Source organism: Trachemys scripta, chromosome 1 (genome assembly GCF_013100865.1).
Source record: "Trachemys scripta elegans isolate TJP31775 chromosome 1, CAS_Tse_1.0, whole genome shotgun sequence".
Classification (NCBI taxonomy): domain Eukaryota; kingdom Metazoa; phylum Chordata; order Testudines; family Emydidae; genus Trachemys; species Trachemys scripta.
Window position 1 is genome coordinate 260,463,792 of NC_048298.1, and position 72,089 is coordinate 260,535,880.

Genomic DNA, 72,089 nt, shown 5'->3' on the forward strand with positions numbered 1-72,089 from the left:
CTCTGGCATAATAAAAACATTTTATGTAAACATAAAATGGCCCAGTGTCATAAATGCCTCAAGGTTGGATACTTAGCCAGGAAATGCATAAGGAACTATCAACCAGCATATTAAAGCCAAGCACTTAAACCCCATAATTACAGAGAAAGAGGAAGGAAGCAGAGTGCCTTTTTTCTTGAAGTGGGGAAGGAAGAGACAGAGAAGGACATACACATTGGTAAATCTACATTGCAATTAGATATCCACAGCTGGCCCATACCAGATGACTCAGGATTGTGGGGCCCGGGCTAAAGGGCTGTTTAATTGTGGTGTATACTTTCAGGCTTTGTCTGGGGCCCAGGCTCTAGGATCCTGGGGATAGGAGGATCCCAGAGTTCAGTCTACAGCCTGCGACTGAACAGCTACACTGCTGTTAAACAGCCTTGTAGCCCAAACTCCACAAGCCCAAGTCAGCTTGCATGGGCAAACTGGGTTTTTACTTGCAGTGTAAACATTGACACTATGTGCTGCATAACAGGGAAGAAATTGGGATCTTACGAAGTAACAGTAGAGTTAAACAATCAGTAAGTACACATGGAAATAGATACAGGGGCTTCAGCTATAGTGATTAATGAATATGCTATGCCAAATGGGTCTGAGGCCACGAGTGAAGGCAGGAGTGACCTTGCATACCTACACTGGAGAACCTATCCAGGTGATAAGTTCAGTGCTAGTCCCTGTAGAATATAAAAGCAAAAGCAAAACAATTTACCAGTCTTAGTTATCTGAGGAAAAAGGTAAAATTTGTTAGGCAGAGATTGGTTGAAAGAAATAAAACTGAATTGTGAAGAAATATTTACATTAGACCCAGGTAATAACATCCACAACTCCAGGAAGTTCTATATGCTCATCTCATTTTTTTTTTTTTTAAAGAAGGGTTAAGGACATGGAAGAGGTGTGTGTATGGGGGGGTAATGGACGGGTTTATATTCAGGATTGGGGACAATCTATATATTTTATGCTGTCAGAGGGAAAAAAAAAAAAGACTGAATTGGACAGGTTAGAAAAGGAGGGCATCATTTCACCTGTGCAATTTTCAGAATAGGCTACCCCCTGTAGTGCCAGTGGTAAAACCCAACAAGACCATCCATATCTTCGGGGATTATAAAGTAACAAGTCACTAAACTAGGCAATTATCCCATTTGGTGAATAAAAACATTTGCTTGAGGTGCTAAGTGGAGGTCAAAAATTCAGTAAACTGAACATGTCAGAGGCATACCGGCAGATAAGACTGGAGAAAGACTGTAATAAATTCACCACTGTAAAAACTCACAAGGCTTACAGAAATACAATAGATCACCATATGGAATATCAGTAGCACTGGGAAATGTTCAAAGCCATGGAAATTTTATTGCAAGGTATTCTGGGAGCTATAGTGATGATTGACTATATCCTCATTACTGGCAGAATAAGCCTGAAGAGGGGGTAGAGATAGCTCAATGGTTTGAGCATTGGCCTGCTAAATCCAGGGTTGTGTGTTTGATCCTCAAGGGGGCCATTTAGGGATCTGGGGCAAAAATCTGTCTGGGAATTAGTTCCCCCTTTGAGCAGGGGGTTGGACTAGATGATCTCCTGAGGTCCCTTCTAAACCTGATATTCTATGAAGAATGTGATTAAAGGTGGCAGGATGTTGCTTGAAACATGGACTACAGTATAAACAAGGAGTAAGTTCACCCTGTGGCAGCCAAGGTCATGGCTATTGGACCAGCACCCCAGAATACCCCTGAGCTCAGAGCCTACTTAGGTATGTTAAATTACTATCATAGGTTTCTTCCAAATGTTTCAGCCCTTTACATGACTTTTGATGATGAAGACCCCTTGTCATCAGGGAAAGAAACAAGAATGTTTAAAATGCTACTAAAATCCTCAGAGCTCCTTGTTCATTTTGACCCAGGCAAAGAATTAATCCCGTCCTCCAATGCTTCATCATATGGGATGGGGGAAATATTGTCCCATACAATGAGAGATGTTAGAGAAAGACCAACTGGATACATTTCCAGGACCCTGCATAAAACTGAATGGGATTACTCCCAGTCAGAAAAAGCCTCACTATTGTTTTTGGCATGAAAATATTCCAGTATTTATATGGGAAACCTTTTACCCTTTTGACAGATCAAAAACTACTGTTGGGACTCTTCAGTGAAAATAAGGGGGTGCTAACAATGACAGAGGCTCTGTAACAGCATTGGGTTTGCACATTAGTTGCTTATAAGTATAAAATAGTTGATAAGGCTGTACATCAGCATCCCAATACCAATGCTCTCAATTTAGAAATGGGGCTACTAATGGAACACCTATACCAGATCCCAGTAAAAACTTCCCAGATAAGAAAATGCACAAGACAGGATCCAGTCCTGTCCTGGGTCATGCAGCACATATTACATGGTTGGCAATATCAGAGTAAAGGGAAAGAACTTTGCCCATTTAGGAGCACGAGTACAGAGCTAAGTATAGAGAATGGATGTAAACTGTGGGGCACAAGCATCATTATTACCTCACAAGGATGAGATTAAGTCCTGACTGAATTGCCTAAAGCACACCCTGACATTTTATGCGTGAAACCTTTGACTCAGAGCTATGTATGATGGTCAATCATGGATGAGAACCTAGAAAAAGTAGTAAAGGGATGTCAACAACGTTAGGTATATCAGCAGACTCTGGCATTGGCACCCCTTCATCACTAGAAATGGCCAAGACAGATTTTGCAGGCCCATACATGGGGAAGGATGTCCATTCAGAATGTTTGGAGGTGCATATGATGACCTCAACAACATCCACGGCTATCTGGAAGAAGCTCCGAAAGGCCTTTGCCACATGCGGGTTACCAGCACTACTAGTCACTGGCAATGGAGCAAATTTTACCAGTCTGAAGTGTAAAGATTTCCTGAGCAGAAATGGGATTAAACATACTCAAACTTCTCCATACCATCCAGCTTCAAAATGGGCTATCAGAAAGAGCTGTGAACTTTCAATGAGGGAATGAAGATGATGATGATGAATGGGAGCTTGGAAACAAAGGTGGCTCGATTTCTTTGACATACCAAACCATTTCTCAAATTACAATGGAGTAAATCCAGCCCAGCTGTTAATGTGTTTGAAGAACTGCGTATATCCCAAACGTTTTAATACACGCCAGCCAACCTGGATTCCAGGTACTGTTCTAGAACAAATTTGACCTTTGTCTTTTAAAATCACTTCACATGATTGGTCGAGTGGTAAGAGGATATCAGGATCAAGTCCACTTACCAAATGACACACAAGTGCCTGAGCTTTTCAGTGAGAACTACTGTGAGATGCAAAGGTCTAGAGAGGATGAAAGCTAGAAGAGATGCTGCCCAGAATGTCTCAGTTGGCGATATCTACTGAATCACTGAACCAGGAGACTGGGAGAAGAGAGTTTCTCCAACACCCAAGGTTTCATGAGAAGCTGAGTGCTGCTCTCCAGCAAGACAAAGAAGAGCCTGATGTTATTTAAAAGACTACATCTAGGCTGTAAATTAAGAGGGGTGGGATGTAATAAAGTGACTATCAAGGGGTAAATTAAGAGGGGAGTGACTTAGAACATTATGGTCTGGAGCCATGCTTCACGCTTTGACTTTACTTCCTATTTTTTTGGTGGGGATTGTACCACCATTTTGAGTATGTAATTCCAACAATAAACCAGGATGCTACTTAACCTGCAGTAATTGTAAGTAGACAGTGTGGAATTGTAGCCCATGGGAGTGCCTATATAAAAGTTTATCTTCAGAGTGATTAATTTTTAAATCTTAACATTGTATTAACTTTAGCTTTTTATTCTTTTAAACTTTGAATATATCTATGAACAGGCCAGTAGTCAATCTAGTTTAGAATCCTTGGAGGCTAGTACCAGACAATTCAAAGGAAGGTGCCAGAATTAATTTAATGGAAAATTATGGTATAACAATCATATTAGGGTATGTCTCTGTATGTTTACTACTTTCTGTTGTGTTCTAAAAAATAATTCTCCACAGTGTTGAATTCTAAGAGCACTAGATTTTCCTATTAGTCTCCATTTTCAAACGCCTCCTCCCTATTGTTAGGTCTAGGACTACTTACCTGCTGATTTTTGGGTTGTTAAAATCCTCCATGAAATACAGCATCCTTTGTTCTCCAGCTGTCTCCGATATAAACATAATCTAGGAATTTTTCTTCTTGCTGTTCTACAAACTTTGGGTCTATAGCTGATGCGCAATACAATTTCTCCTTTCTTTTTCATTCTTCATAGCCATCTCTCAAGTACTTCTTTTCTATTTTCTATATCATTATAGTGTATCTCAATGTTTTGGTAAATGGGTTGGTTGATAATTAATGCTATTCCTGCAACTTACCTCCTCTATACAAGAAAGTGCATCCATTAGTGGTGACAATCAAGTTAAGAGAATTTTCCAATCTAGTTTCTGTTATGCCCACTTAGTTCATGGCTCACTAAGTCATGTTGTTTGTTTATGAAAAATGAATTTTATTTTCTGAATCTTAAAAGTTAATTTCAAAATTGGCTCAGTTACATGAAACAGCATAGACAGCCAAAATAATCCTAATTACTGCCCTGGTCTTACTATAACCGACACACTGTCTTGGGTTTACACACTGTGAGTAGTCCAATTGCAGTCAGTGCAGGGTCTATGAGAACAAGTGTTTAGTAAAATGTGTTTAACTACTATGGAATGGATGCAGATATTATACCATAGGCATAACCCAAATGCCATGTGTTAAAGTACAGTACTAGAGACTGTTCCAACTGGTGGTTTTAATTTTCTAATGAGACCCTCTTTTAGTTGCCAAATACGTATTCACATCCATGACAACTTTTATTCCTATTAGCTAAGCAACTCTGAAATTACTTCAGGATGTGTATTAAAACCACTTTCTTTCCTTTTCTTTGACAGAAAATGTTTATAAACATGCTGGAATTTTCACACTATATTTAAGATCAGACATAATGGGTTAGAACAAAATTCTTCCATCATTAGCCTAACAAAAGAATATGCTACATATTTCATGGTAGTCTAGCTTTCTTTTTTGTTTGCAAAAGACGATCTGTTTTAGTAGTACACATTTACACAGATGCATTTGGGCAAAATGCCAAAGTTGGATTCAGGCACAAACTCCAGTATAGTACTTTGTAAAACATATCCAATAGTTTTAAACAAGTAATGGGAAAAAATGCTGCACTTACACTTTTATAGCACTAACTTTGTCTATTTTAAGTATGAAATTATATAATCTTTTAGTCTGGCACAGTTCAGCAAGGTGAGCAATTTCTCCTTTGCTGTGGGTAATCCCTAAAAGAAAAGCCCATACTCCCTTTCTGCTTGAATTCCCCTTGCTAGGGGAATTCCATGAGGGACCTTGTTCCAGAGTCCTATCTGGTTTTGGATTTTCCCCCAGAAAGAGATTAGATTTCTCTAGAAAACTCCAATGCCAGATTGTTACAGAAATTTGGAAGTGGCAGTAGGACCTATTAGACCACTGCTGACATTTTGAACTGTTTCACACTCCTAGTGCTGGCATAGTGTCTTAGAAACAGATGCTGCAACTGGATTCACATGGGTTGACTCTTGCACAAAGTCCCCTTGACTTCAGTGAGGCTCCATGTGAGTGCATGTGACTGCCCAACGGAGTCAGTTGTAGGATCAAGGCAGGCTCTGTCTCTTACTATGTGTTTGTACAGTGAATGGCACAACTTGGACCTCAATAAAGACTGGGGTCTGTTGGAGCTACTGTAACAAACAGCTAATATATAATAAAAATATGTACTTTTTTCATAGTGACATAAGAATGAGTGTAATAATAAGATATGCCACCAGCAAGAGAAAACGAAAAAACATCTGAAGTAGTAACATCAGTAGCATCGACCTGAGCAGACCATGATTTGTGCTGAGTATCTGCAACTGCAGCTAAAGTCAATGGGAGTCACAGATGCTCAGACTAGGCCCTAGACATCTCAAGCTGGACACTCAAATTGAAGCATCAACAATTAGACACTACCTTTGAAAATATGACCCAGCATTAATGTCAGCCTGATTAAGATTACAGTACCATCATTTTATTTATTTTGGACTGTAGGTTTTATAGTCAGTTAAGATTGCCAGGTGCATTCCCACCAAAAAAATGTTTAGGGGATCAAGTAAATCCCCAAAGTATGTAGAATGTACCAATGTATTTAATATCCTGTCTCACTTCAAGAAACATAGCCAGTGTATTCAAACACAAAAAAACAATGCCCCAAAAAATAAAATCAAAAGGGGAGCTTAGCTATTGTTTATCAGAAGACTTATAAATAAGGTGAATATCAATATTTACTGACCTGCAAGGTAAATATGGAGATACCTTTCTCCTAGGACTGGAAGGGACCCCAAAGGTCATCAAGTCCACCCCCCTGCCTTCACTAGCAGGACCAAGTACTGATTTTGCCCCAGATCCCTAAATGGTCCCCTAAAGGATTGAACTCATAACCCTGAGTTTAGCAAGCCAATGCTCAAACCACTGAGCTAGTGCTCCTTCAATATTTACCACAATGGATCTTGAGGCTCACTGCAATATGAAGTCAATATTTGGCCTCTTTGAAATATCCAGATCAAACTCAAAGCACAAAACAGTTGAAGCTTGCCTTGTTTTGGTGTCACTGGGCACTCAAAATTCATCCTGGAATTGCAGATAAGATCACAAACCTGATCCATGTATCAGAGATTTCAGTCAGTTTCAAAGGTAACCCCAAATTTTTGTTTCCTAGATAGGATAGGATTGGTAAACAATGGGAGTTGCAGCCCTTTTTCTTAGAGCTCAGTCTTAATCTTTCCCTGTTTCTTTGTTAGGCCTGCCCTGTAGTAGGTGACTTTGGGTACTCTTCTGGCTCTGTCAATCTGTTTTTTCACTTCAGCAAGTGGGTATTGTAGTTTTAAGAATGCTTGATAGAGATCTTGTAGGTGTTTCTCTCTGTCTCAAGGATTGGAACAAATATGGTTGTATCTTAGAGCTTGGCTGTAGACAATGGATCGTGTGGTATATCCTGGATGGAAGCTGGAGGCATGTAGGTAAGTATAGTCGTCAATAGGTTTCCGGTATAGGGTGGTGTTTATGTGACCATCACTTATTAGCACAGTAGTGTCTAGGAAATGTTCTGGCTCAGTTCTTCTTTCTTTGCCACTATAAGGTGTGTTGAAGTGGAGAGCCCTTTGATTCCATGCATCTAGAGTGCAAATTTCTCCATGATCAGAAACTGTCCTTTTTTAGGTGTCTAATATACCTGTAGCAGAAAGTAGCCATATGAAGGACAATTCTTATTGCACCTGTGCATGATATGTCTCATCACACATATAAATAATTAAAGGAAAAACATTGTTCCTTTCCAAATGACAAGAGGAGAATGTGGAATACTGCTACTGGCTAGGGGTGTTGATGGTTGACACAGGGCTGCTTATTGGGCAGTAACAGTGAATAGAATAGTATCAGGGGGTAGCCGTGTTAGTCTGTATCTACAAAAACAACAAGGAGTCTGGTGGCACCTTAAAGACTAACAGATTTATTTGGGCATAAGCTTTCGTGAGTAAAAACCTCACTTCTTCGGATGCATAGAGTGAAAGTTACAGATGCAGGCATTATATACTGACACATGGAGAGCAGGGAGTTACTTCACAAGTGGAGAACCAGTGTTGACAGTGCCAATTCAATCAGGGTGGATGTAGTCCACTCCCAGTAATAGATGAGGAGGTGTCAATTCCAGGAGAGGAAAAGCTGCTTCTGTAGTGAGCCAGCCACTCCCAGTCCCTATTCAAGCCCAGATTAATGGTGTTGAATTTGCAAATGAATTTTAGTTGTGCTGTTTCTCTTTGAAGTCTGTTTCTGAAGTTTTTTTGTTCAATGATAGTGACTTTTAAATCTGTAATAGAATGACCAGGGAGATTGAAGTGTTCACTTACTGCCTTGTGTATGTTACCATTCCTGATATCCGATTTGTGTCCATTTATTCTTTTGCGGAGGGACTGTCCGGTTTGGCCAATGTACATGGCAGAGGGGCATTGCTGGCACATGATGGCATATATGACATTAGTGGATGTGCAGGTGAATGAGCCCCTGATGGTGTGGCTGATGTGGTTGGGTCCTCTGATGCTGTTGCCAGAGTAGATATGGGGACAGAGTAGGCAACGAGTTTTGCTACAGGGATAGGTTCCTGGGTTGGTGTTTCTGTGGTGTGGTGTGTAGTTGAGTATTTGCTTCAGGTTGGGGGGTTGTCTGTAAGCGAGGACTGGCCTGCCTCCCAAGGTCTGTGAGAGTGAGGGATCATTTTCCAGGATAGGTTGTAGATCGTGGATAATGCGCTGGAGAGGTTTTAGCTGGGGGCTGTATGTGATGGCCAGTGGTGTTCTGTTATTGTCCTTGTTGGGCCTGTCCTGTAGTAGGTGATTTCTGGGTACCCGTCTTGCTCTGTCAATCTGTTTCCTTACTTCCCCAGGTGGGTATTGTAGTTTTACGAATGCTTGATAAAGATCTTGTAGGTGTTTGTCTCTGTCTGAGGGGTTGGAGCAAATTCGGTTGTATCTTAGGGCTTGGCTGTAGACAATGGATCGTGTGATGTGTCTTGGATGGAAGCTGGAGGCATGTAGGTATGTATAGCGGTCAGTACGTTTCCGGTATAGGGTGGTGTTTATGTGAGCATCACTTATTTGTACTGTAGCGCAAGTAGAGGAGGGGCACTAGGGGACGAGAGCTGAGGAAGCGTTGTTCTAAGTCAGCCATAAAAATGTTGGCATACTGTGGGGCCATGTGGGTACCCATAGCAGTGCCACTGACTTGAAGGTATAAGTTGTCCCCAAATCTGTAGAAGCACTTTATACCAATATTCCACATGAGGATGGACTACAAGCTGTCAGGAACAGTATCCCTGATGAGGCCACAGCAAGCCTGGTGGCTGAGCTTTGTGACTTTGTCCTCACCCACAACCACTTCAGATTTGGGGACAACTTATACCATCAAGTCAGTGGCACTGCTATGGGTACCCGCATGGCCCCACAGTATGCCAACATTTTTATGGCTGACTTAGAACAACGCTTCCTCAGCTCTCATCCCCTAGTGCCCCTCCTCTACTTGCGCTATATTGATGACATCTTCATCATATGGACCCATGGAAAGGAGGCCCTTGAAGAATTCCACCTGGACTTCAACAATTTCCACCCCACCATCAACCTCAGCCTGGACCAGTCCACACAGGAGATCCACTTCCTGGACACTACAGTACAAATCAGAACTCACTTTGTGCTGGGGTAAGTGACAGTACAAGAAGTAAGGAAGTGGATAATTGGGTCCCATTTTTTTTTTGTTTGGAAAATGCCACTCCACATCCAAAAATTGTAGCAACACCTTGTTTCTGTATTTAATACAGCAGTTCTCAATAAACAGAGATAGCAACTTGAGTGGGAAGAGTCTCTCAAAGATATTGTGCATAACTGGTCCAGACTCCTGTAACTTGCTCTATTAGTTATCATAAAACTACTCTGAATGCATAATTCCAAGTAATGAGAGACTAAAAACAGAGCTGCAGCAAACAGGCTACTAGAGATTTGAATTCCAATGCAGTAGCTAGTAGTTATGATGTTAAGTTTTATTAAAGAATACTCTTCCTAGACTAAGCAAATGTATAATATTAATTTTATTGTAATGAAAACTTGAGGGTACTATTTACAAGGTGATAACCATATCCCTGAGCTAAATCAACTCTGAAACCAAAAAACTCTATTTTTTTTCAGGTGCAAAGTTTATTAACTTGTGATAATGTTATTACCCAGTTAATAGGAATGATCCCAAGGTTATTTTACAATGGCATTTTAAAATGGTAACCTTTAAAAAGAAAGAGAAGAAAAAAGATGACAAACAAAATAGGCTGTCAGACTGTGGAAGATATTTTGTTAAGAAAGTCTAGTATGCTTTTCTACAGTCTTTTGTCAGAACGTCTTTCCTCACTCCATATTTTCCACCTCTCTTCCCGACTTATTATTTTCCTTGTGTCCATCACTTCCCTCCCTAAAGGTCAGTAAGAAAAAGCCTACATGAAGATATGATGGGGCAAAGAACCTTTAAGGGACATTTACGGGCATAAGATTATGGGACAAAATAATCAAAAGGTGTTTTTGTTTATATGCAATTTTTCTTTAATTACTAGGGCAACCACATTTCCTCCCTGGTAATTTGTTCTTTTCTTTCATGCAAATTTTGGGGGTCTTCTGCTGCAGCAGAATGGGGTGACAAACACTGAGGCAGCATCTTTGTTGCTGGCAAACAGCTTGAAAGCAAAGTAAATTAAAGAAGCTACCCAAGATCACATGGTCAATCAGTGACAGTGTTGAGATTAGAAAAAGCCAGGTCTGTGCGCTAGGAGCTCAAACAGAGATTCCTAAAATGATCCACAACATTCATAATTTATATGCACAATTACTGCTCCACAATTATGCATTCCAACTAGGTAGAGTGTGTGTGAAGACAACCAGTTAGATGTCATTAGAAAATAAAGTCCCATTTGTGTAAAGGGAGTAAAATTGGTAAGAAATAAAATACAGTATATGTTATGTGCCCCAGTTATGGTTTGTTAACCTTGGAATACTACTTTAAAAAAAAACCAGTGGTTCATTTTTAATAACCATAAAATATGCAGAAAAAAACAAACATTTTTATTTCAGTGATTTTATCTTTCCTTTGGTGTTCATGCCTGAAGAGGCTTAATGGACACTGAGGAACTTGCTTCCAGTCCCTGTCACATTCTGAACTTACAAAAAAATTAATTGACTCTGATTTCCATAGGAAATAAATGAAACCCTCATCATTGAGCCATAAAAATATACTATTTGGGAAAAATGCGTTTTTGCAAGTACTCTCCAAGGATGCTCTGCAAGCCTCATTCTAATTTAGCTGCATTAAATCTCATGTCACTGGCCCTGCTGTACAGACACTGTAGGCTTGTTCAAAGGACTCCAACTCTAATGAATTTTCCTGCAAATCCTCGGTCTTTGACAAGAGTAGCCCAAACCCTTATGTTTCTATTTATAGAACTCAGTATGCTTAGAAAACAAATATTACTTACGTTAATACAAATATAAGGGTGTCCTCAGAGCCTGTCGACAAACATGTAAGCCTTAGGATGAAATATACTAGCTATACCATATTGTGTTCTGCTAAACAGTAAGTGGGCCAGAAGCATCTATCCTTTATCTTTATGTCAGGGGAAACAACATAAAAAACCTGTTCCTACAGTGCCTTATAATTACACTGTTTCAACAATGTTTCTGTCCAATACCCAACTTCTCTCCAGAAGTAGGCTACATGTAATAATTCTTTGCTTTAATACACCCCATGGGCATCCCTCTTTGGCATGATTTGTCCAGTGAATAGAATTCTTAAGTAATGAACATCAGTTTTTAAATTAACATAGGTAAAATATATGTTCATGAAAGTTGCACCAGTGGTAATGTATCAGGTTTAGAAAATCCCATGGTGCAATACAAACACTATCCTGGTGAAATGACAAATCAAGATTAACTTGTATTTCTTTTGCTTTCTGTTTGGAAAAAGGAAATGAAAAGGCCTACAGCAGTTTCAGAATCCTGACCTGCTGTATAAATGAACACATAATTCATCTCAGGATAACTCCACTGAAATTTGTGGTATTATATCAGTTTGGTCCATACTTTACATCAAGATTACAGAGATGTTTAATAGAAATGTGGTACAGGGTAAGAGCACCACTAAAGTCTGCTGCATGTCACAGAACTGATGCATATACTCCTATAATCGTTCTCTCTGGTTCACAAAATGATGGAACCTTCTGCATCAGTCAGTTTCACAACTAGATAACACCTACAGGCTGTAAGGCTGTCCAGATCCTTACATAAATGTTGGTGAAATCTCAAAATGGACTCTGCATATTTACACTCTTGGGTTGTGCTGATTGGTTGCAAGCAGGATAGCGGAACCTTCTAGTAGCAGTGTTAGCAGCAGCTTTCCCCTCCCCTTCCCCACACAGACCTCAAGTATGTCCAGAGGGTGTGGCCATAGAGGGTGTTGCCATCACAGACCCTCAGTTACTTTTAACCACTAAAGTGGAATACCAAGTAATCACAGAATTAGGACTTCACAAAAGTGTAGAAGGTGGGTGGGAGTGTGAATATGCAGTGTCCATCTCAAAGAACTCCAGTTACAAATAAGTAACCTTCATTACTTATTCAAGTATTCCCTGCATATTCCCAATCTTGGAATAGTTTGACAAGCAGTACCACAGATGAAAGAGAGAGCAGAGTCTTCATTGAATAATGACTGAAGAATCATTCTGCCAAACCTAGTATTAGAGCTGGATGTAAATCCAAAACATAATGTTTTTTAAAGTGTGAATTGTACTCCATGTGGCAAGCCTGCATATTTCAATAAGGCCGATATGTTTCTAGAATGCAACAGATGTAGTCACTCCTCTGGCAGAATGGGCTCTAAGAAGACCCAGAGCGGAAAGCAAAACTTCTCTATAACATATTTCTAAGCCTGACCCATCTGATTAGGGACTGAACAGAAATGGCTTGACCTTTTGAAGTACCAGTATATGAAATAAATAACTTAGAAGACCTATAGATCTTAATCGTGTCTCTAGGTGATATGAGAGCACCTTCTTTGCATCTAAGACATGCAATCTAGTTTATCACTTATCTGTATGGAGGCTTGGGGGGAAAAAACAAGTAAATTGATACTTTGATTAACATGGAAATCTAAGACTATCTTTGGAAGGAATTTAGGATGTGATCTAAGAAACATTCTATCTCTATGAAAAATGCTGTAGGAAGGTCTGCCACTAGCGTATGCAGCTCACTAAAACTTCTAGCTGAAGTGATTGCTATTCTAAAAGCCATTTTTATAGAAGGTGAAACAGAGAACAATCCAGTAAAGGTTTAAATGGGGAAGACAAGAGATGTTAAAATCAAAATTCCATAGAATATCAGGGTTGGAAGGGACCTCAGGAGGGCATCTAATCCAACCCCCTGCTCAAAGCAGGACCAATCCCCAGACAGATTTTTGCCCCATATCTGTAAACGGGCCCCTCAAGGATTGAATTCACAACCCTGGGTTTAGCAGGCCAATGCTCAAACACTGAACTATCTCTTCCTCTCCCACACCCTGAGCCCCTCATTCGTGGCCCCATCCTGCAGCCCTCACCCCAGCCCTCTGACCCAGCACCGAGTTCCTACCACACCCCAAACCCCTCATCCCCAGCTCCATTGGGTTGCGGACATCAACAATTTTTTTCAACTGGGTTCCTAGGAAAAAAGTTTGAAAATCACTGCTGTAAATACATGTTTGGCTGTGTTGTGGTCGTCTTTAATAAAGTCTCATATTAACTTTTTCTGTTCTTCTTGTATATTTTTAGTGAAGACAGACATCTTCTCCCACAGTTGGAACTCATACCTAGCTATAACTATTTGGAAGCTACCTATGAACATGTTCAAGGATGTTAAAGAAAATTTTCTACACAAAGAATTCAATTTCTTGCCCTCTTTCTGTATGAGGGTAGACAAGCTGATCTAGACTTTTGGAGAGTTGCTGCTATTAACAGAAAGTTTGGTTGGAGGTGTACATGAAAACAAGAAAATCCCTCAAGTGGTATTTGATATAATGTATTGGCCTTTTTGGAAATTGGTTGACATAAAGATGGCTTTGAGCAAAGAGATTTGCCAGTTGACACAGCCCTATTAATATAGGCAAGGAGACCTTAGCCTTAGCAGTAGATCCCAAAATATCAATGACTGGAACTGAGGTCTTTGCCAAAGCAACTGATGGCATTTTTAAAATTGATGTCATCCTATCAACCAATTCATGAAACAGAATTGCATCCTCTGAAGGAGACAAATTTGTCACTATGCCCATGCTATCACCAGGAGATGAGCCACTCTGTGTCTCCATGACGTCATATTGAAAATCATCCCTTAAAGACCTCTCCTGGTATTCTTCTTCCAACAATATCTCCTTTTCCAAGTGAGGAACATTGTGTAATTCTCAGATCCAGATACCATGGGTACAGATGTCTCAGATCTGCAATTTGCATTGGAAGATGTTATGGATCTGGAAACCCTGATCTTCTTGTATGGTAAAGGTAAGGAGGAGGAATTGACCAGGACATTTAAGGAGTTCATAGGCAAGTCCTGCCAATTTCCCCAATGTAGTGCCATATTCCTGGAGGATTCACTGGATGGAATACTCTGCCTGGGAAATGATAGTCTCTTCATCATAAATGTAGCATCCATCTCAACATCCAGTTGTTGAGCCTGATCCAGTATCAAATCCACCAGTGAAACTGCTGATATAAGGATCCTAAAAACAGAAGGTGGAGAAAAGGTCTTTCTTGGTGATCCAGGAGCGGTTTTAGGCAGAGGAGGTAATGACCCTAGATCTCAGTCTCTCAACTTCTCACCTTAGTCTTTTGTCCAGTGGGAAATGTGAGCTGATTAGAAGAGGAGTGTGGAGCTCAATGAATTTGAGCCATAACCGCTTCTATATGTTGCTGACTTACCCCAAATGGGTTCAAAGGTGTTAACTTCAGATCCGTACTCCTGGATATGACTTGAGATCTTAAATCCTAGACTTCAGTTATGACAATTGTGAGTGATATGAGGAGCTTCTGGAAATATGCTTTAATTTAGCTTCTCTCTTCCTTGGAACCAAGGAAGATATTCTTGACCCATCCTGCAGATCCTTAGAAAGGTTGTCTGCTACCAGAACTGTTGTAGAATGCCTCAAAGTTAAAATTGGATATCAAAACCTGGCTATCAGCACTTCAGCTGATTAGGAACTAGACTAGAGCCTGGCAGCAAAGATTTTACCTCAGATCCAGATGTTTTTTTGGATCCGGAGATAGTCAGAGCCTACTCCAGTCTGCTACTCTTATTATTATTATGGAATCCCTTAGGGTTTTCAGATCCCAAAGGCTGATAAGGCCTCTGGTCGTAGAAAAGCCTGCAGCCTATTTTGTCTCTTCTTCCTGGCTTGAGGAGTAATTTGTGCTGAATATCTCACTGCATGTTGGTGAATGATTTTTGCCCATATGTTTTAGGCACCAAACATGCACATCCAAAGATGGGAAGACCACTGGTCACAACACTTATTTCTTAAATCCATGGTTCTTTTTAATGGCCTTCACCACAATGGGTAAAAAATCTTATTTCTTATACTTACATAAACTAATTTATCCTAACTTCTATAAACTTATTTTAATATGTATATATATTATAACCACAAGTAATCTAAGACACTTAACAACTATAGTTCTAATGGATCTGTAGAGGTTCACATCTTAATGCAGTGGTGGTTGGAAAGAACAGAGATGATAATGGTGCCAATGCCCTCCTATGCCATGCCCCCGGGATGTGCTCAAGTGTTATTATGTGTAGGAGAGGGGCAAGGTGCTCCTTAAAAGCAGTGCTACTAGAAGGTTCCACCATCCTGGCTGCATCTGGTTGATGTTTTCCAAGAGTAGGAATATTCAGAGGAAAACCGAAAAAAAGAACAAGACTACACCTGGGTAGTTGCTGCATCTGGCAGCATATAAAAATGAATTCCTCTAATATGGCAGGGGGAGGAATGATATAAATGCATACCACACTGATGAGTATAGTGTAAATACCTAAATGTAATTGTGTCCTCTCTTGTAACTACAGTCTTGATCTGGTGAGGTATGTAAACAATGAGACTTCTCACACTCTTAAAGTTAGGCACACACAAAGTTAGAACCTTCCTGAATTGGGGTCTAAACGTGGAAAACAAAACAAAACACTGTAGGTGTGTGTGGCAGGGTAGGGTGGGTGAATCATTATCACCACCCTTGGCAGACAGAAACCAAAAAAACATGTCAGTTTCCTCACTTATATTGCCCATAAAATCACATATTGCAAGCATTGATTATACATCAATCATGTTAATTACTTTATATTTACCTGCAGCCTGATTTTTATATATATATATATATATATAAAAATAAATAAAAGTCATTAACTTTAGGAGACAAATCTGTGTCATCTTCTCTCACTATAGACAACAGGGCAATAGCAGCAGACAACATTACAAGGCCCAAGCAAACTCAGGCTTTGGGGCTTATTGTAGAGTTATCTCCCAGCCTGAAGCCACTTTGGCTTGGATTTACAAAGGTACCTACAAAAATAATGAGGAGTCTGGTGACACCTTAAAGACTAACAGATTTATTTGGGCAAAATCTGTTAATCTTTAAGGTGCCACTAGACTCCTCGTTGTTTTTGTGGATACAGACCAACACAGCTACCTCTCTGATAAAGGTACCTAGGCATCTAAGTCTGGGGTTTAGGTTCCATTGTGATTCACAAAACTCCAGCCTAACCCTGTAAGTGCCTAAGTTTCTGACTCTGGGCACATGCAGTGGTGCCTCATCTAAGCATCTGGATACCTATATTCCACCTAAGCCCCCAAATGATTCACAAACTTGAGGAAGATATGTGGATGAATGCCTGGCTTGTCTGTGTGGCCCAATCCAATAGAAATCCTCAGAACCTGCCTACTGGAGTAGATCCCATTCAAAACCTTGCTGTCCAATGGTTAGCACACTCACTTGAGAGGTAGGAGATCCAGTTTCACATCCCTCCCTCTGCCTGAGGTTGAGAAAGGATTTGAACAGGACTATCCTATATCTCTCAGGGCAACGCTCCAAATATGAGATATTCTGATGAGGGGTTCCTTGCAGGTCATCAAGTCCAGCCCCCTGCCTTCACTAGCAGGACCAAGTACTGATTTTGTCCCAGATTCCTAAGTGGTCCCCTCAGAGATTGAACTCACAACCCTGCGTTTAGCAGGCTAATGCTCAAACCAGTGAGCTATCCCTCCCACCAGGTGGTAGCTCTTTGTTCAAATCTTGCCGCTGCCTCCTCAGAGAATTGAACCTGGTGTTACAAGTTATAAGGTGGGTGCTGCTGCCGCCACCACCATCTTCTCCATTTGTGTGTGGTGTTAGGCTAACTCATTCTCACAAGGAACAAAATAGGGTGCCTAAGCCACCTGACTCTGGTAGAGGGGTTCTATTTGTGGATTGCAAGCTGTCTTCCCTGCAGCCTGGACTTAGGTGTTTCTCTCCTAGAATGGGGCAGGACTTAACCCACATCCCTCTCGTCAGCATCTGCCACTCTTAAGTAGCTTTTCCTGGCCTACAAAATGGATTTTATGGACTATAAGATTCCTATCATTCCACATTAATTTTATAGCCATCTTGGTGTGTGATTCAGGCTTTGCTGATCACAGGGTGTTCCTGGGATTTTCTAGGGGCCTAAAAAGTTAAGTATTTCAATGATTAGTGTCATAACACCTATGTTCCTTTGTGGATCCAAGCCTTCATGTCCATAATAAATAGTTTCTCTCTCTCAACAGTGAGTCTATGAAGATCTTGAATAATATTTTTATTTCACAATTACAAGTTTTCCTATTTTTTTTCTTAAGTCTAACATTGCCCTTCCTACCCCTGAACCTCACAGATTAGCAGATCCCAGAGATAGTTGGGGGTCTGTTTGTCTAATATGTATCAGTAGCTCCCTGATCTGTTTTTTATTTTGAAGGACTCAAGAAATGTGGCTATACTTTAGCACCATGCAACTCTTTGCCATGAATCTCCATATGATTTAGGGACTTTGTTACTCTAGCAAAGCTCTTTCAGGCTGACACAAATTTCTACTCATAAATTACCAGAAACATAGATGAACATGATATTCTTGAGAAGAGTCAGCACAGCTTTTGTAAAGGAAAATCATGCCTCACCAATCTATTAAAATTGTTTGAGTAGGTCAACAAACATGTGGCTAAGGGTCATCTAATGGATATAGTGTACTTGGACTTTCAAATAGCCTTTGACAAAGTTCCCCACCAAAGGCTCTTAAGCAAAGTAAGCAGTCATGGGAGAAAAAGGGAAAATCCTCTCTCATGGATCAGTCATTGGTTAAAAGATAGGAAGGAAAGGGTAGGACTAAATGGTCTGTTTTCATAGTGAAGAGAGGTAAATATCAGGGTCCCCCAATGATCTGAACTGGGACCAGTGCCATTCAACATATTCATAAATGATCTGGAAAAAAGGGGTAAACAGTGAGGTGGCAATGATTGCAGACAATATAGAATTACTCAAGGTAGTTAACTCCAAGGCTGACTATAAAGAGTCAGAAATGGATACCACAAAACTGGGTGTGTGGGCAACAAAATGGCAGATGAAATTCAGTGTTGATGAATGTAAAGTAATGCACGTTAGAAAACATAATCTCAACTATACATACAAAATTATGGGGTTTAAATTATCTGTTACCACTCAAGAGAAAGATCTTAGAATCCGTGTGGATAGTTCTCTGAAAACTTCTGCTCAATGTGCTGTGCCAGTAAAAAAAAAACCAAAAAAACCAAAAAAAAACAAAGCTAATAATGTTAGGAACTATTAGGAAAGGTGGTAAACAATAAGGCAGAAAATATCATAATGCTACTATACAAATCCATCTTGAATACTGTGTGCAGTTCTGGTCGCCCCATCAGAGAAGGGTAACAAAAGTTATTAGGCATATGGAACAGCTTCCATTTTCAGAGAGTTTAAAAAGACTGGGACTGTTCATTTTAGAAAATAGACACCAAGCAGGGATGGTATCATTAATTTTATGAAGAAAATGAATAAGGAACTGCAAATTATGCCTTCACATAATACAAGAACCAGAGATCAATGAAATTAATAGGTAGGTTTAAAACAAACAAAAGGTAATATTTCTTTACATAGTCAACCAGTGGAACTAGTTGGCAGGTGATGTTGTAAAGGCCAAAACTGTAACTGGACTCAAAAAAGAAGTACATCTTATCCAAGATCGTCAGGGACACATCTTCATGCTCTGAGTGTCCCAAAATCTCTGACTGCCAGAAGCTGGGACTGGATGAACAGATGGATCACTTACTAATTGTCCCATTCTGTTACTTCCCTTTGAAGCAACTGGCGTTGGCCATTGTTGGAAGAAAAGTTACAGGGATAGCAGGTACATTAGTCTCACCCTGTGTAGCCATTCTTATGTACTCCATCTTCATGCTGAGGATAGATCCCATGAAGTTTTGTTTCTACTGATTTTCAAGGGGTTAAATTTATAATGGTAATGTCATACTAAGATGCTTTGCATAAAGTATATATAATTGGGATCGGCAACCTTTGGCATGCAGCCCATCAGGGAAATCTGCTGGTCGGCCGGGACGGTTTGTTTACCTGAAGCGTCCGCAAATTTGACTGATCGCAACTTCCACTGGCCACAGTTCGCCGTTCCAGGCCAATGGGGAGTGCGGGAAGCGGCGTGGGCCAAGGGATGTGCTGGCCGCCGCTTCCCGCAGCCCCCATTGGCCTGGAATAGCGAACCACGGCCAGTGGGAGCTGCGATCGGCCGAACCTGTGGACACTGCAGATAAACAATCTGTCCCAGCCAACCATCAGATTTCCCTGATGGGCCGCGTGCCAAAGGTTGCAGATCCCTGATATATAATATCTCTTGCTATTAGCATTGCAAGCTTAATCTAATGCATGACAATTAAGTGCTTTATATGTAGTTTTCATTAGCAGTGAAAATGCAAGGCTGATTATTAATTATTTCTGATGACATATGGAGATTGGTCCTGCATAGCTGAAAATATATGTGTATACTAAGCAAACATAACAGGAGCCTTTTGGGTTTTATGATAAATTAGTATCGTAATAATCAGATTTAAGTAATATTTTATATTAGTATCTTCTTCACTAATGCTAAATTAATAAATCATATAGGTTCTTCTCTATAATGAAACAGAATTAAAGACATTCTAAATTTTAAGTAGCTGCTTCATGGTACAAAAATAAGGTTACACAAAGTAGGCATGGTTAAACTCCTACAGTACAAATTTTTTTTAGCTCCTATATGTTTCAGGGATAGAATGAGGAAACTGTCCTTTTGCTCTGACCTGTGCATGATTATGTTACACAGGATGGGTCACACCAGCAACTATTTAGTTTGCAAATTCATTGTGTGTTGCATCTAGTATCAAAACATTCCTAGCTAGCCAGAGATAGTCTTTTCTATTTATTTAATGCTGCAAATAGGTAACCATAATTTGTTTGTTACAATGACAAATCCGGTCAAGCCTAATGATTTTTTTAAACCCTTATTTTGCACAATAGAAGCAAGACCATTCATTGTGCAGGAAATATTTTCCAGATTGAATTAATTTATTACAAAATGTAGAAAGGGGTCTAAACTCATATTGACTTTAATTCCTGTCCTTCATAACCTCTTAAGAATCAGAAAATAATTTGTTTTCAGATTCATGCTTGGAGTAACTTAATTAAAACCATTCAGGGAGAAATTTTGTCCACTTTGATTAATCTCAACTGGCACTGATAATTACTTATAATTAAGTAATAGCAGAATGATTTAAATAATATATATAAAAAAACTAGCCTGGAACTGTGTATATACCACAGACAAACTGATTAAAAAACCCTCAAACTTTTAAAGTAATTTTCAGTTACCAGGTAGGCAGTTAAACATAGATATTTCAGATTGCAGTATGTGCAATATTTGTGGTTTAACCTTACTGCAAAACCCTTAAACTTTCCACTTTTCACTTTCTGGGATGTAAATGTGTAAACTTAATATCACCCTAATATATAGATTGCATATGATAGAGGCACTAATATCTACTTCAGACATAAAGTTGAGTTTTCAAAGTTAAAGTAATGATGAACCTTCTCTGTTATGTGTGAATAATATAATGTATCCTTCCTAAACTTACAGCATTCTGTGCTTGTCTACACTTAAACAGTGCTGCAGCAGCACTGGTACAACAAGACTACTGTAGCACAAAGTGAAGATGGGAGAGCTTCTTATGCTTGTAGTTTAGACCAGGGCTCAGTCTTTGAGCAAAGATATCTACATTGTAACCTCAGTGCATCTGGATAGACCCAGGTTACTACTAGAAATTAGTGAACAAAATGTGGCCAGTGACAGGACACCAGCTGTGAAATTCCTTGTCAGAAGAAATCAGACTGAGCCCAGACCCTAATGGTGTTCAGACCAAGGTATAACACTAAAACTTCTCAATACATCTTCTTTCAGGAAATAGTGCTCTTAAAGATAACCTGTACCCCAAAAATCTCCTTCCTCTGCCCTGAAGTAATAGCTACACCTGTTTGCTCTGGAGTATTGTGCTCTGTAATTTTGTGCAGAACTTTGGTACATAGTCATCGGGCATGTGAAAGGGAGAAAAAAAAATAAAGGTGTTTTTTCCCCCAACTTTCAAAAGACCTCTTAACTTTGCAGAAAAACATTCCAACAAGGAGGATATTCTAAAATAAAGTGTATTACATCAGTTCTGGAAGATAAATTTTACCATTTTATATATTTGAAGTGGCTGTTAAAACACTTTTCCCTAATTGTCCTCATGGACTGAGAATTGGCCCAAAAGAATTCATTTTCACAACAAGGTCTAGCTAATTCATTCTTGCGTTAAATTATAATTCATTTTTAATCTTTATGTCTCCCCAGAAGGGATGCCATTCTATTGCTATTTATTCTTTTCACATTTCTGCTTTCAACCTACCCTTATTATGGTATCTGATATTGCAATCTTAAAATAGTAACAACTGGAATAAGTTCAATTTGTGCCATTTCCCATTCCTGATACAGTCATCTTGGGAATTAATTCATATAGTGCAATTTCTCTGATCTTAGTGGAGACACTTTTGTCATAAGACACACACACACACACACACACATCAGAATTATTACATCCAAGGTAGTCTGTGAAAGACCATATAGTTTCTACGCTGACGTTTTTTAGGTTCTATATTTTGTTTGTTTAGTTATTATTGTTCTTTGTCCCATTGTTTAAATTATAATGAGCAAGAGAATGAATTACCAACCCACAAACAAACACTGAAAATATTAAGGTAATGGTTAAGGTTTATGTATCATTGTGGGCCAGGGATTATATGTACTCCACAAGGGAAGACTTATCACAGCTCCTCCAGGAAGTCAAAAGAGTAGGACAAGGGTTCTCAAACTGGGGGTCACAAGGTTATTACATGGGGGGGGTTGCAAGCTGTCAGCCTCCACCCCAAACCCCACTTTGCCTCCAGCATTTATAATTGTGTTGAGTATATTAAAAAGCGTTTTTAATTTATAAGGGGCGGTCGCACTCAGAAGCGTGCTATGTGAAAGGGGTCAGGTCACCAATACAAAAGTTTGAGAATCACTGGCGTAGGGGATGATGAAGGTAAATAACTGAGATTCTAACACTTCCAGAGAGTACCACCTCCTGGGAAGCTCACATATTCTGGTTCAAATTGGATTCTCCAGGTACCAAGAAAGAAACGTTTTTTTTGGATAAATACCCCGAGATTAAACTGATTTAGGGCCTCGGTCTTGGCTCCTGATTAAAACATTGATTCATCCATAGATGCCAAGGCCAGAATCATTGTAGTCATCTATTAGCATACTGAGTCAAATGCTAATGAAGAGCTTGAAAAGATTTCAGAAGAAAATTAACAGGAAGAGGTAAACATCATGGAAGAGGGGAAACTATTTTCAAATGTACATCAAAGATCTGATCTGGTACATCAATGGGTATGTCTAAATAGGGATAAAAGACTTGCGACATGGTTGAGGGTGGCCTGGGTCAGCTGACTTGGACTCATGGGACTTAGACTGCGGGGCTAAACAAAAAAAACACATTGCTGTACAGACATTCAGTCTCAGGTTGGAGTCTGAGCTCTGGGACCTTCCATCCTTGCAGGGTCCCAGAGCTGGAGCTCAAGCCTGAACATCTACACAGCAATATTTTCAGCCCTGCAGCCGGAGCCCGAGTCAGCTGACATGGGCCATCTGCAGATTTTTCATCCCTGTGTAGATATACCCTGAGAGTATAGAGACAGCCTGACATCCTTCAATCTGTGAAGACAAGTTGCTTGAAAACTTGATCTTATGAAAGGGGGATCTCAGCCACCCTGGTTGAAAATTCTGGGAAAAGAACTTGGGATAAGCTAACCCTGAAAAAACAGGGAATGTCTGGTGAGTTAAGTTTAGGCTATAAAAAGTGTGTTATGATTTTGTTTTCTATATAACCATTTGTTTCCAATATTCTTACTTATTATGCTTTGAGTCTCTGTTCTTTTGATAATAAGCCTTTTTTTCCCCACTATAAACTTATCTAAGTGTTGTGTGCTAAGCAACTGGTGTGTACTGTTTCCTTTGAAGTAGCAAATCGGAGAGTTCTGTGAGTGTTCAGAGGAACAGGAACTGGGCACCCCAGAGAGATCATCGGAGGACTGAGCGGATGGTGTGTGTGTGTGTGTGTGTGTGTGTGTGTGTGTGTGTGTGTGTATATATATATATATATATATCACTAACCTGTACAGAGAGAGCAAGACCTGCTGAGGGCTGGAAGGCAGGGCTTGTGTTGCCAGAGGTTGGTGGAGTCGGGGAGCTGATCCACAGCAGGCACAGATAAGATTTGGTTCCTCTAAAGGCATGTGGTAGAGAGGTGTCTCCTGACAGTGGGTACCCCTGGAAAGCATCACAATACGGCAATTCCTATGTTTTCATCATCACAGTATCTGAATAACTTTCCAGTGCTAGAGGAGAGCGCACACAGCCTTATTAATTTAAATATTAAGTATTATAAATACTTAATCCTGTAAAGCCAAATCATGCGGTTCTTATCAAGCAACACTCCCATTTACCTTGACTGTTACCTGAGTAAGGATTGCAGATACTGACCTATAAATGGCGTGTAAGTGGTATATAGAATTTTACACAGATCCATTGTACAACCATGAATTTTACATAAATAGCTTTAAAATCTGGGTCCAAAATTAAACAAAACAAAACACTTCCATTTGCTTCAGATAAAGCTGTTTTTTTCCACAGTCTAAAATTCAATTGTGTGTGTATTTGGAACTAAAGGGGGAGATTTTTCAATTATTTGACTCCAGTCAAAAAAACAGTTTATTCAGTTTAATTTATTTCAGCAGTGTTCACATTTCCAACAAAAATCCATCAGCACAAAATTTGTTCAAAACAGAAATAAGAAAACAATACTTTTCCTTCCCCCTCCCTCTATTTGCAATAAAAAATACTTTGGACTTACTCCTTTGGAGAAATCAAAGCAACCTCATTCAGTAATTCCACTCCAGCAGCAATAAAAACAAATCAATCAGACAAACTCTGTTCCACAAAACATGTATAAAATAACTATGCCTTGTTGAAAAATATGTATGTCCATTACACATCTTAGAGGCATAACTCTGTCAAATTTTCCTTTGGTAACATAACCTTTTGAATTATATTTTTTAAACTTTTTAGTACTAAGGATTCTTTGCAGGTCAGCATCAGTAGCTGGTTCAAATGTAAAATCTTCACAGGATTTCAGCAGTTAATGATGGTTGCACCAGTCTCTGACTTCTGGATATTATGAATAAACAACAGAGCTGAAAACAAAATGAGTCTTTGGGCTACCATTATCTCCTATTAATGCAGCAGACCCGCTGTGCTGCGGCCAGTACAAGTTTCATTCATAGATCATCAGTAGACACAAAGGCATTACATTCTCCAAAGCAAGAGCAAAGGTTAGAATCCAATATGATTATTTTAAAATAATCTTCCATGGAATATGAAGGTTAGGAGCCAATGACTGTCCTGTACCCTGAAAACTTATGTTTTGGGGATCTCCATTTACATTCTAGGGCTAGTTGGATGATTTAACATATTTTTTAACAAAAAATTGGAATGCATTTATTTATTATTATACTACATCTACATACTTTCTCAATAGGTACTATTTTAAAAATAAATAAAAATATACCATGTCGCAAAAGAAACTTAACCCAGTATGAGCATGGAGTAGGAGGGAAAGTATTTTCTATTTAAAATCCTGGAAATAGAGATGGGTAAAATATCTGGAACAAAATTTCATATAGTCAATATTTGTGTATTTCCCCATTAAATTCAAAATCAGGCCCTGATTCAGCAGCTGGATCCATATGGGTAAATCTTGCCATTATACAGAGTCACAGTTGGGCACAAGGTTTTGCCCAAGCAGATCCAATTATAGGATCTAGATTTTTGTCCTCCTTTCCTGACATCAGCATGCTAAGAACAGGACATTTTAAATAAAAATCAGACCATTTTAGAGAAAACTGGTTGTCACACTGCACCCCAGATTCTTCATAGTTATATTATTATGATCTGATTATGGCATAATTATGATGCATTTTGCACAATATGGGTCATGTGAGGTGTTTTGGAAAAGTTATGATTTGCTGAATAGGATTCTTACTTGTACGCATGTATCATTTTTGTATCTGAAGTTATGAACATTGACTATGTAGCTGTATTTCAATTGTAGTTACACCTGGGTGACCCCCACCAGTCTAGATAGCAGTCTGGGAAAGGCCTATTCAGGGTAATGAGATAGTAGGAAAAATAATAAGCCTTAGGAGAAGCTTATCTCCAACTTCCTGAGTCTTACTGAGAATGTTCCAGACAGCCTATAAGTAATGGCTACTGTGACTCAGCAAGGTATGCAAGGGCCTGTGACCAGGCCAGATGACTCTGGACTCCATCTTGGATATCAGTGTTTTTCCACAAACTGAAGTTTGGGACAAAGGGTTCTCGCCATATGCTAAAGGCAGAGAGTGGTTCTTCACTCCCCGCACAAGAAAACTCCTGGAAACACCTGAGGAACAAAGACTGAAGTAGGGGAAGTGCTGGACCCAAGCGAAAGGAATTTCTAGCCTGTGTATGAAAGACCTGGGTATTCCAAGCTGTAAGAATCTGCAGCCTGCTTGTATCATCAGCCAGGGTGAGAATTTGCTAATTCATATCCTATCTTTCTAGTATCTTAGACTTAGTTTGTGTTTTTGTTTATTTATGAGGTAATCTGCTTTGATCCATTTCCTATCGTTTAAAATCTATCTTTTGTAGTTAATAAATTTGTTTTTGCTTTATCTAAACCAGTGAGTTGGAGTGAAGTGTGTGGGAAATTGTAGCTCATGGGGCAAAGGCTGTTGCATATTCCTCTCCACGTTGAAGGGAGGATGGGGACTCTGAGATTACACTTTACAGTTCCCCGTGCAGAGCAAGACAGTATAATTTTGGGTTTATGCTGTGGAGGGGGTGCGTGCCTGGGGGGGGGGGGGGGGGGGGGGTGTTATCTTGACTTTAGCCTTTCTACTGCTGGTTCATGCTGTGGTTAGGCAGAGAGCCTGCATGTAACTACAGCTGGGAGTGTTCCTACCTGTGTGAATGCTTGTGGAAGTGTAGGACTGGGAGCAGGGCTGCAGCATGTCACAGAATCACAGTGAGAGCGGGAGCCTAGGCTGGTGGATCAGAGGGCTCAGTGGTACCCCATTTCCAGGCGGTACCCTAGAGGGGGACCTGTCACGCTGGTTATTGCTGAAAATACATGAGTATGATGTCATATTCAACCTTCTTTTGTTTAAAAATTTCAGGATGACAATTTTGACAGGTGAGAAAGCAAGTGGAACAAAGTTGCAAACTAAATTATGAAAAAGTCTTTCCACTTTTTCACAGCTCCAATGAGAAGCACATGCCATGTCCGATACTATCTATATCGGAAGCCATGGCAACATCTGTTTCAGCAACATGAGCATCTTCTACATGAAAAGAGGAGTACTGGAAATCATGCAGGCATAAAGCAGAAGATAGAGCTGGAAAACTCCTTCTGGGTCATTCTAACCCAGTCAGTTGCATAGAGAGAGAGTGTTTCTCTAAATTTCCCAGGTGTTTTATCTAACCTTTTAACCACCTCTAGTGACAGTACCTTAACTATATCCTTAGATAAATTGTTTTGTTGCCTAATCACTCAAGGTTGTTTGCTTTTAAATGTCAAACCTATGTTTTCAGTTAATATGTTCAAGGTGTTAGGCTGACAACAGACACCTTTCTTCACATGATTGTTTCACAGAAGTTTGTAGACACCTATATTCTTGTTTCCTCCTTTTATCACAATCATGTGGCACATGTTAAGTTCCCACTGAGTCAAATGTGAAGAGAAAAATAACAAGTCCCCAAAATATTACAGCAGAGGTCCAAGGTGTGAGAACAGAACATGAGAGCAACTTAACTATTTCACTCCAGGCGGAGTAAGGAATAAATCAATAGGAACACAGCAATTCCATCTGATAAGATTCATGCAAGTAAGTGTGCGCTATATAAAACTGGAGTTTATTAGATTTAAGCACACACAAACATAAGCAATAGGTTTAAAACATCCCAGATATTTACCTAACATCTGGAACGGTATTGAGTAATTAACATCTGGTTTGCAGTTGCCAGTTGCTCACCCACCGGGGAGAAAGGGTGTCCGGACAAACCTCTCTCAGGATGGCTTCAGAGGCCTGCTCCAAAGTACACTCTAGCTAATCTTTTATAACTAATTCAAAAAAGAGCTAATAGAGGAGGTATCTGAGCCTCTAGCTATTATCTTTAGAAAATCATGGGAGAAAGGAGAGATTCCAAAAGACTGGAAAAGGGCTGTCAAGGCTGCTTCCCCACTTTGAACTTTAGGGTACAAATGTGGGGGCCTGCATGAAACTTCTAAGCTTAACTACCAGCTTAGATCTGGTCCGCTGCCACCATTCCCAATGTGCTAATTCCCTTCCCTGGGTAGCTTTGAGAGACTCTTCACCAATTCCCTGGAGAATACAGATCCAAACCCCTTGGATCTTAAAACAAGGAGAAATTAACCATTCCCCCTCCTCCCTTCCACCAACTCCTGGTGGATCCAGATCCAACCCCCTTGGATCTAAAAACAAGGAAAATCAATCAGGTTCTTAAAAAGAAGGCTTTTAATTAAAGAAAAGGTAAAAATCATCTCTGTAAAATCAGGATGGAAAATAATTTTACAGGGTAATCAAACTTAAAGAGCCCAGAGGACCCCCCTCTAGCCTTAGGTTCAAAGTTACAGCAAACAGAGGTAAACACCCTAGTAAAAGGTACATTTACAAGTTGAGAAAACAAAGGTAAACTAACACGCCTTGCCTGGCTGTTTACTTACAAGTCTTAAATATGAGAGACTTGTTCAGAAAGATGTGGAGAGCCTGGATTGATGTCTGGTCCCTCTTAGTCCCAAGAGCGAACAACCCCCAAAACAAAGAGCACAAATAAAAGCCTCCCCCCGCCCAAGATTTTAAAGTATCTTGTCCCCTTATTGGTCCTTTGGGTCAGGTGTCAGCCAGGATACCTGAGCTTCTTAACCCTTTACAGGTAAAAGGATTTTGGAGTCTCTGGCCAGGAGGAATTTTATAGTACTGTACACAGGAGAGCTGTTACCCTTCCCTTTATAGTTATGACAAGGGCAAATATAGTGCCCATCTATAAAAAGGGAAATAAAAGCAACCCAGGAAACTACAGACCAGTTAGTTTAACTTCTGTGCCAGGGAAGATAATGGAGCAAGTAATTAAGGAAGTCATCTGCAAACACTTGGAAGGTGGTAAGATGATAGGGAATAGCCAGCATGGATTTGTAAAGAACAAATCATGTCAAACCAATCTGATAGCTTTCTTTGATAAGATAATGAGTCTTGTGGATAAGGGAGAAGCGGTGGATATAGTATACCTAGACTTTAATAAGGCATTTGATACGGTCTAATATAATATTCTTATCAATAAACTAGGCAAATACAACTTAGATGGGGCTACTGTAAGGTGGGTGCATAACTGGCTGGATAACTGTACTCAGAGAGTAATTATTAATGGTTCCCAATCCTGCTGGAAAGGCGTAACGAGTGGGGTACCGCAGGGGTCTGTTTTGGGACCGGCTCTGTTCAATATCTTCATCAACGACTTAGATATTGGCATAGAAAGTACACTTATTAAGTTTGCGGATGATACCAAACTGGGAGGGATTGCAACTACTTTGGAGGACAGGGTCATAATTCAAAATGATCTGGACAAATTGGAGAAATGGTCTGAGTTAAACAGGATGAAGTTTAACAAAGACAAATGCAAAGTGCTCCACTTAGGAAGGAAAAATCAATTTCACACATACAGAATGGGAAAAGACTGTCTAGGAAGGAGTACGGCAGAAAGGGATCTAGGGGTTATAGTGGACCACAAGCTAAATATGAGTCAACAGTGTGATGCTGTTGCAAAAAAAGCAAACATGATTCTGGGATGCATTAACAGGTGTGTTGTGAGCAAGACACGAGAAGTCATTCTTCCGCTCTACTCTGCTCTGGTTAGGCCTCAGCTGGAGTATTGTGTCCAGTTCTGGGCGCCGCATTTTAAAAAAGATGTGGAGAAATTGGAAAGGGTCCAAAGAAGAGCAACAAGAATGATTAAAGGTCTTGAGAACATGACCTATGAAGGAAGGCTGAAAGAACTGGGTTTGTTTAGTTTGGAAAAGAGAAGACTGAGAGGGGACATGATAGCAGTTTTCAGGTATCTAAAAGGGTGTCATAAGGAGGAGGGAGAGAACTTGTTCACCTTAGCCTCTAAGGATAGAACCAGAAACAATGGGTTTAAACTGCAGCAAGGGAGGTCTAGGTTGGACATTAGGAAAAAGTTCCTAACTGTCAGGGTGGTTAAACACTGGAACAAATTGCCTAGGGAGGTTGTGGAATCTCCGTCTCTGGAGACATTTAAGAGTAGGTTAGATAAATGTCTATTAGGGATGGTCTAGGCAGTATTTGGTCCTGCCATGCGGGCAGGGGACTGGACTCGATGACCTCTCGAGGTCCCTTCCAGTCCTATAATCTATGAATCTATGAATCTATGAAAACAGACACAGCTGAAATAAATTGGTCACCACAGATTCAGGCACTGGCAAAAGTACCTTTAAATGTTCTTTGCCTATTAAGTCAGTCATGAGAGAGAGGAAAAAAATCAAACCACAACTGTTGAACTAGAAGAAAACATCAAACTGATCCAAATTAAGAGAAACCAGTGGGGCTACTGAGATAACAGAGTGATTGAAAACAAGATTGCTGTGTGGTGATCTCACCATGAGGGTGACTTAGGCTTTATCTACATTATTGGGGTAAGTCAACCTAAGTTACACTACTCCAGCTACATGAATAATATAGCTGGACTAGCCATAGCTTTGGTTGACTTCTTGTGGTGTCTACACCATGCTGCATAGATGGGAGATGCTCTCCCGTTGATTTACTTTATTCCTCTCGTTCCAGTGTAGTATTGTAGTCAACCGGAAAGTGCTTTGCAGTCAATTTAGTGGGTCAACCCCCACTGCATCAATAGCAGCAGCGTTGATTCCTGGTAACTGTAGACATGGCCTTAGTGTATTATTTGGTCTGTGAGTCAGTGTGAACATGTGGGCCTAAGAAAAGAAATGAGGAAAGAGGATAAAATTTTAGACTACAATGTCTTATTTGAGGCCTTCTTAATCTGAAGGAGAAAAACGTAAAGTGAAACTCCAGATCAGTGAACAAGAGGTGCTTCACTAAAGGAACACAGAAATACATTCTATCTTTGGAGTAATTCAGTGTGAGTTACTTTCTCTTTAAACTTAGCACTTTTTGTACTTGCACAAGAGGTGTGTTTTGTTTTGTTTTTTTAAAGTTATAATATACAGAGATTATGATACTGATGGCAGACTTCTGGGAAGAGCACACAAGCAAATGGGGTGGGGAAACCTCCTTATTTCCAATCTATGGACCTGAGTAAAAGCCAGTCACAACTGGACCTTTGGTTAACACAGGGGTCAGCAACCTCTGGCACACGGCTTGCCAGGGTAAGCACCCTGGCGGGCCGGGCCAGTTTGTTTACCTGCCGTGTCAGCAGGTTCAGCTGATCGCAGCTCCCACTGACCGTGGTTCGCTGTCCCAGGCCAATGGGGGCAGCGAGAAGCCACGGCCAACACATCCCTCGGACTGCACCGCTTCCCGCAGCCCACATTGGCCTGGAGCGGCGAACCGTGGCCAGTGGGAGCCACGATTGGCTGAGCCTGCTGACACAGCAGGTAAACAAACTGGCCCGGCCCACCGGGGTGCTTACCCTGGCGAGTCGCATGCCAGAGGTTGCCGACCCCTGGGTTAACACATAATGGTGCCTGAGAGACTGCAATGTTTTTCTTGTATCTCAGATATCAATTCTTGGTACCTGCTATTAAATGTTGACTTGTTGGAAAATTTTATGGCACTATTACGCAACTCTTGCCCCTGCCTCCGTGGCAGCAGATGATCCCAGGCAGAAGAAAGGGGATGTTCTGCTGGGCCAAGGGGACAATGTTTGGGGTAGGCTACATGCATCGTCCTTTTGTGTTAGCATGAATGGGATGATTGATGGGCAAAGCATATGTAATCCACTGATCAGTGTGTATTATATATTCCCCCACTGCTCAATCCCCAAAGGTATGAATTTGTGGCAGCCCCCAGCTACAGAGGCTGTCTCTTTAGCTCAAATTATAAAAGTTTGTCCACTTAGCTCTGGAGGTATGTGGTTCAGGTCCTAGTGTGTCAGCCAAGATGGCCACTGTCACACATTAACCAGCTAGGCAGGGATTGAGGTGCAGAACAGCGCTGGATGCACAGGGTTTCTTCCCACCTCTCGCCCCCCCTCCCCCCCCCAACACACATACTTGGCCCAGCTGGGTACTGGCAGGTTTAAGCCTTCGTTATAAGAATAAATACAACAATCCTCTTGTCAATACAGACTATGATCCCCAAATACTACAACAGATGAAAAGTTCTGAGATTATTCTCAGTCCCATCTATACTACAGAACAAGTTACTTGATAACTTGTGTGAAAGAGGCACAACAGGAACTCAAAGACACATTTTGGACTACATACAAAAGTTTACTGCATTTAAAATGAGAGATAAGAGGCATTGGTGAATAGAAGTAGTCACTCCAATCTTATCTTATGTTCTCCCAGTTGAGTGGTTCGAGACAGGGCTAAATAGTTCTTGGCATTAGTGTTCAGGGTGATCCTGCCTGTACAACTTAATAATTCTACAGTTCATCAGTTCATTGCCTGACAGGGCAACAAGGCAAACAAGCAGCTACAATTTTCCCTTAGTTCATTCTAAAGGGTATTTGCTGTCTCAGAGTTATTTATCTGTAATAGTTGGGCAAAAGAGCTCTCTCTCCAGTGTAACATTCTGATGCAATCCATCCTCATAACAGATTTTTTTTTTAAAGAAGCTTGTTCAAAATCATCCAGAGGCTTCAGCCATATCAAATAATTGCCATCACATAAAATCTGCTTTTAGGGTCTAATCTTTAATTTACCATTAACAATGTCTAAGCTATCTATTAAAAAGTCCACAACCTTACTTAGGAGAAAAAAATCCAATAAAATTCTTCTTGATTTTTCCTCTAAATTGCTATTAGAGTTTTAATGGATGTCCTCAGCGGACATAATTATTGAGAATTTTACATTAATAGACTTTAAATGGATATTCTGAACAGACAGAATTATTAAGAATATTGCATTAATTAACATCAGCCTTTTAATGGTGTTTTAATGTATAGCTTCAGAGTGGTTTGGTCAGAAACAATTTAAGGCCATTTCAGGCTTTTTGTAGCAAATACATTCTCATTTCCTGTGCATATCCTGTATATGGCTTAGAGCAAGCATATTCAGTTTTGTCTGTTTCAGAAACATAGGTGCAGCTATTGGCATGAGATGGGATGTGCAAAAGACAAGAGTTTCCAGATATGGGCACAGGAATTACTGATACAGATCTAGGTATCAATGTGCAGCCGGGATTGAAGTCCTATGCGAGGAATGTAAAGTATCCCTTTACTACAACATGGAAGGAATTGCAGACAGTAGTAGAAATGTCATTATGGATAAGTGATTCTATCGTGGGGGAGAGGGGGCATGAAGAACAAGGCCTATTCTGCCCCACCACCCCAACTGGGAAAATTGTCACTGATAAGTTTTCTTATGTCAGGAGAATGGTATTTGATGCCAACTCCTCTCATTAGATTTCACAACATCTTGAGTGAAGGGAGAGCAAGGATTACTGATAGGGATAAACATCTGATGTGACATCCACTGGCTGGCAAATGGGGAGAATTCAGTCTCAGGTTCTTCAGATAATCAGAAAAGCCAACTGGAGACAGCACATGATATTAGCTGGTACTGCAAATTGGCACTTTTCTTCCCTAAAATATCCCAGTAGGGATGGGACAAGAGAAAATAAGAGGAAATGGTGGAGGAATAAAGGAGAATATTGTAGACCAGAGAAAACCAAAGAAACACTATAATTGTTAAAGGAAGAGGTAATAACATGCATATGTACCAAAAGTATTAAAAATTGTATCTATTCTGGTCATGCCCTGTGGGACACTCCGCGTATCACCTCCATCCAACTTCTTTGTTTTTGGTTTCTCCCCCCCGGCCCCCGCAGGATTGTAAGTTTCTATACTTCTATAGTGCCCAGTGCAATGAGACCTCTATGCTGATCGGGATTTCTGAAAACTACTGCAACATAATCATTTAACAATGACAAAATAGTATTAATACGATATCCAGGTTCATCAGACCTCAAATAAGGACTAAATTGAGTGGAAGTGAGTAATGTGTGATATATGTATTCCCCTCCCTGCCCATTGCCCTGGATTTTAGGGGTGTGTATTCTCCAGAATGTGATCAAGCTAATTGCAACCATATTATGTGCATTCAGCCACCATGAATTAATGAAACAGAATACCACATACTTAAGGGTTAATTTGGAGACAGGCATTCAGAAGCAAGTGTAACACTGACAAACCCAGGTTGTTGGCAGGCAGGATCGAACTTGGGACCTCTGGAGCTAAATGCGTGAATCTCTACTGCATGAGCTAAAAGCCATATGGCTCTTAGCTAAGGCTCTAGAACAGACTTAGAAAGAGATTAATAAGTGGTCTTGGCGCCACTAAATGGGACAGAACACCATACTCAGAAGATGTGTTGGTTACACAAGGTCAAAACTAACTACAGTTTCTGCTAATCAGTATTGGAGGAGGGGACAAACAAGTAAACAATTGAGAATAAAAACCTTGATGGTTGGAAAGCCTTGAGTCTGGATGCCTCTGATATTAAAAGTTTATTGAAAGTTAGAAAAGTGATACCATAGGGGTCATTATGACCTACGTGTTTTGTAGAAGTTTCATAGAATTGTAGATTCTAGAGCTGGAAGGGACCTCGAGAGGTCATATAGTCCAGTCCCCTGCCCTTAAGGCAGGACCAAATACTGTCTAGAACATCACTGATAGACATTTATCTAACCTACTCTTAAATATCTTCAGAGATGGAGATTCCACACCCTCCCAAGGCAGTTTATTCCAGTGTTTAACCAACCTGACAGTTAGGAACTTTTTCCTAATGTCTAATCTAAATCTCCTTTGCTGCAATTTAACCCCATTGCTTCTTGTCCTGTCCTTAGTGATTAAGGGGAAGAATTTATCAACCTCCTCTTTATAACAACCTTTTACATACTTGAAGACTGTTACCATGTCCCCCCTCAGTCTTCTCTTTTCCAAACTAAACAAACCCAATTCTTTCAGCCTTCCTTCATAGGTCATGTTCTCTAGACCTTTAATCATTGTTGTTGCTCTTCTCTGGACCCTCTCCAATTTCTCCACATCTTTCTTGAAATGTGGTGCCCAGAACTGGACACAATATTCCAGTTGAGGCCTAACCAGCATAGAGTAGAGCGGAAGAATGACTTCTCGTGTCTTGCTCACAACAAACCTGTTAATGCATCCCAGAATCATGTTTGCTTTTTTTTTTGCAACAGCATCACACTGTTGACTCATATTTAGCTTGTGGTCCACTATAACCCCTAGATCCCTTTCTGCCGTACTCCTTCCTAGACAGTCTTTTCCCATTCTGTATGTGTGAAATTGATTTTTCCTTCCTAAGTGGAGCACTTTGCATTTGTCTTTGTTAAACTTCATCCTGTTTAACTCAGACCATTTCTCCAATTTGTCCAGATCATTTTGAATTATGACCCTGTCCTCCAAAGTAGTTGCAATCCCTCCCAGTTTGGTATCATCCGCAAACTTAATAAGCGTACTTTCTATGCCAATATCTAAGTCGTTGATGAAGATATTGAACAGAGCCGGTCCCAAAACAGACCCCTGCGGTACCCCACTCGTTACGCCTTTCCAGCAGGATTGGGAACCATTAATAACAACTCTCTGAGTACGGTTATCCAGCCAGTTATGCACCCACCTTATAGTAGCCCCATCTAATTTGTATTTGCCTAGTTTATCGATAAGAATATCATGCGAGACCGTATCAAATGCCTTACTAAAGTCTAGGTATACCACATCCACCGCTTCACCCTTATCCACAAGGCTCGTTATCCTATCAAAGAAAGCTATCAGATTGGTTTGACATGATTTGTTCTTCACAAATCCATGCTGGCTGTTCCCTATCACCTTACCACCTTCCAAGTGTTGGCAGATGATTTCCTTAATTACTTGCTCCATTATCTTCCCTGGCACAGAAGTTAAACTAACTGGTCTGTAGTTACCTGGGTTGTTTTTATTTCCCTTTTTATAGATGGGCACTATATTTGCCCTTTTCCAGTCTTCTGGAATCTCTCCCGTCTCCCATGACTTTCCAAAGATAATAGCTAGAGGCTCAGATACCTCCTCTATTAGCTCCTTGAGTATTCTAGGATGCATTTCATCAGGCCCGGGTGACTTGCAGGCATCTAACTTTTCTAAGTGATTTTTAACTTGTTCTTTTTTTATTTTATCCGCTAAACCTACCCCCTTCCCATTAGTATTCACTATTTTAGGCATTCCTTCAGACTTCTCGGTGAAGACCGAAACAAAGAAGTCATTAAGCATCTCTGCCATTTCCAAGTTTCCTGTTACTGTTTCTCCCTCTTCACTAAGCAGTGGGCCTACCCTGTCTTTGGTCTTCCTCTTGCTTCTAATGTATTGATAAAAAGTCTTCTTGTTTCCTTTTATTCCCGTAGCTAGTTTGAGCTCATTTTGTGCCTTTGCCTTTCTAATCTTGCCCCTGCATTCCTGTGTTGTTTGCCTATATTCATCCTTTGTAATCTGTCCTAGTTTCCATTTTTTATATGACTCCTTTTTATTTTTTAGATCGTGCAAGATCTCGTGGTTAAGCCAAGGTGGTCTTTTGCCACATTTTCTATCTTTCCTAACCAGCGGAATAGCTTGCTTTTGGGCCCTTAATAGTGTCCCTTTGAAAAACTGCCAACTCTCCTCAGTTGTTTTTCCCCTCAGTCTCGATTCCCATGGGACCTTACCTATCAGCTCTCTGAGCTTCCCAAAATCTGCCTTCCTGAAATCCATTGTCTCTATTTTGCTGTTCTCCCTTCTACCCTTCCTTAGAATTGCAAACTCTATGATTTCATGATCACTTTCACCCAGGCTGCCTTCTACTTTCACATTCTCAACGAGTTCCTCCCTATTTGTTAAAATCAAGTCTAGAACAGCTTCCCCCCTAGTAGCTTTTTCAACCTTCTGAAATAAAAAGTTGTCTCCAATGCAGTCCAAGAATTTGTTGGATAGTCTGTGCCCCGCTGTGTTATTTTCCCAACATATATTTGGATAGTTGAAGTCCCCCATCACCAACAAATCTTGGGCTTTGGATGATTTTGTTAGTTGCTTGAAAAAAGCCTCATCCACCTCTTCCACCTGGTTAGGTGGCCTGTAGTAGACGCCTAGCATGACATCTCCCTTGTTTTTTGCCCCTTTAAGCCTAACCCAGAGACTCTCAACACTTCCGTCTCCTAAGTCCATCTCTACCTCAGTCCAAGTGTGTACATTTTTAATATATAAGGCAACACCTCCTCCCTTTTTCCCCTGTCTATCCTTCCTGAGCAAGCTGTACCCATCCACACCAACATTCCAATCTGTGTATTATCCCACCAAGTTTCAGTGATGCCAACAATGTCATAGTTGTATTTATTTATTAGCACTTCCAGTTCTTCCTGCTTATTCCCCATACTTCTCGCATTTGTATATAGGCATCTAAGATACTGGTTTGATCTTTCCTCCCAGTTTTGTCCTGACTCTCCTTTCTCTCTGCCAATATAGTCCACACTCCCTCTTGTTTCCGACTCATTTCCCCGGTCTCCATGTTCCCCACTTACCTGTGGGCTTTGCTCACCTGTCCCCGTCAAACCTAGTTTAAAGCCCTCCTCACTAGGTTTTGATGGAAATACTGTACACAAGGAAATTCTAAAAATGTGTAAACAAGATTACTATAGTAATAAAAACTGAGTAACATTATTTGGGGTGCATTCATGTTAGTTATTTCAGAGTAGCTAATGCAGTTTTTATTTACTCTCCATCAGAAAGATTTTCTGAGAATTAAATCAGTTATTTCCTTTTTCTTTTGATCTACGGGGAGGAAAATGATATCCCATTTCAAAGAGCTGAAACTTTTCAGAGCAAAGGAAAGAACATTTTACAACTATAAATTGGATGTAAATTACTAGTGGGAATTGTTTTGTTGTTGGGGGAAAAAAATGAGAACAAAGTAGTTGTTGTGCTGGAGGCAAAAAGTATTGAAAGGTTATCCAGTAGCTTTTTTGACCCAAATTAAGATTTAAAGACAGATTCCATACATAGTAGACTTTTTAAAATAATTTGTAACAAGTTTTCAATTAAATTACACAAGGTCCTGTTTTCCTTACTATTTTGGATTATGTGGTCTCATTTACAAATTATTTTCTATGTTCTTTAGACAAACATCAAGAAGCTGATTGTTTCTAATCAAGAAAAAAAAATGTTAACAGAAGAGGCACACTTGCTGAACATTTCTATCAATCACAGCTTGAAAAATGTTCATGCACAGTTGAAATCCTTAATTTTTAAATACATCATAGAGGTTAGATTAATTTAGGTCACTAAAAATGATTTGCTCAAATCAGAAGAGTAAATACATAACATTTTACTTTAGGGAAGGATGAGGTTTTCCAATTACACAACAAGTAAATAAAATAGTGCTCACTAATGGTACACTCAGTCTGCTCATTATTCAAAATTTCCTTTTGGCTGTGATGGTCTTTTAATTGTCATAGAATCAGATGAAAATCACAAGGACAAACTTTGCTTTTAAGGTTTCTTAAGACTAAGTGAAGTTGTCCTTAAAGTTACATTAGAAATGAGGTATGAAAAGGTACACAGGATAGATTGCCATTACAGGGTTCACTCATTTTTAAACCACTCATTCCTATTTTTTAAAAATTCAGAATTTGGCATAGTAGCAACAGCTGGGAGGTAGATTGCACAGGGGCAGGAATGATGTCTGCTTCAGGTGGAGTTCCTGAGTAGTGGAGATTAGGAGGGAAATAATGGGACGCTGTGAATCTGGAGAGCAAAGATGGATGGAAGAGAGCCAAGAAGATAGGCAGACAGTGATGGGGGAGCAGGAGTAGCAAGCAGTGGAAAGAGACCAGAATTGAAAAAGTGAATATGAATGGGGATCTAATTGACAGTGTGTGCTCTATGCCCCCTTCAGTGCCTGACCCACCAAGACTCTGGGTCTTTTCTAGCTTTTTAGCTGGTTGACTTGTTAGCTCAAGTTGTAGAGACATATGCTTTCAGTTCTGGAAGTCCCTATTTCAAATACTGATGTGTTAGCAAAAATGGGGGCGGTCACACTAGCTGGCTGAGGGACACCACCAGAGGAGAAGGACAATGATGGAGGAATTATGTTCTTATAGCAAAGATTAGCTGAGAGGCCTGGAATAAATTGCATGACTATTTCCTATTTGTGGTGCAGTAATACAAAGATGCTGTAATGAGGATCAAAACCCTGTTCTTCTAGGTACTGGAGTAACACAAAAATATAAGGTCCCTGCTCAAAGGAGCTGGAGTAGTGCCTTCTGCACAACCTTACAAAAGAACTTAGGGCCACTGAATCTCAAGAAGCATGAATTCAATAACCACAACCTACTTATAATAGCCCTGTCACCTATTCAGCACTGGTGCAGAGCCTTACAGTGCACAGGGATATAGAGACTTCTATAATTATCCTCTGATATGCTCCAGATATCACCCCTGCAGGACAGAGGTGGATCACAGGGCTTGAGTGCTGTTGTAGCCTTGTGTAGGGTCTAGACATTTGGGTAAGGGAATTGGGGAAAGAAGAGAAAGTCAGTACAATGAGAACAAAAGAAACGGCAGCAAGGGGAGAAGAAAGCTAGAAGATAGATAAACAATAGAGAGAGAAACATGGAGACAATTTCTTCTACTCTCTCTGTATCAAGATACAAAAGCAGAAAAAAGTAACAAATCAAAGAGACAAAACAAGGAAGGGGATAAAAGAGGAAAGTGAACAAGAAGCTGTTTATATATACAGAGAAAACAAAACCTATTGAAGTCAAGGATAGTCTTTTAAATTACTTCAGGAATTTTTGCTTTAAGCTCTTAGGCATCTAAATCCAGGTCTCAGGCACCACTGCAATTCACAAAACCTTCACCTGCGTGCTGCCTAACAGTGTAGTTGCCTAAACTCACTCAGCACCCAAATTTTCACTGTAAAGTTTCCCTGCCTAACTCATTCACACAAGAAACAGCTTTGGCTCTTTTAAGCTGTCTGACTCCAGGAGTGGGGTTCCCAACTGAGGATCACAAGCAAATAGGCACCTCCTTGTAGCTCAGCCTTAAAGACACCAAATTCCACAACAAAGGCTGGGCATAGCACACATCCCTCCCATTAGCATCTCCAATGGGCTAGATTCAATGGCTCTCTACCTAGCTTTTGTGGGTCCCATTCTTAGAAACCTCTTTCTTCCCCACTTGATTGTATAGGGAGAGTAGGCACCTAAACTCAGGTAGATCCTATTGTGGATCCCATTGCTGTTCCAGTGATTTCCTTGGCACCTAAAAATTAGGTGTTGCAACACCTAAATCCCCTACTGACTGAATGGCTGCTGAATAGATCCCTTTCCGAAGAAGTGGGCTGTATCCCACGAAAGCTTATGCTCTAATAAATTTGTTAGTCTCTAAGGTGCCACAAGTACTTCTGTTATTTTAAAGACCTCTAAGTTTATCCTGAGTTCTGTTCCCCATCCAGTTGCACAGAAGATGAGTCCCAGGGTTATACTAACTTTTAAACAGACAAAGAGAGACACTTAATATCCAAACCATTTTAGGTTACAATATTTACACATTCATGAGTGATATAAAGGTTTTTCTGGCATTCAGTTGGAATGATTTGCATCATTTACTTGTGAGTGATTTTGCCATCCAAAACACATGGCGATGAAACCTTTATACCATGACACACACTCATTTATTCCCTCTACACTACAAAATACAGAGAGATGGCAGTGAAGCTATAAATGAAGAATGAATCAAGATTTCTATAATAAAATATTTAAAAAGTTAATATTGCAGAAAATGATATTGAAAGAGAAACTTTCAAAGCGTTTCTGATCTAGCCAATGATACTATACCCAATATGGTAAAATGCTCACTCTCGATAGAATGACATTACATATTCACCTTGTGTGCATGGAGTAGTTGAACGTGGTGAAGCAAATTCTCCTCCCCTTTATATAGCAGAGCTACTCTAAGGCCCCAGTGCTGTAAGCTGGTGAATGGGGCTCTGTGCAGGCTCAGGAATCTGGCCAGGTGGATCAGACTGCCAGATCAGATTATAAATTAGTAACTCTGATGTTACTGACATTGAGTCTACAAGTATAAAGATTCACTTGTCAGGATATGGCAAATTATTGCAGCTGCCCCAGATTAAGTTCTTCAGGAAAAATCCTTTTAGAGCTGTTAATTTTATTTGTTTGTGTGGTGTGGTGAGGTAGGGCAAGCTTCGTACTTCAGTTAAGACTGTCTTATTCAAAGCTGCCTTTCTTGTTTCTGTAAGGCCCTTTTCTTTGTCCCCATCCTCAAGCTGTAAGTCAGGATAACACACTGATGTCTATTAGGACAGATGTAGCTTGTTTTCACTGCCTCACTCCAAATCATTCTGTAAGGGATGTGAAGATTGTGTTTGCTAATGAAAAGTCAGCTGGCATACATGACATACCAAGTCCCTTTCGGCTGAGAGAATTTTTGTGGTGGTGATATTTGAAGGCAGTTCTCTGAGGAGCTTGACAGAGCACTGCCAGTGAGTCAAATATGACATGTTTGTGAACTGAAAACCTCAGAGAACCTTCTCTTTTCCTTAGCTCTGTATGAAAAGCAATGGGATATTTCTATGTAAAAGTTGTCATTGGCTTTAATTTGTCTAATCTCTACTTCCAGGGTCAGTGATAACCTTGTATTTCTCACCATATATAAAAGAATATGAGCATTGAACTTGATTCTATTCGTTGGACATAAAGGACCCAACTGGAATTGATGCTCCATTGTACTAGGTACTGTACAAACACACAGTAAGTAACAGTCTTTGACAAGAAGAATTTATAGAATGGGCAAGGCAAATAAAGTGGAGGAGGACTAGAAAGCAAGCATCATCCCCATCTTGGGGGGAGGGACTGAGGCAGAGAGTTTAAGGGGCTTGCACAAGCTCATAGAGGAAGTCTGTGGCAGAGATAAGACTTGAAGACAGATCTCCTGAGATCTAGGCTAGGGCCTTAAGCACGAGGCCACCCTTCCTCTCTTACAGTGATTCTACAGCTCAGGACTAAGACCCTGGTGATTGAGACTATAAATCCTACTTTCAATACAATTGTAGGTTGCTATGTGAACTTTGGGCCAAATTACAAATAAAATAAACAATTCCCAAGGTCCACATGCTATTACTGTGTTGGCATGAGCATACACATAGGGTCAGAGCATGGGCTCTTTCAGGCCCACACAATGGTCTTCTCAGAGTGATTTCTCAGAAACAAAGTCAGTCCCTCTTCCTGCCAGTCAGTTCTCCTTCCTGTTTAGTATATCAAGCTGCTGGGAGAAGTTGCCTCATGAGCTCCACCTGCCTTGACTTTTAAGATTCTTGAACCTTTCCAGTCTGGTCCCTAAATGCCAACAAATACAAGATAGGGAAAGTTTTTCAGTCTGACATCTCTTGGGTGTCCCCCAACCTCAGTGTCCAGAGTCATCTGGAGACCCAGATGGCTACTGACCTACTTGAGTAATAAGTAGTTCACAGTGTGTGCGTGCAACCATCTGATTTCAGCGAAGTCCTAACGGACTACACAACAATAGATGCACAATTGCATGCACATTTTTTGCATACAGACCTGATATGTCTTTTAAAAATATTTCCATGTGAGCCTTATGTGGTGTGACTAAGATCACTAGACTCATAAAAACATCAAAAAGAGTTTGAAATACCTCTATATGATGACTAGATCTTTCTCTTTTTTCAGCACTATCCAAATCTCTAATATATGTGAAAGTGCTAACTCAATTCAGACTGATATGGCTTGTGTTTATCTTTCCAACACTTCAGGAGTTCCTTTTGCCTCCAGAGAATGCTTTCATTCATTGATATGCCACTGCATCTCAAATATCAGCAGTACATACGTAACTGAATAATTATTAGTGATCTGTGACACCAGCAAAAGCTGGGTACTATTCAGCCCTTCACCTCTGGTGCAAGTGATAGGTTCAGAAGACTTTGCATATCTCCTTTCCTGTCTTGTGCTCCTCTCAGGGCTGCAATATGGGTTAAACTATTTGCAAATGGATTAGAAGGATATTTAGCAGAAGAAAAACCCAACAACACTGGTTTTGCTTTTTACACAAGCAACAAAGCCCATTTAAAAATGTCAGCAGAATCCTATAGAGAGTTCTTAGGAAGGTTTTACTAATGTACTATAATTTTAGATTAAAATAAGTCATCAGGAACATGCTGTGTATATCCTGTGGCCGACTCAGAGGCACATCAGTACATGCTGGGACAACTAAAGAAGAGAAGCTTTTTTTAAAAATATGAATGCATTATATGTTTGATATACAGACATTATATAGCTTTAGCAACATCAGACAGCAAAAGCTCTCTGTGTGGAATCTGAGCATGCCAACATCTGTAAACCTGAAGACTTCTGTTTTTGTTAAGTGTAGTTTTCCTACCTTTCATCTGAAAGACAAAAAGCAAAATTAAATGTGTGCATGTATTTTTGAGAGGTGGCTGTCACTAGAAATAGTGGAAAGGTAATATATTTTAAATGAGCAACATACACCGAATAACACATTAAATAGGTTCTATTTAGAGAAAGGCAACCTTAAGCAAGCAAGGAAATGAAACAAAAAAGGATTAGTTAGGAAAAATCGTCAGAACAGAGGAAATATAAATACTTCAGTACATTTGTAATCCCAATGGAAATTATAACTGGTTTATTACAAAGGAGAGGATAAACTTTGTGGCAGGTTGAAAAGATAAAGTATGTGTATATAGATTTGCAAATGTTTAAATATGATGAAAACTCATTGCAAAAGATAATAAAGAAAACCTTGGTGCTGTAAAGAAAAAGGAAATAAAATGTCAGCCATAACTTCTAAGCTTTATGCCTTTATAAGGATTATAACATTGTGCTTCTTTCTTTCTCTTTGTGCTTTTTAGGATTTTCTGGTTTTGCTTTGCTAAGTGCTGCTGACAAAAGCACCTGTCTACCATTCTCATCTTTCCAAAAATTTCTTCCTTTCTGGAAAAGAGCAGAAGAGCATGCTGTGCAAAAAATTAGGCCACAAGTCTTTTTTAAAGTAACACAGGAGGGGATTTTTTTTTTCAGGCCTTTTTTTTTTGTTAATTTTTGGTATGCCTAGAGCATTTCAGCATGAATAGGATTTTGATCCTTGTGTTTGAATAATAAGTGTTGTTGAGGATAAAAATTCCATGTGATAAAAGAAGAGTAATAGCTTCTTTAGGGCTTTTCTGAAATAATAAAAAAAAGAATTTACTGCTTATTAATGATCATTTAACACATTGAGTAATAAAAGAAGCTTTATGGGATCAATAAATAGTTATAATAATATAAGTGATGTAACAAACCAGACAAAGAAGAAGTAAGAAAGGAAATTCAGAATTAATTTATAGTTTACTATTTCACATCACTCTGACTGCATTTTTCAATATGAAAATAAGGAAATAAAAGGGAATTCATCCTTGACCTGCAGGTTCCTTGTTATACGGAGATGTTGTACCACATGGTACATAAGCTAAACCATTACTATAATATATCTAGAAATAACAGATGGTTTCATATAAGGCAATAATGAATGTCTTATTTCTGTCTTGTTGAAGTGAGGCATGTAATATAATGTAATGCAGTGGTTCTCAAACTAGGGCCACCACTTGTTCCGGTTTGTTTACCTGCCGCGTCCGCAGGTTCGGCTGATAGCAGCTCCCACTGGCCGCAGTTTGCCGCTCCAAGCCAATGGGGCTGCAGGAAGGGCAGCCAGCCCGTCCCTCGGCCCACGCTGCTTCCTGCAGCCCCCATTGCCCTGGAGCATCGAACCACGGCCAGTGGGAGCCGCGATCAGCTGAACCTGTGGATGCAGCAGGTAAACAAACCAGCCTGTCCTGCCAGGGGCTTTCCCTGAACTAGGGTGACCAGATGTCCCGATTTTATAGGGACAGTCCCGATTTTTGGGGCTTTTTCTTATATAGGCACCTATTACCCCCCAACCCCCCGTCCTGATTTTTCACACTTGCTGTCTGGTCAGCCTACCCTAAACAAGTGGCGGCCCTAGTTTGAGAACCACTGATGTAGTGGACATATTTACACAGCCCTTAAATCAAGCAGGAAAAACAAAAATCTCTGATCAGCTATATATCCAGGATGACCCAGGTTCTCAGAAAACACAGGTTCATAATCAACAGGCTTAGTGGCACCCAGCAGCCTATGTCAATACTGCATCTAGAAGCCTGCCTCACCACCCAGTAGACAGACTCACGCTAGCTCTGCTTGAGCTAGCATGCTAAATATAACAGTGTGGATGTTGCAGTAGTGGCAGTAACTCAGGCTAGCTGCCTAAGTCCAAGCTTGTCCAAGCCCTTGGGTCCAAGCTCAGCAGGATAGCCCAAGCTGCCACCACTGCCACATCCTCCATGCTGCTATTTTTTAGCACACTAACTCAAGCAGGGCTAGTGAGAGTGTCTACCCAGGCTGGGAGGTTCACTCACAGATCCAGTGTAGACACACCAATCCCAACACACAATCAGGGATATTCCCCCCCCCCAAAAAAAACAAACAAACAAACAAAAAAACCACAGTTCTCAACATTTACAAGTTCTTAGCATGGCACTGCCATCATTTGGGTAGGGCTGAGGAGCATTGGTGGGGAGGTTAATTAGTTATATTTATGTTATCCCTGGGTTATTTCATTTGATCTGGTTAATGACTGATCTGTATATTTATTACTGCATTTTAAAGATAGTCAAGAGTACACAGAGAATTGAATGCTTTTACAGTAGGGGAGTGAAAATCCAAATCAATAAAATACATTTGGTTGGTCAAATAAACTCACTATTGAACACAGTAACGGGCAATTAGTCTATGATGATAACAACTCACATTCCTTTTGGAGCATCAAATGTGACTTCTCTACATGCAGCAAGAAGAACCTAGATCCTTCAAACCATGCTCCACTAGTTCGATTTGGATAATGTCTATGATCTGCATTTCTTTGTAAAGAAAATAAGCACAGCAAATCAGCAATCTTGATTAAGAAGAGATTAGCTTGATACCCCAAGGCACTGCTTCAAGTGTATTTAACATAATTCCACATGGTGCTTTTTTAAGTTTGAACTTTGATCTCTAATTAACCTCTTCAGATAAAATTAGCCCTCCAGTGATGTTGAGAGGGCTGACCAAAATGTCTAAGGTAAATAAACTTCTATAGAGTTTTAAAAAATATCTTTGTCACTACTACATTGTTCATTTTAACTTGTTTGCCATTTTAGCATAGCCTGAGATACTGTAGTATAAAATGGTAATAACCACTCCTGAAACCATTTCATGTCCCATCTACATATTTAACTATTTGCTATTATTTACTGAGTTTCAACTGTGTTATCAAAGCTGTACATATATAGTATGATTCTTCACATCAGGTGCTAACATGTTTGGCACAGAAAATGCAATGGTTTCATAAAAGATCTCTCCTAGATTTTTCTCCCAGATGGTGGGAGATCCTGGTCATGCCCAGTTATCCACAATGGGTGGCTTATATTCAGGTCCCAGTTTCTTATTCCTTGCAAGGGGGACTGCACACTTTTCAAGCCTTTTTATGATTCTATCAATGAGGGGAATGAAAAGGAAAATAAGTATTCCAGTGAACCTGAGAACAACTTTTTCCCAGAGGCATGCAGTACCTTCTTACTCTAGGGCTGGCTGTGTAGTGGTTTTCTAGGAATCCTTCTGGCTGAGTAGTTGAATCGGGTTCCCTCTGTCAGCCTTAACCTTGAAGTTTGCAATACTCCCCCATAGGGTTGGAGAGCTCCTCGATGGGAGTTCCCCCTGAAGCTTCAGCAGTCACTGCAGATATTTTGTGCTCAGGGTAGTCTCTTCAACCTAGCTGACTGTAGTTTCCTAATTTTTTTAAGGCCTCCTGCCTGCCATCCATGATTGACAGGGCCAGAGAGGTGGGACTTGTCATGAACACTGGTGCCTTCCTCATCTGTCTATCCATACCAATACAGGTTCCTAAATAACGAACACAGGAAGTGCCAGAAAGAGTTTGAGGTGGTGTGGGGAATTCAGAGGTCTTTCTTGACAGGCTTCATGGAACTATATTTTAAGGAGGAACTTGAATGGAGTTGTTCACTGGTGTGGAAAATGCTCTGAAAGTAAGAAAAGGTGAAGGCCATGGAAGGCACAAAGTTAGGAGGGAGATACTGGAGAAGTTAAAGGATTACAAATAGAGGTAAGAACTTAGAACAGAGATATGAGAAGGAATCTGTGCAGGAACTAGAAGATAAGAATGAAGAGCTGGCACTTCAGGCCAAAGACCATTGGAAATCAATAGGACCCTTTCCATTATTTTTAGTTTCACTGGACATTAAATCAGGCCATTAATGCAGATGTAGCATGGCCACAGGAGATAATCAATGTTAGCGGTTTGATTCTCTGAGCCAGATTGTGTATGAAGGATAGGCGGGTGGAAACTGTTTTTCTATGTAAATTGAGCAAATTCAAAGTGGAATCACTGAGACAAACATGAACCCTCCCCATCCCCAAAAACACATTCATAGTACTTTTCTGCATAGATTTGAATATTAAATACTTGTCAAAGTATTTTTTTTTGTTCTAGTAACAAGATTGCATACAGTCTTTAAAAATAGTACACCTGGTAATGAGTGGAGGAGCAAAAGAATAGTTTCCAAATCTAAGAGTGTCAAAGAAAGTGGAAGGGTGAGAGTAGGGAATGGGGGATATACTTAGTAATTGGCTACATCTATATAGAGGGCACAACACATTGACTAATTATATGCAGACATCTCCAATAGCTGACAAGTAGGAAGGCAGAGTCATGACTTCTTGCCTACTTGTTCCCGGGGGTTAGCATTGGGGACAAAGTCCTTTCCCCCAATCACATGTGTCCAGAGACAAGTATAATGTGGCCACACAAGATAGAGGGTGAGACTTTCTGTTGCTTTATTAGATCCAACCACTGTCTAGCCGACAGACCTCTAATATAAAATATGAGAGACTGCAGCGCTCTGTTTGTGTTTTCTCCAGTAACCATCATGGACATAAAGCAGAGGGAAATATTAGCCTTTGACAGAGACATTTTAGAACGGCAGAGTACCCATGCAACAACATTTCACTATCACTGTGCTGATAAAGTTATCAGGATTACTTTCTCTTATGTTGTTTTCAGCCCTATAGAACCAACTGCATTAACATTACATACCATTTGAGTACACACACTAGTTTAGAAAATAAACATTTCACAGTTATTTCTACATAGTGATATTATGAAACTATCAAGGTGACCTGGACAGTGTTGAAATACCCATTTATCTTCCTTATGGCCTCCCCTCCTCTTTTATGTGTTTGAGAATATTAAATCTCATATATTCCTTTCTGTTACTTTTAACAACAGGCACGGAAACTAAATAATGTGATTGAAGGAGGTTGCTATGGTTAGTTTCTCCTTGTCCAGTCAGAACACCTGCATTTTTTTTATTTTTTTTTACAACTTGATTAATGTATTGTCAAGGTTGAAGTCACATTGTTTGTGATGGCTGTGCCTAGCATCATGAATCATGTTCTATGCTAAAATGTATGCACCCAAATGCTCTCACTCTTTGTTGTACCTGTTTAGACTAGGGATGCTAAAGCATTTATCTAAGTAGAATATAAATAACTGACTATTATACTAAAAAAAATAAATAATCCACAGGTAAATAATGTTCCTTTTGTGACATAGGATGTCATTAATATCCAAGTCAAATAGCAATGGAACTAGAAGGTTTTTTTTGTTTGTTTTTTTGAGCAAACAAAAGATTCTATGTAAAGTGTACGTTATCTGAGACATTAACCCCAAAGTGTTTCCTGCTCTTCCTCAACTATTCTGGAGAGTAAGTACCATGCCCACTTCTTGACCTGCTATCTTCATCAAGACAAGTAAATTATTTAAACCTCAAGTAAATGACCAGAATGAAGAGTTTCAGAAAAGTTTGGAGTCATCTACGTGTGGAGTTAAATTTAATATTTTAAAGTTCCAGACCTCCTGAGTTTTTAACTATTGGCTGTTGTCATTTTCATCTCCTTTGAGCATAGAATTTACAGCCCAGACAGGAGCACAGAAAAGGCCATATGGCTAACAGTCTGTCAGTTCCTGAGAAGTGTCTTTTTTAAGACGACAACTTGGGAGTGATGTAACCTATGTGGGTCTCAAAGGTTTGGGGAAGTACTTGTGTATAACATGTTCCTGTCCCCCCACACCCTCTTTTCTCTCTCAAGGAGGATGGATGTGGTAGGAGAGTAGAGCAATTTGAGTGTCTCTCTCAGGAATATTAAAAATAAAATATCCAGGTCAGAAACAACTGTTAATGTTAAATTCCAGCTTTGGTTTGGCTCTCAGATACCAAAACATCCTGATCTAATTTTAGGTGTTTACATTATTATCAAAACCTACAAAACTTTCTCACAACAGACAATGCATATACACTTACTGATCTGAAGTTAACTGATGGGAAAAAATCAAATAACTTTCTGAGCCTGATGGGAGGAAACCTTGGGTCAGGATCAGAAATTCCCATTGGATTACATTTTCTGCTGAATACGACATGGTTTATGCATCTCCCATATAAAGCTCTTGGTATGTCCAATGATTACAATCATATGGGTTCAGAGGATTAGAAATATACTTTTAAAATAAAATATTTGTATATGCCTCTGCATAACATTAACTTCACTGTAATAGTTTTATACCAAAAGCTATGGAATATAAAAAGGTAATACAGGCATAGTACAACATAGCTAGTTCCCAGATCCTTATCAAGTCCCCGAGACTCCCACACCAGGAAGTGAATAAGTGATGTTTCACTTTCTGGAGAGATCTAACTTGGACCCTCTACATCCCAAAAGAAAAAGATAAGTGTGTAACAACTTCCCCTGCAATACCTTCCAAGCCACTCTTCTGTTTTCTGAAGGCTGTGTGTGTGAGGGGACTCTCATACTTCCTTTCAGGCCTGGCTCTTCCCGCCACCCTTACTCTTCCTAGCCTCTGACTTAGAACTTCCCCCACCCAGACCCTGTTCAACAAACTCCCAGTTACTTCTACCCACATCACCACAGCAAACTCTCCAAATCACTCGTTTCCTGCTTTCCAGCTCTCTCATTCTCAGCTTCCCTGTGCTAAATTTATCCCAGTCATGCTAAACCATAGGTCCTTGAACACCATTGTGTGTCCTCAAATCCACACCATCACCCTTTAAACAGTTATTGCAGGAGAAGGAGTAGAGAGCGAGAGAACATTACTTCCTAGGCTGGTAGTTAAGGCATCCACCTGGGAGGTGGGAGACCCAGGGTCCAGTCCCTCTGCTCCAATGACTACTTATTTATACAGAGACAAGGTAGATAAAGTAATATATTTTAAAGGTCCAACTTCTGTTGGTGAAAGAGACAAACAGTAGGGATTACACAGGTCTCTTCCTACATAGGGGAACAGCTTCAGCAGGAGAGATTGAAGGAGACCCCCATTACGATAACTTTTAGCTCAGTAGTTAGAGCACTTGAGTGATGGAAGACCACTATTCAAATCCTGTCTCCCTCTCTGGCAGAAGAGGGACTTGAATATAGGTCTCCTACATCCTGGGTGAGTGCCATAACCTTTGGGCTAAAGTTTAAGGTGGGTGATGGTACCACCAGGAGAAGAGGTTCCAAGCTATGGACTGCAATCAGAAAACTGCAATCGGAGATAAGTCCAGAATCCTAAGCAGTGATTCAATTCTCATTGGCATCTCCCATTGGCTATTTTTGGCAATTCCACACCTACCATACTGGCTTTTGGGGAAATCACATTCTTATGCACCTATCTCTCAACAAGCATTATATGAGAAGCCTAAGTATCTAACTCAGGGTTTGTGGATCCTATTGTTGTTCCAGTGATTTTCTAGGTGCATAAATGTTAGTTATTGCAATGCTTCCTTTGTGGATCTGGAGTAGGATTCTCAAGGTAGGGATAGCCCCCCCCCTGTCCTAAACAGTTAGTTAAGGGTTAATGCCTCTTTTACCTGTAAAGGGTTAAGAAGTTCACCTAGCCTAGCTGACACCTGACCAGAGGAACCAATGGGAGGACAAGATTGTTCAAAAGGAAGGAGGGAAGTTCCCTTTGTCTGGGTCAGTTTCACTTTTGACCAGAGTGGGAAAGCTCCAGAATTCAGCCCCTTATCAAGTAGTGAGTATTAGTGAAGGGAATAACTAGGTTTATGTTGATTTCTTTGTAACTTGTTTTGTGCAATTAGAGGACTAATCAAGTTGGGTATTTGGGTATTTTTTGTGTAACTAAGTTTTTTCCCAGGGGAACATCCTCTGTGTTTGGAATCTGTTGTCTGTGAGAGTAGCTGGTATGCTAATCTCTCCCAGAGGGTTTTCTTTTACCTTTCTTTTCTTTAATTAAAAGACTTTTTTTATACCTGATTGATTTTTCCTTGTTTTTTAGATCCAAGGGGATTGGATCTGGATCCACCAGGAGTTGGTGGGAGAAAGGAGAGGGGATGGTTAATTTCTCCTTGTTTTAAGATCCAAGGGGTTTTGGATCAGTGTTCACTAGAGAATTGGTGGAAGAGTCTCTCAAGGCTACCCAGAGAAGGGAATTAGTGCTTGGGAGTGGTGGCAGCTGGACCAGATCTAAGCTGTTAATTGAGCTTAGAGCTTCTCATGCAGGTCCCCCACATCTGTACTCTAAAGTTCAGCGTGGGGAAGAAACCTTGACACCCCCCTACTATGGAAATTGTGTTTCTGTGTGGGAATCCACCTTCTGTCCCAAGACCTCTTGCACCCTTACCCAAAAATCTCCCTTCTTGAACTCCCCACTTAAGGTATCCACTTTTCCTCCTGTATGACATGGTTCAGTCTTCCAGTCCAAGGGCTTTCCCTTTCCTTCTCTAGGGGTCAGGTTCCCAAAGTACAGATCTCTACTCCCCATTTCACACTGTATATGCAGGGGCGTGAAAAGAGACCCTGGCTGTGTCCCTCAGAAGGAGAGGGAGGGGAGATAACCGCAAAAGACACCAAAAGTGGGAAGCAGACCTGTCATCTGACACCAAAATTGACAGCATGTAAGGAAGCTGTTTTCCTGCATGCTCCTGTGTGTAGTATTCTGGGATTATGAGGAGTGGGATTGCCAAAATACACATAGGAACATGTAAATATTGAGGTAGACTGCATGTATTTTTATTTATTTTTTATTCCCATCATGGTCTTAGAAGCCAGGAAAGAATTATTTAAAGTGCATGCAGAGGGAATAAACAGATTATATTAACTTGAATCTACCTCAAATGAGCAGGGGAAACTTGGAAAGCATAAAACAGTACTTATTCTTATAAATCATGGAACCAAAATCTAGAGTGGCTTTTGCTTTGTCCTTATAAAAGGAAAACCCTGTTCCCCAAACTTAGACCTGGCTCCCCAAATCCATCTTTATACAAAAGCCATTTGGGGGAGGAAGAATTGGAATACTTATAATCAGTTTTTTGCACCCTGCTTGACACAACTTCATAATTAAATTAGTCAGAACAAACTGGAAAACTAAATCTGTGTAAATTAGGGTGACCAGACGTCCCGATTTTATCGGGACTGTCCCCAATATTTGCTTCTTTGTCCCGCGTCCCAACTAATGTTTGGTCGGGACACTGGACAAAAAAGAAATTTTGTCCTCCGCTCTGGCGCTCGCGCCCCCACCCCCCGCCCTGGCTCCGTCCCCTTCTTCCCCCATTAGCTCCCTCCCCAAATCCCCGCCCTGGCCCTGCCTCTTCCCTAACCACGCAGCATTCCTCCTCCCTCCCAGGCTTGCAGCATGGCGGCACAAGCCTGGAGGGAGGGGGAGGCGGTGCCTGGACCTGGTGAGTCAGCTCCAGCACCCGGGCACCGGGTGGGCAAAGGGGGACTGGCAAGGGAGGGCGATGGGGGGCTCAGCTGTGAGCCCCCCGCCGCACCAGAGGGCTTCTGCCTGGGCTGCTGCACCCGGGGCTGGGAGCACAGCCTGGAGGCTGCTCTAACCCTGCAGCCTGTGCGGCAGCGTGGTGGGTCCGGGCGGGGGCAGCGCAGACCGGGCAGGGGCCAGGTGGGGGCATGGGCCGAATCCCTGCTGCTGCCAGGGAGCCCTGCGCCTCTCCCTCCCGCTCATGGCTGCGGCTCATTCCCGGCAGGACGCGCCCCCCGGCCTGCCCTGCGCACATGTGGCGCGCGTCCAGCTGCTCCTTCCCGGCGGGAGGGAGACTGGACGCAGGGGACATGTGCCGCATGTGGCCGGGGCGGCGGGAGGCGCATCCCGCCGGGAAGGAGCCACAGCCGCAAGCGGGAGGGAGAGGCACGGGGCTCCCTGGCAGCAGCAGGGATTCGGCCCATGCCGCCCACCCGGATCCTGCCTGCTCCGCGCTGCCCCAGCCCAGACTCACCGTGCCCTGCATATGCCCGTGGCGGACCGGGGGGCGGGAGGCTCCGCTGGGAGGGCAGCACGTGGGGCCAGGGCCTGCTAAAGCCCCAGGCCCCTTTAAAATATTTTTTTTTTGCACCGCCCCCCCCTTTTTTTGCTCCGCCCCGCTTTTTTGCTCCGCCCAATCCCGATATTTTATACTACTAATCTGGTCACCCTAGTGTAAATTATCCTGGCATAGTTTTGCTGCAGCATTCTTAATCAAACAAACTTTGTTCTCTCAAATGGAAGTGAAGACAATCAATTTGTGAAAACCATAGTGTTACAGAACAAAATCCTTCATAACCAAAAATATATAATCTTGGAGCACAAGCTAACATTAAGTAGAGCAGCTATTAAATTCCTAATACAATACAATGGTATCAAATACATTTCTCCAGTACTGAATGGTCATGCGATAGGATACTTTACATCAATAGGCCAATGTAATTGTCCCCTTTTCCCCAATAGAGTAGTTATTTCACAATTCTTTTAAAAGTGCTTTTGAGTTGATAACATTGAACATGCAGGACTACTGTGCATAAATGGATCAGTGGTTGACATAGTACTTCTGTTTCTTGCAATGAAAAATGTTAGACCTGTTCGCTATCAAATTTAATTGCTGTATATAGTATTGCAGAAATGGCATACAGTGAAAAGCATTTACATTTTTACCAAAGATAGTTGTGTGTTTTGTTAGCTTACTTTGCATACTATAAATTAGTGAACAAGGGCTTGTTTGTTCATGCAAACAAGTCAGAAAAATTTAAAATAAAATAAATTAAGCCTGATTATAACATTGACAGGTTGTTGTTTCCTTTTTCATTTAGAAAGTTGATCTCTGCCATTATATAAGTAATTTAGATACAGGTAAGATCAAGTTGATTCATTTTTAATTACCTTGTAATTCAACTCAGATCAGCAATTCACTTTCTTGTTTATTTTTATGTCTGAGCTCTCATTAGGGTTGCCACCTTTCTAATCACACAAAACCAAACACACCTGCCCCTGTCCCTCCCCTGAGGCCCCGCCCTTACCCTGTCCCTTCTCGAGCCCCCACCCCTGCTTGCTCTATTCCCCTCTCCCTCTGTTGCTCGCTCTCCCTCACTTTCACCAGGATAGGGCAGGGAGGTGGTGGTGGTGGGGGTATGGGCTCTGGGCTGTGGCAGGAGGCTGGGGTGCAGGGAAAGGGGTAGGGCTCCAGCTGGGGGTGTGGGCTCTGGGCTGGGGCCAGGGATGAGGAGTTTGGGGTGAAGGAGAGGACTGTGAGCTGGTCAGAGTTTGGAGTGTGGGAGGAGGTGTGGGCTCAAGGAGGGAGTTTGGATGTGGGAGGGGACTCCAGGTTGAGGCATGGGGGTTGGGTTCAGGAGAGGCTGCGGGGTCCCGGCAGCATTTATCGTGGCTCCCAGGAAGTGGCCACCAGGTCTCTGAGGCCCCTAAGCGCATGGGTGGCCAGTGAGGCTCCATGCGCTGCCCTTGCGTCTGCAGGTGCCACCCCCACAGCTCCCACTGGTTGCGGTTCCCGGCCAATGGAAGCTGCGGAGCCAGCACTTGGGGCATGGGCAGTGCGTGGAGCCTCCTTGGCCACCCAGGCACCTAGGGACTGCAGGGACCTGGTGGCCACTTCTGGGAGCCATGCGGAGACAGGGCAGGCAGTGAGCCTGCCTTAACCCGGCCTCCTGCTGTGCTGCCGACCAAAGCCGCCAGGGTCCCTTTTCGACCGGGCATTCCAGTTGAAAACCAGCCACCTGGCAAACCTAGCTGTCATCGAGTGAGATGAAACTAAGGATCACCTTGAGAATTATCCTGCCCAGAATGTCAAATGTAGTGTAAAGAAGTTGAATGAATACACAAACAAACAAACACTTTTGCATGTTCATCTAAAACCACTGATGAACAAAGAAACTGACAAGTAATGACATGTCCTAGCATCATCACTATTAGGGGTTCCTCCACTAGTGGACCTGTTATGTGCACTTCTGGAATTGCTGGTATTTCTGGTTGCCTCTGTGCAGTGCTGCAGCTTGTATCTCTAATTGACTTTGCCTAGGTTTCTTAGACTGGATACCTGAGTTCACCCTTGAAGATCCAAGTACAATGTGCAGTACTACTCTGAAAAGCCACTGCTAACAAACATGGCACTGCACAATGCATTTTATCTCTCAATGATTCCATATCAGTCAGTGTAGTAGTGGTACATAGCACGAGCATATTAACACTGTTAACATCAAAATTACCATTTTTAGACAATTTCCTTCAGTAAACAAGAAATACACACAACTAAGAAAAAGATGTTGACCTATTTATACTGAATGCCTTTTAAATCTCATTCCCCAAGCCTCTAATGTAACTCATGAAAACTGTAAACAAAAAAATAAATAGAGAAACTCCAGAAAATAGACCAGTTGCACACTTCCAATGGATCAACTAAGCTATGCCTACTCCTTCTATTCACTGGTTTCAAAGTGGTAGCTGTGTTAGTCTGTATCAGCAAAAAGTACGAGGAGTATGTGTGGCACCTTAGAGACTAACAAATTTATTTAGGCATAAGCTTTCATAGGCTTTATGCCCAAATAAATGTGTTAGTCTCTAAGGTGCCACAAGTACTCCTCGTTCTTTCTATTCACTGTTGCTTTTTCATCAGCTTCTCCTGCTGCTTTTACTTGGTCTCCCAGCTACTCCATTTTGATCTTTGCTGCATGTATCTCCATCCTGACGCTCTCTGTTCCAATGTGTTCTCTCTATTTGATAAGCAAAAGTGAAAATTTCCAGGATTTGACATTCAAAGAGCTAATATTTCAGAGATCAGGAATCTTGTAAATTTCACTTGGCCACCTGCACATGGAATATAACTGAGCAGCAAGGGGAGCTAATCTAAAGAAAACATTATCCAAAAGGGTTTCTATGCTGTACAGTTGTGTGTGGACTGACTTCAGACTCTGCCATTCGTTAGTACATACATTCTTGGCACAGTGTGTTTGTTTTTAATTTTGCAAACCAAAATTAACTCCAAGTTTAAGCCTGGAGTGATGTTTTTTCCCCAGCCAATTACAATAATCCTGGAATAAGGGTTTATCATATATAGTATCCAAATAAAGATTTTTCCTTTTTTCTTCCCCTCATTTGCACAGTAAAAGGGGAGCATTATGTACAACAGATGGTGGTGTTTTCTTCATTAAATTGCTAAATATCTCCATGATGGAAATAATGTAAAGATTACATTTCACAGCAAACTCTTGAAACATGGAAGAGCCTATGATTTCTATTCCTTGATGCTGTGACAATGAGGTAGGCTAAGCAATAGATATTCCATGATTAAAGCAGAGAAGGGATGTGACATTCACTAATCAAACACTGCAAGTAAAGTCTAAAGGAGGGGAAAAAATCCCTATAGATGCCAAGAAATCATTACAATTTCAGCACACTGATTACTCTAGCACATTGCATACAAAACCTCATGAAAAAGTCTTGAGAAAAAGGGTCCAATCCTGCTGTTAACAGGTGAGAGCTTCTTTACTTAATGTTCACTGCTCAGTTGACTTTCATCTTGTGATACTTCAATAAAAAACAAGCAAATTATAGCGGTAAGATTTTTTGGCTCCCAAGGATAGCGTTATATCAGGGTAGAGGTGTAATAAGATAAAAGGGTAAGGGATTTATGATCTCTTGTTTCTGACTATAGGCCATGGTATAAAAGAACTGCTTAAGTAGTTAGCATAAGTATAAGGCCTTATAGATTAAGTAGGAGTAGTTGGTCCATAAATTAGCATAAGTAAACAAACTAACATTGACCTTAAGTCACAAGATGGCACAAGAATTTGTTCTGTAATAATCGCAAGTATTGCGAACTGCTGGTAGGTAACTGGAAGAAGACAATCTGTACCAGTTTAGAATATTTTTTGGAGCAACAGCAGATGCATAACCACAGTTAGCAGAAGTAATTCAATTACTGTATATGTTAATGAGCTTAACCTAATAAATATACTAACATATAGAATATGGGCACCCCAGTGTTATATGGGTGAGGAAGTTAAAATATGTATGCATAGCTCTTCCCTTCTTTACCATATGAGTCCATCAAGACTATAAAACATCTGGACTCAGGTACAGCCTGAGTTCTTCATCAGCATTCCTGAGTTGGACTAGGATCTGTCTCAACTTCTACAGTTCTGCCCAAGGATAGAGTCAGTATATACCTGTAATGGTGTCCTTTGCGAGCCTGAGCTACTGCTGGTTCCATCTCCCTAAGAGTTCCCTTCAGACCCTGCTGCTCAGTCCTTTGACTGTATGGCCCCTGCCAAGTCCCTGCTGATTCTCTAAAATTTCTACATGCACCAGAATTCAGTTACATCATCGACCAGTCACAGCCTGGACCCCATCAAGTTTCTCCGCAACTTCACTTATAGTTCATTTCCCTGTTCTGCTACCAGCTTGCCACATGGCTTATACCTTCACGCAAAAAAGAGGTTACATCAAAGTCTTTCCTAATTTCCTCCCTCTCCAATCCCTTACTGGCTAGGGGAAAGGGATGCACTTACATGTCCTACCTGGAGGGTGACAGGTCAGCAAGGGAGCAGGGGGGGAGGGAGTATTGGAAATGATAGTTTCCTGCTTAGCAGATTAATCAAAATACACATTTGTTGCAATTAATAAAAAAAAGTCTTCCACCTAAGGCTCTCAAAGCATTTTCCAAGCAATAATTAGTTGCGCTAACAGAAATTAAACCCACCAGCAAGCTGAAATCAACTACACTGTTAAATGCACTACTAATAAAAATGCTTTGTATGTTATACATATTAAAATAATATTTTCCCCACTCCCTGCACCAAGCTTAGTCTTCTGAGTCAATTGTCTGCCTTGAAATAAAAGGAAGTTTATGAGATGCATATTCTGTTCACTTTGAGTGCTCTTCTGCAGTGTACCTTTCATTCTTGTTCTTGATAGGTGAATGTGGTAAATTCCTCAGCGAGTCTGAAAGACTTTTCTGAGCAAACAATCTGAGGAGAATTTATCATCATCATCATCATCACGGCACTCACTGTCAGTTTTAAACCTGTAACTATAGTAAATGAGCAGGGAAAGCTATTCTATGTGTGAGTCTCTTAATCAGTCAAAGTGACAATGCTGCTCTTGATAGGGGTAAGTGAGACACAGCATTTCACAATGTGTAATGTGAATTTAGTGTTCCTGAATGGTTCATTATTTACAGTTGTAGACACTGACAATCCCATTTATTTAGAGAATGGATAGAGAGAGCCTGATTCTTCACTGTCTTTCACCTTGTGTAGTCCTTGAACACCCTGTGCAAAGTGGTGTTAAATGTTCCCATACCTGAATAGTAACCATTTTCACCCACTTTGTACTGTGGTAAATGAGTGAACAAGATGCAGGAGAGTGAAGAATCAGATTTGCAATGGCAACAGCAAGGCACCAGTTGACTAGTGAGTCAACCACACCAACAGTCAAAGGGTTTGATTCTCCTCTCACTCAGGGATCGGCAACCTTCGGCATGCAGCCCACCAGGGAAATCTGCTGGTGGGCTGGGCCGGTTTGTTTACCTGCAGCATCCACAGGTTCAGCGGATTGCAGCTCCCACTGGCTGCGTTTCATCCCTCGACCCACACCGCTTTCCACAGCCCCCATTGGCCTGCAATGATGAACTGCAGCCAGTGGGAGCTGCGATCAGCCGAATCTATGAAAGCTGCAGGTAAACAAACCGGCACAGCCCACCAGCAGATTTCCCTGATGGGCCGTGTGCCAAAGGTTGCCGATCCCTGTCTCACATCAATGTAAATCAGGCGTAAACCAGTAATTAAGGGCGTAACACCCATGTACAAGTTTACATGAGAGAAGAAACAGACCCACCATACCTGGGGTAGATCAATCTTCATACCTGTCCCGGCTCTTAGCCTCAGGACGGAGGCTTTTAACATGAATGCCATTGGTGCCAATTTGTAAATCCCTGTCTAACAGAAATCAGACTGAAGCTGCCATCATGATACAATGCATCTTAATGTATAGACATTTCCACTTCCATGGAGAGGACGTTTTGCCCAGGACCAATATAAAGTTCTAATGAGGCTTCTCCTCTTTAAGTACCTGACTAAATAATTAAGATCCATGTTGCATATCTGCATCACTCACAGAACTTCCATTGAAGTCAATGGGATTTTCAAACACCAAATAGATGCAGGATGGGGCACCAAGTACAAATAGTGAATTAAAAAAAAAAAAGTTACAAAACACCCAAACTATCTTAACTAGCACTTGGCTGGTTTGGAATATACAAGAGAATCTTGTAAATGAAGAATGATATCTCCATTGTCAAACAGCCAGTGATGTCAGTGATATTTCCTTTCATCTGATCCTCAATAATTGTTAGATCACTGTTCACATTAAAAGCATAGGAGGAGGACAGATACAGTAGCAGTTCAGAAGCACTTTTGTGGGGATGGGAATAAGTTGCTAACAGGGACCTTTTTGCAAAAGTTTACTTTGTGAAGGGCTAAGCCATGTTCTTATGCTGCAAGACCACGAGAAATGAATTAGTTTACATTGAATGCTGGCTCTGACCTTAACTGCAAGAGCATTCTCCATTTTGAAAGGCCAGCAGGTACTATTTTTCCACCAAGCAGGTACTATTTGTTACTTCTTGGGAGGACAGACACTCAGCTGAAACATGTAGCAGGTTGGAGTAGTATTACCAACTGTCCTTCATGTTGCAGATTTGTGTTTTTATTTTTCAAGCCAAGAAAAGTTATCAAATTTGCTGGTGCAGACATGCCAATTAAAAGCCTAATTCAATGAACTGCAGACATAGTAACAGAGCACATTATCTGATAATTTACAGCAAAATGTAAAGTGTATTTCCTGTAGTATCCTCACTTTTCTTTTATTATGGATCTGTGTGGTAACAAGCATTCTCTACTTTAATGCAAACAGTTCCTTGTTTAAAAAAAAGTTAGATAATATAAGTCTTGCAATATGCCTCAAGTAAAATTTCATATCTTAAAAAAAGTGAAAATTTCCTAGGTAAAACCCTGCTTCCCAAATATACTGCTAATTGGCAGCAACAAAATGCTTAAATTAAGATTGTTCCTGATGATTGCTATTGATAAAAATAGCTTATGAAGAAGAAGGTGGCTGGTCCAATGGCTAGGACACTAGCCAAAGCTTTTGGAGACCTTGGTTTAATTTCCTGCTCCCACCACAGAGTTCCTGTGTGACCTTAGCCTTTCTGTGCCCCCCATTCCCCATCTGTAAAATGGGAATGATACTTCCCTATCTTGCAGGAGTGTTGTGAAAATAAATGCATTCAGATACTACAGTGATGAGCTGTATTTATTCACTCTAACGAGAAAATAGGAAGGGGTATATGCCTAATTAAGACAACTCCATACATAGTTAAACCTAGTCTCTTATTTTCATGGCAGTTGAGTCAATGTCTCCTTTTTTAAAACAGAAATCAAGCCACTTGCACTGCATAACTTGTCCACATGAAACTATACAGATCCCCTTTTTCTAGTTCTCTTTATAATGTTCAGAATGTTATTGCACACATTGGAATGTCTGGACACTGGAATTTATATTTCTACTTTATGAAGGAGTACTCTGGGAACCAAATTTGGTCAGGATCTCAGAACTGAATCTCACCCAGATCTCAGAATTAAGTTATACTCAGCCATATTACCAAATTGGCAGTTCTATTTCTCACAAATATACAAGGACTTCTGAGGGACAGAACACTAAAACACATGTTGAATGGGGCAGATGCTATAGTTTTCTAATGCTTAGCAACTAAATTGCCTATTTTCAGATTTGAGCACAAACAAATCTCAAGTTGTATGGTGCTTTGGTCATCCAAACACTCCAAAATGTAGAAAAGACACATAATCAAAGAAAAAAATAGGGAAATTACTAATCCAGTTTACCAATTTTCTTTTATCATTCATACCAAAAGTCTATGAGGTAAACACTGCTTTTTTTGGTATCCCTACAACAGAAACTGTACTTCTGCAGCAAGAATAAGATTTTGTTTTAGTTGTCTGATAGCAGCAGAATACAGAAGCACTCTGCTGGGTTCTCCTATTCCATCCTTTTCATATCAAATAGCTTTGCCAATAGTGTGGCCAACTGGCAAATAACATACTCTGAGCTTCCTGCATGAGGGCAAGACCTGTGGTGGTGTTGAAGGGGTCAAGTTAGCTGACTGGCCACACTTCAAAGATCCCAGGATGTAGGGGAGCAGGTCTACCAATTAGCCACAAAAGCTAATGAAGTGAAAACTAATCACCTTAGAAAAGAGACTGGATGGAAGCCATTTCCTTGAGCACAACTGATAAGGGAAATGATGGCCTGACCACTGGAAAGAAGGCTGTGTATTAGAAAGGGATAGCAGCCACAGGACCTCCTAAGGTTTGCAGCAGAACATAAGGATTTGTTGTGTGTAGACTTAGGAGGAAAGTTCACACAGCTTTTGTGCTGATAATAAAATGCTGGAAAGTGTTTTGATAATACAGATATACTTGGATAAGCATCCAAACTTTGGGTTGTTTATCTGAAATAAACCCAATTTCTGAATTATTACAGACCCTCCCATCTCAAGTCTTGACCCTCAAATCCATTAAGCTACAAACAGAAAAGAATCTTTAGCCAAAATTATATTGAAATTAGCATTGTGGTATGTGACCAGGATGTGATTTTTCTTGAAGGCTAAGAAACAAATACATCAGTCTCCCTCCCTAGTTTCCTCTTTGATTTGTCTTTCAAAGTTTTGCAATTAATATTTTTCTCCTAGCAATCCTCAACTTGTTGGAATATTCAGAGCACAAATTCAGATTATTTTTTGGTTAAATTAACCTGAAGTAGCATTTCACCCGGGTGCAACAGATTCTCAGGCTCAGGCAGCATCCCTCTGCCTTCTGTGAAATCAAAGCCAGGACTTCCCACACACACATAGCTCTCATCCCATGTTTATGTTGGATGGAATTGGAGCATGCTTACAGAGTGAACTGTCATTGACATAGAGAAGATGGACTCTTACAGTCTGACAGATAATTCAACTGTATCAGATCAGCTTTACAGTGAAAACCATAGAATTTTAGCTCATCTGTCTGCACAATGACTGCAGGTATTTACAGGCCCTCGATCATGAGACTCACACCTAATAAGCATAACTTTCTAGCACCCAGGCCATAGCTAAACTTGAGTTCCATGTTCTATATGTTTGGAACACATCTGCTGTTATGATAAGAACAATTGGGATTGCTTCTCTGGCATGGAAAAAAAGCAGTTGTGGTTTTTGGGATTTTTTTTTAATATTTCCCCAAAGAAAGTAATAGGTCAGGAATTACATTAGCAACAATTCTGCCCTCACATTGGTGTGAATATGGAACAACGCCATTAAAGTCAATGAAATTACAGTGCATGAAACCAGTGTGAGGAAAGAATCAGGCCCAACATATTTGCCTCTGGCATATTGCAGGAGGACAGTGTGTTCTGGCAAGTAGAACAGATGAGTGAATGAGTAATGTCTCTGTCTCCTAGCTTCTGTTCCTAAGTCTGCCATTGACCCACTGATACCTTGGCCAAGTCACTGAACTTCTCCATTCCTCACACTAATCCTTTGAAAAATGGCTGTTACAATACCTGCTTCACAGGAGATTTGAGATAGTTTATTAAAGACAATATAATGTACTTACACCAATCAAATAGGAGAATGCAAAATTAATTTCTAAAACTCAACTACAACAAGGACAATGCTCATACTTTAAACTCTCTAACAGGGATCGGCAACCTTTGGCACATGGCCCATCAGGGTAAGTACCCTGGCGGGCCGGGACGGTTGGTTTACCTGCCACGTCTGCAGGTTCGGCTGATCGCGGCTCCCACTGGCCGCATTTTGCCACTCCAGGCCAATGGGAGCTGCGAGAAGCCGCGGCCAGCACATCCCTCAGCCCGTGCCGCTTCCCGCAGCTCCCATTGACCTGGAGCAGTGAACCACGGCCAGTGGGAGCTGCGATCAGCTGAACCTACGGACACGGCAGGTAAACAAACTGGCCTGGCCCACCAGGATGCTTACCCTGGCAAGCCACGTGCCAAAGGTTGCTGATCCCTGCTCTATAATATATCCTACTTCACAGGATATTCCTTGCATAGGTATCACATAATATCACAGGATATGCCTTACCTTACGAAAGTAAGTATATGAAAAGATCTTCACAGCTAAAATAGTGAAGGCAAATTAAACAGTCCAGTTAGTTGACAAAAAGTATCCTCCCTTACCTTAGATTCTTGGTTTGAGCCAAGTTTTGTAATGTAATCAGTTTTTAAGCAGATATCTTTCTTCATTAAGTTTAATGAGGAGTTCTAGTTAAAAGTCAGACCTAAGGCCCCTTTGTCTCTTTAGGCCACTATGTGACAATTATTTAGAGACTTAAGGTCTAAATCAGAGATTGGCAAACTACAGCCCACAGGCTACATCTGACCCACAGGACCGTCCTGCCCAGCCCTTGAGCTCCCAGCTGGTGAGGCTAGCCCACGGTTCCTTCCCTGCTGTCTCCCCTCCCCCACAGCCTCACCTCACCCTGCTGCCAGCACTCTGGGCAGCTGGGCTGTGAGCTCCTGCAAGGCAGTGCAGCTGCGAGAGCCCGTTGGCCTGCCCTGGTGCTCTAGACTGCATGGCGGGCTCCGGCCGACACGGCTGCCAGTCCTGGTGCTCTGAGTGGCATGGTAAGGGGGCAGGGAGTGGGGGGATTGGATAAGGGACTGGGGGGGCTGTCAGGGGTGGGGGTGTGGATAGGGGGCAAGGCAATCAGAGGACAGGGAGCAGGGGGGTTGGATAGGGAGTTGGGTTCCAGGGGGGCAGTCAGGGGGCGGAAAGTGGGAGGCAGCAGATAACGGGTGTTTGGGGAGGGACTAGGGTGACCAGATGTTCGATTTTATAGGGACAGTCCCGATATTTGGGGCTTTGTCTTATATAGGCGCCTATTACCCCCCACCCCGTCCCGATATTTCACACTTGCTGTCTGGTGTCACAGCCTACCCAGCCCTCCATACAATTTTGGAACCCCAATGTGGCCCTCAGGGCAAAAAGTTTGCCCACCCCAGTCTAAATTATATTAATCCACCTCTTCTGCAAGGGGCAAAATGCTGACTGGGTAATGATTCAGTTACTTTGAACATCTGAATTAAATTCTGATTGAAATCATAGAAGCTCACTGAAAATTGTTTAAAATTAGTTTAAATTACAAATGTTTTTTCAAGGATATCCTGGTGCTGTGTGGGTATGCAAGGTCGTGGCTTTATAATTATTGCTCAAGCATAACATTTTCTTAAAGTATGCTAATCATGTTTTCCCTTAAGGGACAAATATAAAAGATTTATTGGTTAATTTTTCTTGACATATCTTAGATATATAGATGTCCTAAAGCATATAAAGTACTGCCAACAGCAGTCTAATTTGTTCCACTGCTAGGCCTAGTTTCTACAATTTCTTTCTCCATTTGTATTCTTCATTGTATTATCTCTTATTTTGGGAATAAGTTACAATAGGCTCTCTGGAAGGGATTCACAAGAAGGACTTAGGAGCCTAAAGAGGCAGTTAGGCACCTAAAGTCAACATTTAGATGACACTGGCATTCACAAAATCCAAGCTCAGCTGATACCTAACTCTGTAAGCATCTAGGGTTTCAATGGGCAATAGATGCCTAAGTACCTTTGTGAATCCCACCCCTAAAGTCCCTGGGCACCTACCTTTCCACAGTTAAAGTCCCCAAGATGCCCAAACTTCAGTGGTGGGCACACATACAGCCAAATAAGTTCTGACACTGCCCAGCAGCTCATTGCCTAACAGATTCCTAAGACTTAGCAGAATTCACAAACTAGGCATCCCCATATCTACATTGCCTTTGGGGCCAAATCTGGTAGACATGCTTAAAGCACATATAACCATCCCCCACAAAAATGGACAGCGGCAGAAGGGGCAAAGACAGACTCCTTATCACTTTTAGCCCAGTGGTTAGAGCACTCACTTGAAAGCAGGTTCAATTCCCCCTCTGCCTGATATGAAAAGGGAGTATACCAGATCAGATGGTAGACTTTTATGCCCACTTTGTTGATAACTATCCAAGATGCAAGGCAATGGTGACTCATGGCCAATGGGCCTAATTCTACAGATGGTGTAATATGATGGAGTCATTTATACCTGTGGAGAGAAAAAGGATGGAGATACTATCAAATCAGAATGGTCCAGGTAGAAGTTGGATTCTCCCCCCCCCCCAAAAAAAAATCATGAAAAATTTCAAAGTTGTTTATATTTCACAGCATTAAAAATGGATAATTTGGGGGAAGAGAGGATTTTTGTCTTTAGTACATGTTTAATAATTTTTTTTTATTTAAATCAGATTTCTGATAAACTAAAAAAACTGGATAATAATTTCAAAAGAAATGCTGATATAGATTTCACTAAAATTTTCACAAAATTTCTTGTTTACAGTGTTGTAGCCATATTGGTCCCAGGATATTAGAGAGCTACTATTCACTTTATAATGAGTATTTGAAAGAGTTATTTGGACAAATGTGAACATCAGAATGTCAGGGGAGGATGTGCTGAATTTGAAACAAAATTCAGTACAGGCAAGGAATTTTCAGAAGTGGCCTATGGATCTGGATACCCAAACTGGGACTCCTTAAATTGGATAGCAAAAAATTGAGGCACCCAAATCAGAGGCTATTTTTAATAACATTGGCACTAACCCTACATTTCCTACACAAAAATAGAAATATTTGTTGGCCAAATTCATCCTTTGTGTAATCCTGGTGGCTTCAATGGATGTATGCCAGAGATAAACTTGGACCATTACGTAAACTTTTTATTCCCTCAGATTCTTTTAAATTGAATAATAAATAATAATAATAATAATAAGGTCAGGCTGTTTACAGATTTATGCTATATAACTCAGTAGCACCTTTTTTAATTTCCATTGATGTAAGTTTTCAGTTTGTTTGGTCAATGGCTGAAAAACATAGAAAGAATAAAGGTTTTGATTATAACTTGTTATTGAAAGCAATGAGGTAAGTTTCACTACACTAAGGAAAAGGGATGATTACATAGTATGAGATGGAGACCGTTTTTCATGAAACACAGAACACTAATCATTCTAACCATCTCTTCTTTTGACATCTAGAAGTCTGCATTGTATGTCTGCTGATGAATGCTGTTTCAGACTGATCACTTTAAGCTGATGAAAGTTAAGGCATCTGCCATTTTAATGTTTATGCGGCTGTGCACAAAACCCCTTCTGTTTGCCTCATAGAGGAGCATACAGCTCCTCTTACTGTAGAAAGCCTTTGCCCAGACTTTCAACACTGAGTCTCTTTGCCAAACAATAGATATTCCATGATCAAAGCAGAGAAGGGATGTGACATTCACATTCAAGTTCATGTTCACTCTTTATGAACATGGGGGAAGGGGGAACTACACACACATTTAGCCAAAAGAAATAATTTTTTTTTAAATTCTTTTCACTGAAGAGTACAATTTCTGATCAATGATACAAGCAGCAGCCCATTCTAACATTTCCTCTATCACCACCCGAACCTCCGGGGAAAAAAAAGTTTCTCTAGAGGCTTTTCCTCACCACTTTTTCTAGTGCATTTTCATATTTTTCTTTCTGTTCAAAAGTGATTGAGAAATTACAGAACTGTTAGTCTGACTTCAGTAGTACATGCAGCTTTAGAACAAATTGCGAAGGAAAGAATACTTAAGTTCTGAAGTGGGGTCCACAGAGATCTGTTCCGGGTCCAGTGTTTAACATCTTTATTAATGACCTGGATGTAGGTCTAGAGATCATACTGTCGAATTTGCAGATGATACAAAGCTAGGGGGTTGCCAAAAGTTTGGAGGATAGAGCTACAGTTCAGAGAGATGATGAATTTGAGAACTGGGCTATAGACAACAAAAGGAAATTCAACAATGACAAATATAAGGTGCTACATGTAGTGAAGAAAAATCAAATGCATAAATACAGAATGGGGAATATTGGCTTGGAAGCAGCACTGCTGAGAAGCATCTGGGATTTGTGGTGGATCATAACCTCAACATGAGTTAGCAATGAGAAGCTATTGCAAAGAAATCAAATGCAATTTTAGGTTGCATTAAACAGAGGCATAACATGCAAATCACGGGAGGTGATAGGACAACTCTACTTGGCTCTGGTTAGGCCTCAGCTGGAGTACAGTGTCCAATTTTGGTCACCAGTGTAGAGAAAGGAAAGGGCTCCAAAGATGAGTGAACTATATCAGGGAGCGGCAACCTTCGGCCTGCGGCCCGCCAGGGTAAGCCCCCTGTCAGGCCGGCCGGTTTGTTTACTTGCCACATCCGCAGGTTTGGCCAATTGCAGCTCCCACTGGCCGTGGTTCGCCGCTCCAGGCCAATGGGGGCTGCGAGAAGCTGCAGCCAGCACATCCCTCAGCCCGCACCGCTTCCTGCGGCCCCCATTGGCCTGGAACGGCTAACTGCAGCCAGTGGGAGCTGTGATCAGCCGAACATGTGGATGCGGCCAGTAAACAAACCAGCCCGGGATGCCAGGGGGCTTACCCTGGCAGTCCGTGTGCCGAAGGTTGCCAATCCCGGACCTAGACGATCAAAGGTATAGAACACAAGCCATATGAGCAAAGGGTAAAAGAACTGGGTATGTTTAGTTTGAAAAGGAGGAGATTGGGGGGTGAGGGGGGGAGGAGAGAAAATATGATAGTGGTCTTCAGATAGATACTTGAAAGGCTGCCATAAATAAAGATGAAGAGAATGTCATGACAAGAGGCAGTGTGTTCTAACTACAACATAGCAGATTTAGATTAAATCTCAGGAAAAAAAAAAACTTCCCAACTGTAAGAACAATAGGACAATGGAGCAAACTGCCTTGGGAGGTTGTGGAAGTTTCACTGGAGGTTTTCAAAAGCGAGCTGGATAGCCATCTGTCTTGGGTGGTTTTCACACAACAAATCCTGAATCTTGTGAGAAGTTTAGACTAGATGATCCTTGCAGTCCCTTCTAACCCTGTGATCTAAGTTAATGTCAGTAAAAGAAAATGGGGATATAATGCAGGATAAGTTTACCAAAAAGTAGACTGTGCCAGAATGACTTGATTTCTTTCTTTGAGGCAACAGATTCCCTTTTTTTTAAAAAAAAAGGGAAATTCAGCAGATCCAATATACTTGGACTTCTGTAAAGCATTTGAAATGGTACCACCTGGGAAATTATTAAAGTAGAGAAGATGGAGATTAGTAGAAGAATTGTAAGGTGAATAAAGAACTGGCTAAAGGAGAGAAGGCAATGGGTTATGCTGAAAGGTGAACTATCGATGGAAGGTAACTAGTGTAATTCTTCAAGGAATCATCTTCAGACCAATCTAGTTCAAAATTTTTATTAATGACTTTGGTAGGAGTGTTGTAATGAAATTTGCTGATTATACAAATTTGGGGGGAATAGTCAATACAGAAGAGGATCAGATTATTACATAGGAAGATCTGAGTCACTTAGGGTCTAATAGTAATTTCTGCTATAATCTGGGGGCTCATAAATTGGAAGCAATATAGGAGGGGAAAGACCTTGGTGAACTGGTCAATCAAAGCATGATTATGAGCCACTAATGTGATGTGGCTGTGAATGAGGCAAATACTATCCCAGGATGAACCAGGTGAGGGGTTTCCAGTAGATATAGAAAAGTATTGATGCCATTGTACCAGGCACTGGTAAGACCTTACTTAGAATAGTGAATAGAATTCTGACCACCAGTGTTCAAGAAAGATTAATTCAGTCTGGAACAGGTACAAAGCTACTAGGATGATCAGGAGAATGGAAATCCTGTCTTATGAGAGGAGATTGGTTTGTTTAGCCTAGCAAAAAGAAGGCTGAGGGGGAATATGACTGCTCTCTCTAGATAAATTGGGGTAAATACCAGAAAGGGCGAAAAGGGTAAGCTAAAGGACAGTGTTGGTCATGAAGAAATTCAGGCTTGAATGAGGAAGGAAGTTTCTAGCCATTAGACGGGTGAGGTCTGGAACACCTTCTAGTAGGGATTGTGGGGACAAACAATGTAATTAGTTTTGAGGGAACTGGACAAATTTAGGATTGTGTGATAGGTAGGGACCTACCTAATTCATAGTCCATTTTAGTCAATTTCACGGTACTAGGATTTTTAAAATTGTACATTTCATGATTTCAGCTATTTAAATCTGAAATTTCACAGTGTTGTAATTGTAGGGGTCCTGACCCAAAAAGGAATTGTGGGGGTGGGGTGGGGTGGGGGGTCACAAGGTTATTGTAGGAGGAGGTTCCAGTACTTCTATGCTTACTTCTGTGCTGCTGCTGGCGGCAGTGCTGCCTTCAGAGCTGGGCAGCTGGAGAGCAGTGGCTGCTAGCTGGAAGCATAGCTCTGAAGGCAGAGCCACTGCCAGCAGCAGCACATAAATAAGGATGGCATGGTATGGTATTGCCAACATTACTTCTGGGCTGCTGCCGGCGGGATGCAGCCTTCAGATCTGAGGCCCTTGCCAACAGCCGCTGCTCTCTGGCCATCCAGCTCTGAAGGCAGCACAGAAGAAAGGGTGGCAATACCATGACCCCCCTAAATTAACTTTGTGAGCCCCCTGCAACTCCCTTTTGGGTCAGGATCCCCCAATTTGAGAAATGCTGGTCTCCCCCATGAAATGTGTATAGTATAGGGTAAAAGCATATACAAGATCAGATTTTGCAGTTGGTGACGAGTTTCTCATGGCTGTGAATGTGGTAGGGCCCTAGTGATAGGGTTGCTTGTGATAGAAGCCCTTGGACTCAGTGCTAGTTTATGTCTTATGTTCTTGAAAGCTAACACTTCAGAGTTTCAGCCAGCCACCCACAGGTGTCAGAAAAGGATTTCCCTTTCCTCTCACTGTGATATTTTTGGTCATCTCCTTCCTCTGAAGTACTGATCAATCTCTCTCCTGTGCTTAGCTGGCTGGTTCTTGTTCACATTCTCAGCGTCTAACTGATCACCATATGTGGTGTCAAAGGAATTTTTTCCCAGGTCAGATGATGCTTACCTTAGAGGTATTTCACCTTTCTCTGCAGCATGGGGTGAAGGTCACTTGCCAGGGTTACCCGAGTATATCTTACTTAAGGAATTCCCTGCCATTGCAGGGACCTTGGGCATCTGTGCACCTCAATCCCATCTATTCTCTGCCTGTGGCACATAGCAGTTTAGTTTCCTGCGGGCTGTAATACTTTGGTCTAATTTTGAGTTCAGTATGCAGGTGTTGATGGCCTGTGTCACACAGGAGATCTGGTAGTCCCTTCTGACCTGAAACTCTAAACTATCTTTAATAAAACTGAAATGCATGATGCATCTGTGATAGAATCTTTGTGCATACCCTACACACTATTTTAATAATCTTTGTCCAAGATATGCCTTATGAGGTATCATCTGGAAACTCATAACTTGCTGATCAGTAATTACCATGGTAAAGTATGTGTTGCAGCTTTAGGTCTACAGTTACATATTTCCTCTGTATCACATTAAAAATACGTTGCACCAAACTGGTCAAACAGAACTGTCTTGAACAAGAGTGTATTTTTGTCTTAATTTGCATGTAAGTAGTAAAAAAAGTCTCATCAAGCAGAAAGGGGGAAGGAAATAAACAAAGGAAGTTCAAACAGGTGAAAAAAAAATCAGCAGGGAACATTCTTCTACACAGACTGTCTCCTGGTTCTCAGCTAGAAGTGCTTTTCAAGAGAGCAAACATTAAAAACAAGGGACAAACACCATAGGACACCCCTCTTGATCCCTATCTCTAATCACACTTTGCACCTGAGAAAGCAATGAAGTAACCATTGGATGGGGGAGGGGGTCCTGACCTGAAGAGTTTGGTCAGTAATGCTTTTGGAAGAATGTGGTAAGAAACTTTGCTTTAAATCCAATATAGTTTATTATATTAGGCACTAGAAAACATTTTATATTTATTTTTCTTGTAAAAATTTCTGATTCTTATACCTCATTGCTTGTACTCACTTAAAATGTATCTTTGTAGTTAAACTTTTTTGTTATACATCTCTACCCCATCTAACAATAACCCAATAGAACAGAAATTCAGATATAATGCGGTAAAGCAGCACTCTGGGGGGTGGGGCTGCGCACTCCAGCGGATCAAAGCATGTTCAATAGAATACGGTTTCACCTATAACACGGTAACATTTTTTGGCTCCCAAGGACAGTGTTATATCGGGGTAGAGGTGTGTCTAATGTGTTTAAATTAAAGTGTCTGGATAATGCCATTTAGGGCAGCGAGTTGTCATGTGTTAGTCCCTTAAAGGAATATTAGGCAATATATTTGAACTGTCCAAGAAAGGGCTTGGCAGTACAGGACATCCATTTCTGGAGGAAAATCTGGGACTTGAGTGTTTTGGGGTCACCCAGGCTTGTAAAAGCTAGAGTGTAACCCAAGTGTGTCTGCAAGGTTGCAATTACACACAGACAGTTGGGGTGTGGCTGGTAGGCTGGAAGGTTGTCTGTGAGCAGCCAAGGTGGGAGTTACTTCAGCAAGACACTGTAAGGCACCCAAGGTTGCAGGGCAAGGGTGACACAGCCTCCCCCCCCCAGTCTGGATTTAACCCCAAGATGTCACAGCACCAAAGAAAACACACAAAAAGATCAAAGAGTATATAAAATCTTTTAATCACAAGTTGTGGTGGAGAATTCTGATTTATCAAGTATACTAAATAAAATTATGAAAATCACTGAGCTCAGATTCAGTCATTTGTAACAGAAAATATCCTTTTCCTCTTTACTTTCATTGCTTACTATCCCTGTACAACTATCACGCTCATATCAAAACCATATTAGATTCTTACTTATGGTTTTATACAAACCTGATACATAAAACTCATACTTAAAGGATTAAGACTCCCATCCATCAGTGTGTAAAGTTAAGCATAGTATAACTTAATTATTTCAGTGA